The sequence below is a fragment of the Papaver somniferum genome, chromosome 9 (assembly GCF_003573695.1).
Source record: "Papaver somniferum cultivar HN1 chromosome 9, ASM357369v1, whole genome shotgun sequence".
NCBI classification, from domain to species: domain Eukaryota; kingdom Viridiplantae; phylum Streptophyta; class Magnoliopsida; order Ranunculales; family Papaveraceae; genus Papaver; species Papaver somniferum.
The window spans coordinates 185,654,784-185,726,872 of record NC_039366.1 but is presented as its reverse complement, the minus strand read 5'-3'; the positions used below and the strand labels follow the sequence as shown (position 1 = coordinate 185,726,872).

The 72,089-nt window shown below is 36.3% G+C and overlaps 2 protein-coding genes and 1 long non-coding RNA gene across 10 annotated transcripts; 2 read left to right on the top strand and 1 right to left on the bottom strand.

Moving 5' to 3' along the window:
• Positions 1 to 16,992: 16,992 nt before the first annotated feature.
• LOC113309350 lies at positions 16,993 to 22,301 on the bottom strand. 5 transcript variants are annotated; one of them, XR_003340541.1, is made up of 6 exons: positions 22,150 to 22,301; positions 21,760 to 21,825; positions 19,687 to 20,628; positions 18,936 to 19,048; positions 17,664 to 17,772; positions 16,993 to 17,345 (listed from the first exon to the last, which is right to left on the bottom strand). It is a non-coding gene; the product is annotated as an uncharacterized LOC113309350 (long non-coding RNA). The 5 variants fall into 5 exon arrangements; XR_003340540.1 differs by having other exon boundaries at positions 16,993 to 17,772; positions 19,687 to 19,969; positions 20,472 to 20,628; XR_003340539.1 differs by having other exon boundaries at positions 16,993 to 17,772; positions 19,687 to 19,965; positions 20,472 to 20,628.
• A 1,125-nt stretch (positions 22,302 to 23,426) lies between these two features.
• On the top strand, positions 23,427 to 24,577 carry LOC113312970. The gene is made up of 3 exons (XM_026561705.1): positions 23,427 to 23,628; positions 23,829 to 24,095; positions 24,195 to 24,577. The coding sequence occupies exons 1-3, from the start codon at positions 23,427 to 23,429 to the stop codon at positions 24,575 to 24,577; spliced, it is 852 nt and encodes a 283-aa protein (XP_026417490.1).
• Positions 24,578 to 32,548: 7,971 nt separating this feature from the next.
• Positions 32,549 to 35,886, top strand: LOC113310554 (glutamine synthetase nodule isozyme-like). Of its 4 annotated transcripts, none has more exons than XM_026559262.1 (12): positions 32,549 to 33,058; positions 33,449 to 33,488; positions 33,583 to 33,686; positions 33,775 to 33,823; positions 33,919 to 34,025; positions 34,115 to 34,208; positions 34,468 to 34,617; positions 34,701 to 34,775; positions 34,892 to 34,945; positions 35,074 to 35,117; positions 35,234 to 35,390; positions 35,586 to 35,886. In XM_026559262.1, the coding sequence occupies exons 1-12, from the start codon at positions 32,985 to 32,987 to the stop codon at positions 35,727 to 35,729; spliced, it is 1,092 nt and encodes a 363-aa protein (XP_026415047.1). In that variant the 5' UTR covers positions 32,549 to 32,984; the 3' UTR covers positions 35,730 to 35,886. The 4 variants fall into 4 exon arrangements, with proteins under 4 accessions (XP_026415047.1, XP_026415049.1, XP_026415048.1 ...); XM_026559264.1 differs by having other exon boundaries at positions 32,554 to 33,058; positions 35,261 to 35,390; XM_026559263.1 differs by having other exon boundaries at positions 32,563 to 33,058; positions 34,489 to 34,617.
• Positions 35,887 to 72,089: the final 36,203 nt, after the last annotated feature.

The window sequence follows — 72,089 nt, the reverse complement described above, 5'->3', positions numbered from 1 at the left end:
GGTACTGGAACTGCTGGTCGAACCACAACCAAATGATCCCTTCGTGGAATAAAGTGGCAAAAGAAGGATAAGACACAGAGAACCGAGACTAAAAACACGCCAATCCACCGACATGAGGATGAAGATAGAATAACAGAGGTAAGGTTACTTCTGCGAAGTACAATTTCAAGGAAGAAGAAGTCCTGCGAATATTATTTCATATCATCTCCGAAGTAAGGTACGGAGACTCAAAGGAAAGAAAGAGAGATCAAGAGAAGCTCAGTAAAGAGAATAGCTTTTCAAAGCCTATGTGAATTTCGCAACATGCTAAGAAACAAGAGAAGAAGAGGAAAGGACGAAGACAAAAATTATGCAAAAAGCGAGAACAAATAAACTGCGCGAGTTATACCTCTTAATCACAAACATCAGCTAGTACAGATGGTCAGTAGCGAAGAGAAGGAGTTCAGTACCACGGGTTCGAATCCCTTGTCAAGCTTAGTTTTTTGCACATTTTTAAAAATCCTAAAGGCGAAGAAATGGAATAGAGCTACAACATTGTGTGTTTCTTTCGCAAGCAACAAGTAGCTCAGATGGTCAGAGAAGGAGTATGCAAACTAGAGGACATAGGTTCGATTTTCCCTGCGACCGAATAAATTTTGCTTCGCAAATATTAATTTCGCAATGACAGAAATGAAAGAATCAAGTGATGCGATAATGTCGCAAGAGATAATATATATCCAGAAGAATGAAAATATGCGATAATTTCGCAAGAGTTATAGAGACGCGAAAATTTCGCAGAAACAAAAAGAGAAAGGGACGAACCTTTATGGCGTACACCCTAGTTCGCGAATACAATTTCGCAAGAGGCAAATGTAAGAACTAAAGTACGTCATATAAGGGGGTACCTGTTGCATGGCTCAGGGAAAGGTTACACCGCCCCCGGAACCTGAGTCATGGAGATTTGGGGTCAATAAAGCCCATCCGGGAGAGGCACCTTGGATTCTAAGCTTAAGCTTATGACTTAGGTTGGGCGACTAAGGTAATAAGGACTTTCCCAAGGAGTGCAGAATATGATCAAGGCGCCGAGGTACACAGTTGAGTCAAGAGTGCCAGGGGCGTCTGGAGCGTACCTTGCCATTCTTGACAAGTCTTGGCTTATACTGCACTCGACCCAAAGAAAACCCCATTTAGGGTGCAGTCTCGTAACCATAATCCATATAGGCAAAAGGGATAAGAGGCTGCGAAAACAACTGGTTGTTGTTAAGACTGGATGGGAAGATCTAAACTTGTATGGTAGAAGTACGCCTCCTTGAAGGGACAACCAGGGGGGAGATAAGGGCGGCACCCTCCATTAGGGAGCTGATAAGTGTCTTAAGATGCAAATGTCATGAGGCTTTTTACTCGCAAGGGTATTAAGGCTTTTCATATTTGTGCAACAATCCTGAAGAGGAAATAATACTAGAGAAAAAGATAAGACGAGATCAATGGGTCATTACATGAAAGTGTAAAGACGTCCTGCGATTTCGTCGCAAGACGGCAATGTCATGGGCCTTTATTTTCGCAAGAATATTTAGGCCTATCATATTGCCACAATAATCCTGAAGAGGCAATAATACAAAAGAAAAAGTTAAGGCAAGATCAATGGGTTTTTGCATGAAAGTGCAAATACGTCCTGCGATTTTGTCGCAATGACAAGAGATGGCAAAATAAGACCTTTAACTAGGAAGGCAAAATAAGACCACATAAGAAAATGAGTAAGCAAATAAGCTTGCGAATATGTACATGGAAACGAAACCGAGGCAGTGAAAATGCCGCAGACTTGATATTATGATCATATTGTTATGAGATACTAATAGTGCAGGAAAGAGGAAAGATGAAACACAAGTAAGAACTTGTGAAGAACAATAACTACACGAAGATGAATGCATATACTAAAGAAAAAGCCAGAGAAAAGAAGAATGGAAGCAATTTAAAACCACATCAATTTTAGACGGCATAATGAGCTAAGTAACATAAACATTGACTATACATTGTAATAGATAAGCATTCTCATCATACAAGCATCACACTCGCATCATCAAAGCATCGCATAAGCATTTCATGGCATAAGCATCACATAAACATTTCATAACATAATCATTACATAAGCATTAGATTTGCATAAGTATTTTACAAAACTTTACGGAATAATATCGTAGAATTATTCAGAATTTCGCAGGAGTATCCAGAATTTCGCAGGAGTATTCAGAATTTCGCAGGATTATTCAGAATTTTGCAGAGTGTGTCCAAATTTTGCAGAGTGTGTCCAAATTTTGCAGAATGCTATGGATTACCAAGAAAACATTCTGTGTTCTTTATCTCCTCGGAAAGAATCATTTCCAAAGTGGACGTTCACTAATGAACAACAAGAATCCTCACCAAAAATGGAACAATAATTTCGCACGAATAGAGGAAATACTTATTACTCTCATTCAAGGACAGATACTTCTTATATTTCGAGGATTGAGTACTTCTTATACTTCTTCAAGGATACTTCATACTTCGCATACTTCAAGGGTTGATACTTCTTATTTACTTCGCAACGCTCCGAAACTTCACAAAAGAATAGAGGCAAGTACGTACTCTTCAAGTCTAGTATTCTTTCGCTCGTTCCTTCATCAACAAAAATCAAAGACTACTCCAACAACACGTATCTCGCTCCAACAACTACAACAACAGATTTTTTCCTGAAGATCGCTCTTCAAGCAATATTCAAGAAAAAAGAGGCAAGATGTGGGATACAAATATCGCACAAGTATTTTTAAGTGTGCGAGATTCATAAAAGGATGTGCGATAATATCGTACGTAGGATAGGAAATAAAAGGAAATAGGAAATAAAAGGAAATATGAAATAAAAGGAAATATGAGCTGTCATCCACTAGGTAGCATCCTATATAAAGAGAAAGGTAGGAGAGAGAAAAATAACTTGTATTATTATTATCTTCTTATTCTTCCCCAAAAACAGAGAGAGAGATAGCTCCAAATACTCATTAATGGAGTCTCAATGTAATTCATATGTAATTCAATGATCATAGTGAAACCTAACCCCGTGGATGTAGATCAAATTGATCGAACCACATAAATATCGTGTCTTATTTTCTATTTTCATTATATTTATCTTTATTTTCATATCAAATAAGTTTAGATCTAGAAATCATAGTCATGATAATACAAGGGGCGTGTTGTAGGATTTCCTGCAACTACAGTTAGTAATATTTTGACTTGAACTGTTTCATTCCTAATGTATCTTTCAAGTCGAGATATATTGAAAACATAACTGCGAAGCTGTGAATGATTATACCCTAGTAGTAGGACATGATCACATGATCATAATGTTAAGGAATATGATACGAAGTATAACGCTTATCTTTTGAACTTCGTATATAAGACATCGACATAATTGTATGAATGCTATTGTGATTATGTGTATGGGTAAGGGTGAAGATTTCATCATGGGAAACAATGTTTACATTTGTTTAAAAGAAGTACATTCATGAACCATTTTTATGAATAAAAAGGGAAATCGCTATGCTTATTGGTATTGTTATTCATTGCATATCTTTGGATTACCAATATGTGTGAGTTAGTAGAACCGATCATAACTTGTTATGTATCTTGGTAAAACTAGTCACAGTGCCTGACTTATGTATTGGTATGACTTTTATTGGTGTAATCGATCCAAAGTAATCACCTGAGATGGTATGATCGATATTTTTAATTGGTGTGACCGATCCTAGTAATTGGTGTGGTCGATCACAAAAGTATTGTGTAATCGATCCTTGTAATTGGCATAACCGGTCCTAGTAATTGGTGTAACCGGTCTTAGTGACTTGTGTAACTGATCACAAGTAGTACCATGAGAGTATGGTAGCCGATCCTGTTAATTGACGTAACCTATCCTGGTAACTGATGTAACTGATCCCATTAACCATATTAAGCTAGAACGGATCCTTGTATTTTGGTAAACTGTAAAACCATGATAGTGAATTGATATTTGATCAATCACATAGTTGTCTTGGAATGCAGATGAACCAGTTCTAAACTTGTTTGGAAGTGTGGTATAATTGGTTTCAAGATTGTAAATATGAAAGAGGATTTACATAAGAAAAGATGTCGACATACTTTGAACATGCTCAGTAATTCTTATCTTTTATTGTTCAAAGATATTCCTTAATAACTCAAGGAGATCCCGGACCGAAAATAAATTAAGAATCTTTTAATTAAGGTTATTAGTTTTATGCATATCTCTGGAGAATAAAATTAGTAATGCGCATTTACTAATTGGAGATTTTCTAGTGAGATTTCGGTTATATTGGACAAAGCAGTTCCAAGAATTATGAAAATCGTTTTTGGAAATATATTGCATATTTTGAGAATATTCGATTTTGGAAATTCCTTGGTATCCAAACTTCCTTGGTCTATAAATACCCAAGTTTTCATTTCGAGAAAACTATCCTAAGAGCCAGCAAAACTACTCTTTTGTGTTGTTACTGGTGGAGCCGTCTATTTGGAGAGGAAAGTACCATAATTAGGCGAAATCTCTTATGACTGCTCATTTAAAGACTTTTGTGGGATCAAGAAGCTCTACGAGTATCGTTGGTGGGAAACTAGATAATTGCAGTTTATTTTAGTTTTCGATTGATTTGATTGACTAGCGGTTGTTGAATTTTGATTGCACCTAGTTTGTTTATTCTTGAGAATCTTCTCTTCTGATATAAGATTCACTCAAACTAGATCGAAGTTTCGACAGGATCTTTAGAACTGTTTGTAGATCTAAAGACGTCTTGTGATAATCCGTTGTTAACAGACTCTGTTATGTGCGTAATTGATCACAAGAGATTCAAGTTGTGTTGTGCAGGTGTTTATTGAAGATCTAAGAAGGTTTGAAGACAAAGAAGATTTCTATTTTGGTTTCTATATCTTTGGTGTGCACAAAACTTGATCGGTTGGGATCCAACTAATATTGGATTTATTCGATTTATTTGTTGCGTGAGATCGGTAGCAATAATAGATCTCTTGAGTTCTATTAGATTGTTACACATCCGGATCTTATTACTTCGGTTATTGAAGATTGGATTGATCTAACCATGCAAAGGAGTTTATTGGTTAAACGGGAGAGCCTTTGTATATGACTTGAGATATCTTCATTGGAAAGAATCAATAGAGTTTTTACCAAACAAATTTGTTGTTCCTTTACTGTTTGGAATACGATCCAAAGGAATTGTTCCAGTGTGTGCACTTATTGAATGTCGGAAACGCAGGGATACTGAAGAAACTAGGTGAACTATAGGTTTAGTTACTTGGTATCAACTATACGAAGTTAGTGTTGATTTTGTATAGCGGCTTAATTCTGAGAGTATTCAATTCTGGACTAGGTCCCGGGTTTTTCTGCGTTTGTGGTTTCCTCGTTAAGGGAAATTTGTCACAAAATAATACCAATAAGCCTAGCGATTAATAAGCCTAGGCTTATTGGTATTGTTATTCATTGCAAATTTGCATTAATCGCTAGCGTTGTCACCGAACAGATTTGTTGTTCCTTTACTGTTTGGCATACGAACCAAAGGAATTTCTCCAAGTGGGTGACTTATTACAAGTTGGAGGCGCAGGGATACAGACGGAATTAGGTGAACTATAGGTTTAGTTGTTTGGTCTCAACTATACGAAGTTGGTTTAGATTTTATATAACGTCTTAATCCTGAGAGTATTCAATTCAAGACAAGGTCCCGGGTTTTTCTGCATTTGCGGTTTCCTCATTAACAAAATTTTGCTGTGTCTCTTACTTTTCTATTTCCGTAATTATAATTAGAAGTAAAATACACAAACGTCAATTCGTATTTACTTGATAACAATCCTATTATGTTTGGTTAAGTCCGAACCTATTATCAAGTAAACATACTTCGTTGTTGTATTGTCTCGATCTTGTATCCATAGTCAATCACACAAGTTATCTTGTTGTCATATTGTCTCGATCTCGTATCCATAGACAATCACACGAAGTATGAACCGATTAGTTGTATTGTCTCGACTCAGTCCACAGACAATCACTTTAGGAGAAAGTACTTATAGGTTGAAAAGTTTTAGATTGAGGTATATTTGGGTACTCTCGTCTTTTCAATTGGTATCGGAGCTGGAAAACACGGAAAGATCTAACAATCTGTGTTTGGTGCGATCCATCCTATAAGATATGAGTCAAAATAAAAAAAGCAAAACTAAACTTATAAAGAACTCAGTTAACGTATGTCAAGATAATGAGAATAATATCTCAGAGAAGGTCAATGGAAATTGTTCTCGTAAGTCTTTTCTTAAATCAAAGAAAAAGTCTATGACTAATAACTTGATTGCGAATCAGGTTCCTGATCAGAAAAGAATGAATCCGAAACTCAAACATGTTTTGGATCCGATTCCAATCTCTAGTGAAAAATCATCTAAAAAGAGATTAGATTCACTAGACTGCCCAAGTTTTGTTTTCGTAAAATGTTAGAAAGATTTTTCAAACATGTTAAAAACCATTCAGAAAAGGGAAAAACCATTGACAGTCTAGACCATGTCCTGGGACTTATTGTTCAATTGAATGCAAGAATTTGTGAAGGAAAGCGAGAATCACTGAGTCTTCAAAATAATCTGGCAGATTATTTGGAACAAAAATTGGCTCTATGCAACGAAGTTCGTCAACATACTACAGAGTGTGAAATTCTTACACAATCGCTGGAGCATTCACAAATAAGGAATAAGATCCTTATTGAAGATCTTCTTACAAGAGACATGCCGCAAGGTATATCTAGACAAATGTTTAAAAAAATATTTCCAACAAGGAATTGATACCTTAAGAGAACATATAGAATGTCTTAAACAAGAGACATCAGCAGGTTTTTGGTTGGAAGATCTAGATCACACGGGTTCAAGCTCAAGGAACATTCCATCTCGGGCACAAGATGTAATCAAGGATATAGCATCTCGCAATATTCCTAATAAATATGATGGATTCAAAACCTATACAAGGGAACGTGATAATATCCCTAAAAGAAAGAAGTAAGAAATTACTCGAAAGGTATTTGGTGAGGAAGGTCCTCACCCCAACGCTTAATTGCGTTGGAATGTGCATCCTTACAATGCACATCTTCTGATGTAAGGAAGCACGCATATCTAGTCTATCTGTATCCTGTCAATAATCTCGTATTCAACATAGAGAGTTTACACAATCTACCTGAAGATGTTTAATTCTGTCTCCTTGTGTAGAAAAGTTGTCTTACAAACAACCTGTATAAACATGATAAGTTTCCCTATTTAAAGCAGTTTTAGATACATGATCTAAAAGGTTGATTCTTTCTAAAAGAATCTTTGTGATTGTCCAACACATTAGATGCGAAAATATTTTCAAATCTGGTCAGAAATATTTATTTAAGGCTGACTTTTGTGTTTGGAATGTGTTAAATGTTTCTCGAATATATGAATTCATATTATTTGAGAACCTATGGTAAAATGATGTATCCTCAAACCAGATCTCAAGTGAAACTCCTGAAAGCCTTGAGTGGATGACTTCTAAGGAAATTGTTCATCTTGATGATACCTTCAATAAATCTGGTTGTGAAGATATAGGAAATGAAAATGAAGATGTGACTCATCTCCTTGTCCAAAACAGTTGGGATGCTAAGGTTGATATTATCTATCTACGACGATTCCTCCTTAGTACTATTGAAACTCATCATAGACATGCAACACTACTAAGAACTGTTATCCGTAACCAAAGAAAACTGATTAAACTTGGAATCGGTAATGGGAGTATGCTCAAAATATTAATTGAAAGGTTAATGCTTTAGCTTGTGAACATAATCAAGGTACTGTGTGTAGAATCCGAGACTAGTCGGGATGCTGTTGATGAAGATCCTGAAAAATTTGAGGAGATTGAAGATGATCTTTGAAAAAAAACTGTCAAAAAATAGACATTAGTTTTTGCTTATTTCAATAAAGTCTATTTTGGATAAAACTATCTTATTTATGAATAAAATTATTAGTTTATAATCTTTCTTGTGATAGTTTTTCGATTACGTAGCTTGTACTTAAATGCTTTATATTATTGCTATGTATGTTTATGGGACGTTTGATTTCGGTTTTCTAACCTTGATATTCGATCCCATATGTTGTGAACCCTTATGGTTGGGGTGACTTTTTGGTTTAGCGAGATTAAGTTCTATCCCATGTTGGTAGGATTTATCAAAGGATCATAAGGGGTTCCGATTGAAACTCATGTGTGAAAAAGTCACAATATGTTGAATCGTTTGGTATAGCATAAAAGCATATGTGCTTCGGGTTTTGAATTAGTTAAAACCGATTTTCAACCTTTTCTCTGTTAAAGGTTGGTTGTTGTTATTATTTTGTCCTGCGAGAGGATGACAATATTAATGGGGGAGAGTTCTAACTTGAACTTGCGCTTAATGACATATCCTTCTGGGGTGAAGAGGATGCGGAACTTGAGGTAACGACTTTGTTAGTTAATCGTTTTCCTGTTTAAGAAAAGCTCGATTTTATTGCATATATCTATTGCTTTTGCTTAACAAAATTTCGGTACAATTGATGTTTATTCTATTATGCATGTATGGATGTGTGTGTGATTCAATTGTTTCCAGTTAAAAAAAATTATTTTTATATTGCTTTATTGTTTGGTATCAATTGTTTAGGCTTACGAAATTACGGTGAAATTGCGGTGCTTTAATGTCTATGTTTTTTCAATTGCTTCTGGTTGAGATAAATAATTGTTTATGGCTTAACAAAAGGTTTTCGAGATGAATTGTTTAGTCCAATTTGATTCCGGATAAGAGAAACTAAGTTAATTCTGATCTTAGTTAGACTTATCAAAGTGGAGGTTTCGGTTATTCAAGTCTAATCGAATGCCTTAACAAGGAATGCTAGTTAACTAACCTAGTACTTGTATTTTTTAAAAGTGAAACGTCTAAGTTATTATTTGAATAATTAGAACCTGATGAGAAAAATAAAGTTAATTCTGATCTTTATTTTGGTCTTATCGAACAAGCGGTTGTATTTGTACAATCAGTTTAGCTAAGGTGCTTAGTCGATTTTTGGTTTGCTAAACTATTAGGGAAAATTGCTTCGGGCAATTTTTTCCTTGGTAACACATCAAAACAAAATTACTTTGTAGTTTCGTTTTTGATATTGGTTATCTAAAATGGTGTGTGGAATCCTCGTGCTTAACTCTTGTAGGTTGCAAGTCTTTTGAGATTTGTAAGATCCTTTCGGTTTGTCCTTTATTTGCTCGTACCTTTGTCATTTTGCGAAAAAAGGGGGAGAAATATATGGAGTAAACAAGTGATATTGGTATTAATTGGTATTGATTTGGTATCACTAAGGAAAGGACAATGGTGCTTAAACGTGTTATCTAACGAAAAGAGTAAAGCATAAACTAAGGGGGAGTAGCATATCATATTGATACTTGTGGTTATCTTAATGATGCGTGTCGTAAACACAACAAATTGATTAAGATATTTCCCACTGATTAATTGGTAATATAGCGGTAGTAAGAGATCATTCCCACAGAGAGCTGCGTAATTGATATGTTATTTAGATAGCAAAATAAGATAAAACAAAAGGGGGTTGGTTGTAAGATAAATAAGAAGACAATAATAAAGAAAAAAATTGATCAAGGAATCCTTCACCGTTACCAAGCGATAACTGGATTAGTATACTTATCTATCTTCGTAAGAACCATTCATCACCAACTGTAGGAAAGCAGCTGGCGCAGTGCTATCCCAAAAGTCCCTTATGTAACTTGATATCGAAGCGCTCGCATATCAAATTATATCCAACTGAACCACCAAGTAGTAGCGCACTCAAGGTGTAACCCAACCGGAAGCTTTAAGTTATGTGAACTTAGGTTGATCCTAACAGTTAGACTCTTAGCGCAAGGTCCACTTACTGGTTTTGTCTTCACACATGATTTCTCCACAGAATCCCTCTGCGAGGTCTCACGTTCTCTACTTGTGTAAGGATTATTCAATAATTACACAGATATCCTAACCCTTTACTAGCAATAAAATGATCAATATATTAATTCAATTGTACACTTGAACAATCTAGAAATCAATGATAAACCCTAATTATAGTGAAAAAATGATAAGATGATAAAACTCCGATTAGATTTGTATAATAATTAAGCTTCACGCTTAGAACATTTAATTCATCCTCAATCAACAAATGTGTAGCTTCTCATGATTACACAATTATCTTGTTTCCCCTTAAAGGGGTAAACCCTAGAATATTTTATGAAGAACAAAAGTATAATATGAGATGAGATATCTTCTTAAGGCTCTAGATGTCTTCTTATATAGAACTCTCAAAGTTAGGCTTTAGAATCCTTTCTGGACCGTGTTTCCTTGAGTTAGAAGTCAATTTCGCGTCCAGATATGTCCCAGAAAGTTGTCAGGTTTGTCTCATAACATACCGACCTTTCCTGGACGAACCTGACAAGTGAAAATTACTCCAGGCGAGTGTCAGGTTCGGCTCACTTGATAAAATTGCTTTTGAGCCAAACACTCTCATGTATACTCTTCGAAAATGTTGATTTATAAGCTCCAGGTTCGGCTGACTCGATCTGATGAAGTTATCAACCGAACCTCTCTATGTATCTTCAAGTTTCAATCTTGTTTTTCCTATAACCTCTTCCTCCGAACTTGGAATAACCTCATTCTTTTTGCATTCTTTTCGTCATTTTGGTTTGAGTAACCGTACCTAAACGTGTATACTAGGTTGGCTCACCAGTAGTTAACCATGGTTAGCTATATGAACACTCTCATATCAACCTTATTCATCTTAACCATAACTAGTTCAAATGACTCAAATGAAACTAGTTAAAGGGTTGTTCAATTGCTATATTCTCATAGAAGTATACAAGAACACAATTGAAGCAGAATTGGTTTGATTCGCTCGAATCAATTCATGAACATTATAGCCACGGTTTGCAAAGAATGCATTCCTCATTATATAAATGTATTAGTTCATGTCACAACCTATTTTAATACTTTCACCACTCAAGTATGCAAACGGGTACGCATACTTCAGTAGCCGGACCAAGTTTTGTTTTCGCCAGTATACGGACGGGTACACATACCTCCAAACCCAAAAGAATTTCCGGACTCAAACCCTTCTCCAGTACGCGTACGGGTACATGTACTTAGGTTCCCGGACTTCTCAAACCAACATGTACACATACGGGTATGCATACTATGGTTCCCGAACATGGATCACATATATGCAAGAGCGCTTAACACGTTTATAATCCAATGTTGGTTAAGTGTTGTAAACTCTATTTCAATAATTGAAACTTTCTTAGAGTACGACAATAGCCGTTTTCACGCATTATTAGCATCAAAGCAATTTTTAAGTTATTGAAATAATCATAACGAAACATTCGAAGTCTACACCAAATGATTGTATCATACAAACCATGTACGATGTTACTCGGAGATTTTCACACGATCATCTTTTGAATTTCGTCAAGAATATAAGATGAACTTGGTTGAAGCGAAAACTTACCAACACATATTTCGAGAAATATGTAAGCGAGTTAAACTCAGCTCGAAATCTCAAATGTGCATAATCAAATACTATATAGTAATACGACTTTTGTATCAATATAAGAGATAGTGTAGAAATAGACTTTCCAAATGATAGATGAGTTTTAGTCTCCACACACCTTTTGTTGATGAAGTTCCACAAGCTCTCCTTAGTAGTTCTTCGTCTTCAGTTGATGAATATCGTGAAGTCTAATGCACAACTACACAATCTATCCTAATCCGAGACATTACTATAAGTAGATAGAAATCAAGACTTATAATTTTGATTACTAATATTGACAAACAAGCTTGAGATAGCAACGATTGAGAGTTCGAACGAGCAGTGCACTAACAGGATCAATATTCCTCGTTTGAGCAAATATTGCTCATCTGAGCAAGTATTGCCCGTTCGATGAATTATTGGTAGTATGGCATAATGAAACATTAATTAAAATATTGGTAGCTGGACCAAATATTATATAATTAATCAAGATGTTGAATGCTGCACCAACATAAAATTATTAGTGTTTAAACTTGCTCAAAATTATGATTTGAAGAGCATTCAGTTCGAAACCCTAATTTTGATCGATTGTTAATCAATTAATGATTTACTGAAAATCAATCACTGAGTGAAGGAGGGGCCGACTATATGGGATGATAGCCGACCATGTAACGACCGAGTGCTCGAGTGAGCATGCACCAAAGTCCTTTGTTGACCAGTTGGTAAAAGGATGTTTAAATTCTGGTTTATTTATTAAAATCGTGCTCGTCTGAGCGTTAGGTGATAAAACCTAATTATGGAGAGATGAAGGCTGGACAATGGGTCATGGGACCGGCCCTTGGTGGTCAATTGAACAAATTCCAAGTTGGTTGGAAAGAGTTTGAACCTAATATGAACTGTAGAAAGCTAATTAGGTCAAATTTATGAAGATGTATGGGACCGGCTCCTTGCAAGCCAAAGGGCCGACCTTGGTCGGTCAAGGTGGCATGCTTGTGTCACCATAGTGTCTGTATCTCAGTATGAGAGTTTTGGTATTTTCTGGTGCACGTTTGAGCAATATTTTTTATTTTCATAAGAGTTTGATCTTGGATGAAACTCTCGATTTTGCTCGAATGAGCAAGTAGACTTTGCTAACGGCTTTTCAATTGCCGTGTAAGTATATTTGCACTTTATACGATAAAAAGATGATAAAATTAATTTTGACAAATTATGTATTGCATTTAACCCAAAACTAGATAACTCTATCAAGGTTAACATGTATGAATTGCTAAATATTAAAAAAAACTTGCACTTAACAATAAATACTTATGGGTGCCACTACTTATTCAGAGAAACAAAACGGAGACCTTTTTTCACTTGGAGGAGAAATTTCATTGTAAACTAGCTATATGGAAGGGTAAACATTTCAATCAACCAACTAGGACTATTATGACATAGTCAATATTAGGTTCTCTAGCCTGTCATCACTTAGCAGTCTTCCCTATGCCTAAGAAATTAACAGATAGGCTTGATAGTATTCAAATGAATTTTAGGTGGAACAAGGGTAAATAAAAAAAAGTGTCTTGACAATGTTACTAAACTGAAAGTGTTGGGAGGACTTGGACTTAAAAAAATTTGCTGACATGAATGTTGCTTTACTTGTTACACTTGCTTGGAGAATGCTTCATGAACCAGATGCTCCACGGGTTAAAATTTTGGAACACAAATATTCCCTAATACTAATCCCTTGCATTGTGTCAATGACATGGACCCTTTATTTGGAAAGGAAATTGTATGGGTCTAGAAATTATAAGAGAACATTGTTGTTAGGAAATAAGCGATGAGAGATGTGTTTCAATATGGGATGATAAATTGGTTCTTAACTTGAGCCACAAGATTAGTGATATATTTAGATCAAATAACACAAAAACTGTTGATCAGCTGATGATTCAGGATCAAAAGGTTTGGAATACAGATATTTTACATGTGTTGTTTGACAATGATATTATAGACAAAGTCACTAAGATTAAAATACCTAAGTCAGGAACAGATAGATTGAGGTGGACATCAACTAAAACTGGTTTTTTTCTTCTTAAAATCTGCTTATAGGGTGATTAATGATGCAGGAAACGATGAAGCATACAGTACAAGACAATTAAACTTTCCCCGGTTAAAATTTTGCAAAACAAAATTGCCTCAAAAAATTCTTCATTTTTTATGGAAATGTGTCCACAAATGCTTGCATGTTAATGAAAGGTTATCTAAGCATGTGCAAAACATAAATGAATTGTGTCCTTTATGTAAATTTGAATTTGAATTTGTAGATTATTTACTTATCAACTGTCCTATGACCATAACAATATGGTTTTCCCTAGAAAGTAATTTTGCATGTATAATAGGAGACATGAGTCTAAAAGACTGGATATTGAAAGCTGGTTTGTTGGTCCTACTAATATGAATGAGTTAATCATTTTGCAGGTACAGTTTTATGGAACATCTGGAAAGCCCGATGTTCCAATGTTTTTGAAAATACTGAGTTGCAGGTTATCAGATTGGTGAGTCAGATTCAAAAGGAACTAAATTAGTGGAATGAGCACTTAAGTAAACAAGCTACTCAAATTGTTGACCTGACAGTTTCTAGAGTTGAAGTTAATTAGATGGACAATTCCTAGAACTGGGTCATAAAATCAGCTTTGATGCCTCTTTCCTAAAGGTTAAATCTATGGGCATAGGTCTAATTATGGTTGATGTTGCAGGAACTGTTGAAGGAGCATGGAGCAAGAATGGAGCAGCTGAAGATGAGGAGCAAGCTGAAGCGTTGGCTGAGTATAAAGCTATAAAATGGGCAAGAAATTCTAAAATTCAGTGTTTGCACCTAGATGGTGATTCTCTTAATGTAGTTAAGACAATAAAAGGTGTGATAGGCACTGTGGGATGGACTAATAATTCCATCATTTTAGATTGTTAGATTGGCTTAAAAGTTAGTTTTACAAGTTAGGAGTGCATTCATGTGCAAAGGGATACAAATTCTGTGGCAGACTCACTGGCCAAAAATGGTAGAATTATTAGTAGTGATAAATTTTGGGGAACTGAGTTGCCTGCATGGCTCGGTGATCTCATTGTTAGAATTGTCGATGTTTTAGGAAGGTTCCATAATTTTCTAGAATCATCTAGGTGTTTCCTTATTTTGGTATAGCTGGAGGTTTCCTATTTTAGTTAAACTCAAGTTTTCCTTTGTTAGCTATGTTTAGGTTTCCTAGTATAATTCATATACTTGGAAGACAAGTTTGTAACCTATATAAATAGGTGTACAAGTCCTAAGGAAACACATACAACACAATTTAGAGAAGAGTTCTCATAACTAGAGAATTTTAGGGTTTAGAACGTTTGTTCTAGAGAATTATTTTGGTGTTTGTGAACAACAATCTGCTACTCATAGTTTGGGGGTTTAATTCTCTGTAATTCGTTCTAATAATAAGAGTTGATCGTAGTCGTTTGTGGACGTAGGCACATTGCCGAACCACGTTAAATATTGTGTCTTTCTTGTTTCGTTTAGTGCATCTTATTCTGTTTTCTTTAGTTCTACGTGATCCAAAGAACTAGTGTCTTGTGAAGAGGTTAATTCTAAAGTATTAATCCTAACACTCATAAATGAGAAAATATGTACTCCAATTTGATTTAATGTAATTCAAAAAAAAAATCCTATTAAAAACTGTTGGCAATTTTGTGTATAAACTGCAATAAAACAAACAGAGAAGAAGAGAAATGTAAACCCTGTTAAACGAAACCAAAGTCGAAGCAAGGATTATATCCTCTAGCCTTAAGATAGGTTCACCCGCACCGGTGCTTACGGACTATCGCTGTCTGTTTCCCATGATGCAAATCTTCTCGATGTGATAGCACTCCAAACTTCGAGAAACGGCGAACCAAACTGTAAGTGATATACTCTCTCTTGAATACAAATTAAATTGATGATTTTAGAATGCAATAGGATGATAATTAGGTTTTTAATCGATATTCTTTCCTAAGTATGTACAGGGTATTTATAGAATTTACTACTAGTACCTCTTCAATGAAAAATCATGATGCATTGAAGAATCATGATGCTTCAAAGATTTCTCAAGGGATGCGTCTTCTAAATTCAAATTGAATTCCCAGCATGTTTTGGATTTTAGGATTTGTTTAGATTCAAACTTGAAACCGAAACTGAGTTAACCTAATGGACATGCCAAATTATGATTTAGCCCAAACCATTGCGCAAATTCAGCATCCAAATCCAACGCCGTGCTAGGCCAAGGATTTTTCATTCAATTTCCCAACAAAAACTTTCAAAAAAAAAAAGAAAAACAATAGTAGTAGTCTTTCGCTATAATTAAGCTACTAGTAGTAATATACAATTTGCTGCTAAATCCCAAGCATCGGTATGCTTCCTAATTAGACTCGATTTGGTTTTCGTAATCCTTGGAATACAGTTGTTCCGTGTTAGTTTCAAAGTTCTATTACTTCGGAGCCTATATAAGTAACGAAGCGACTACCCTATAACTACAAACAATCTACTTCTCAATTTTACTTGTCGTCCCAAAGTCCAATTTTGTTTCGCCAAAACATGAAGTTTTTACAGGTAACTCTCACCTTATTATTATTATTATTATTATTATTATTATTATTATTATTATTATTATTACTGTTGGTTGAATCCTCTTCTTCTTCCTCTTTGGATGATGCTTTGGTCAGCAGCAACATAACAAGAGGTTCATCTATTTCTACTTCTTTGAATGTTACGAATCGTTATTGGCTTTCTCCCTCCGGCAACTTTGCTTTTGGCTTCTACCAGTTGCCATGTACACATTCTTCACCCAATTGTAGTGATACATATACAGTAGGTATATGGTCAGGAAAAAAACTAGTTTGGACAGCTAATCGTAAAGATCTTCTTCCATTACATAAACCATCTTCAATTCTCTTCACCAACCAAGGAAAGTTGGTGCTGCGAATAATGCCTGATAATATAGAGAAACCCTTAATACCTGACATGCAAGAACCAGCGTCGTATGCAATCATGCATGATAATGGCAACTTTGTATTATATGGTTCAGAATCTGAAGCTGTTTGGGAAAGTTTCGATCATCCTACAAATCATCGGGTGGATATTGGAATGATATTACTATTCGTATATGTTGGACTTATTCTTGGGCTTATCATGTTGCCGGCGACATGTTGTTGTGTTAATGCTTTTTGTTGCCGAGGTTTTTGAGACATAGAAAGAAAGAATATATTCCAAACTCTTGGCACGACCTTTTTTTTTACTGCTAATGATTAGTATGTAAGTTTCTATTATTCGTTTGCTTTTTATTTAATTGGAACTCTATAATAAGTTCATTCTTTATTTTATTTTTATTAATTACTTCTCTTTTATTAAGAAGACGAGAATTATAGCTGAAAATTTCATACCACAAAATTAATTGTTTCAACCCAAAGGCTAGATAATCAGCACCCATACTACAATGTCTTAAAGATAAAATTCATTTGCAACTAAGGTATTGCATAGATTATAGAACTTTCTGCTATACATTTGGTAAGCCCCGACGCTTTTGTTACATCTGAACCATCAAGCAATGAGTGCAGATTACTTCTCATCTGGAGACTATGTCCAGGTGGAGAAAAATCCCTCACTGAACCATCAAGTTCTGCTCCTGTTAAGCTCCTCCACTGTTTAAGGGATGTCTGATCAAAGATGAACGTGCAACTTCTCCATAGATTAAACTAACTTTATTCTTCACTGCCTAGAAACACTCCAAAATTGGTCTCCAGAGAGTGAGATGCTTTAGTGTTCTAAACCCAAACTGAGTGCAAATATAAGCTAATAAACTCAGGGAAAATGGGACTGTATGTGAACATAGTATTAAAGTTAATTGTAAGATAGGTGAATAAGCTACTGATGTTGAATGCATAAACGAACAAGGATTTCACTGTCCACGAGAAACAAATCTTACATTTTTAATAAAACGAAATTGAAGATACTTGCCAGACTGACCCACTATAGGATAGAAATTCTCCAGAGTACGAAAATATAGTTCAAAAACCAGCAAGAGTACGAGTACCTGTTCTAGGTCTTGCAAACCAAACTTAGCAATCCCATTTCATAAATAGGCTCCAGAAACCTTGTAACGCTCTCCAAATGCGACTCGATGAGAGGTTTGAATTATCAATCTAAAGAGTACAATACATAAACGTGAGAATCTCGTCTACTGCAACAAACTTACATCTCAATTGTTTTATACAGCCAACCAAAAGAACTATATATTGGGCATGCATATCAAAATGATATAAAAAACTGCCCCATTGATCAGACATTTTCTAAGGTCCTCTTCAGAAGAATCCAGTGGGAACCTTGAATCAGGGATCACATCATGTTACCAATCCACTAGTTTTGCTTGCAGGCATTGCCGCTTAGCTAGGTAGGAAATCACTATTTAATTTTTATGTTTAAAGTGAAAAAGAGAACGATGTAGGTTAAGTAGTCTTCCTTATTCTAATTGGCATTGGTACTCAAGATCCTCATATCTGGATTCAGAATTCATGACACTATCAACGGAAGAGACGGCTATAGTTTACTGACAAATTCAGAGAAACACTTCCACTGCAGACAATATCAAGGCCCTTTATCCAACATAAATAATCTCCTCAAAATAGAATGAAATCAACAAACTATTTGCTAAACAAACAGCTCAAGAAATGTAGCATTCCTGAAACACACATGTTGTCAGAAGATCACGTTCTTCTGTAAGAAATATACCGCTGATGAGGTTCAACAGATAAATATGTAAAAAAAACAAAAGGAAACAAAATCAAAGTCCCTGATTCATAAACCAGAAAACAGTTAACCAGTGCAACGAAAAATAAAAATAAAACATGCTAAGGTGAGCTTGTCAAAATGGTTTTAGATTACAAGTACTGTGGCGGTGTATAAGTACAATTGTAAAAATAAAATAAAATCATGTTTTGAGGAATATCACTAATGTGCACATGTAAGAGTTTGTTCACAAATATGTCTGCATAGTGTCTGACATACTATCACCAAACAAAATCTAGGATATAAAAAGGACTCATCTTCAAGACTAGTGATAACTTGTAGGCAACAGGGTATCCATTACAAAAGGGGACAGATAGGAGCAGTCCACTATGCCCATATCTCTCTCTAGTCTCTAATTTTCTACGTACGATGTGATTAAACAACTATGTAGAGTTCTTACTTCTGCAAGCTCGTCATGTTTTCCAAAGATGATATCCTCTTAGAATTCAACCCTTAATCTAACCAAATCTTTGACTCAAGTATAATACATGTCAAAATTCATTGTTGTAAATACACGTACCTGCATAGATAGTCCATCTCCAGTGCCCAAAAATAAAATGAAATAGAATGTCTAAATCTTCACTCCTTCAACAAACCCTTTGAACTACTTCAGATTACAACCACAAAGCACAACTGTAAAATTAATCACAACAAAGAAAAAATGAATTAAACACTAAACCCTAATACCTGAAACATCTTTCAAAGTTCAATTTTTAACATAATCTAAATCCTCCAAAAAAACAAAAATCAGAACAAACAGGACAAAAGAACAAGCACTCTGACCAGCAACTAAACAAATGCTTCGAGAAATGTCTACAGTATAATAAATCCTAATTTCTTATTTTTCTTGATCATTCAACAGAAATGAAGCTACATTAGAAATTCCTAAAGCCTAATAACCTCAGAGATTGAGATAGATTAAAAGGATTTAGAGCAAAAACATTAGAATTTTGATGATAAGTCAGAGACTATTGCAACAAAAAAGGGATGGAATTTCAAATGGATCTTGAAATATCCACCTCTCTCTATCTCTTGTGAGTTTTTTCTTCACTCTTCTTCTGAAACCTCAAACTTCCTCCGAAATTTTAGACTTCACAAGAAGCGCTATTCTTGTCTTTTATGGACACACCAAAAGACAAATTTGCCCCCTTCTTTCAATTTTCTGATGATAAATAACTATTACCATTGATTTTGAAAATGACTACGTGTATATGTTACTATCGTTCAGAAAGCAAACTTACAAATATTATTTGAGTGCACCGGGTGATTACCTTTTTGTTCTGGTCGTGCCTTTGCTAGACATCATGTTATATTATTTAGAATTTTGTTACTGTGGTCACGTCGTTTCATCATCTTCTTGATCGTGAATTCCTTCATCTTTGTGAGAAGCGAAATCTGAGAGGTAGGATTCTCTTTAAGATGAATAGCCTGAATATGACAAAAAGTATATGAGTTGCGAGTTGTTCTGCTTTGACTACATCATTTCATTTTGTGAAGAATCCTCTCTGCTTGCACGTTTTTACTGTCCCGGTTCATTTATTGAAATTGACCTGTCTTTCATATCCTAAACAATCAGTATACTTAACTAATAATGCGAAAGAACAATGAATATAGATTTGCACTTCGTGAATTAATTGAAATGTTCAAATTTAAGATGGAATTACTTATGTTCCAGCACAAATGTAAATGAAATCACCGCATCCCTTTTCTTTATGATTGAGTCATTTGTCATGTATAATTTGCAACCCCACAAACAGAATAAAATGGACTATATTCACATTCAACGTAACTGGAGCAATTGACCTACACCTAAGATAATACTGGAATAAAATCTATACATGAATGTAAAATCAAAGCTAATGTGCGATCAACATCTGCAAAGAAAAGAAAACTACAAACAAAGATGTTCACATAACTCAGTCACTGGTTGGAATTCAACAAAAGGTTTAAAAGACATTTCCTTATGTTCTGAAATGTATACGAATGCGTGAAACTTAAGAAATAATAGTACACTCTTCAAAACATTAAATTTCAGTGGCCCAATGTAAAACCTAACCTGCATGAAACGCAACCATTTTAGCTCTGTGCATGCAAGTAACGGTTTGTAATAGAATGAGTCAAGGTTGTGTGCCTTTTCATTAGTTTCTTTTGAGCATGTGTTCCAGATACTCTCCATTTATGTTATTCTCTCTGGATATCATCCACCTCCAAAGCTGCAAGAGAAACCGTACCACGACACAAAAGGTTCAAAAGGCTACTCACAAGTTAACACTGCTCTTACAATTTCTACTGCCAAGAAAATATTAAATCAACTCCAAAACAAAGCAATTGGCGCTGTCTATTTCTCAAATGATGACTAAATTATGTTGTAGTGTCAGAACTGAACAGAACTAACATTATCGATGGCCAGAAAACAATAGGCACAATTTTTGTATCACCCTCTGTATTCTCTAAACAATGGCCAGAGCTGATAACATTATACAGATATCAGCTCCATGGCAGTGAAAGGGTACAACTGCAACCAAAAGGAATTTATGACTTAAGAACACAGTCGCTGCAATACTTGCATCACAAACAATGCAAACCTCCTTTTCAGTGAAACGATTTCCTCGAAGGCACCAATAACACAACCCTTTCCTTACTTTGGTTTGAGGTTCTCTCTTTTCTAGGATAATTTTTGGTTCAACACCACTGTACTCGGCTTGAATTAGAACGTGCATGATTTCAAACCTATTAGAATGATAATCATATAGCTCACACAAAAATAAAAATAATAATCATATCAAACTTACTGAATCTGGGTTGAAAGTATACTAACCTACTGAATCTTGATGAACTCTAAATGAATTTCAAATCTTTGAAACTAGCTACCTAAATCGCCAGCTAATCAAAAAAGAAATGAAAAACTCAAATACGCCAAAAAGAAGTCTTGAATCAAAAGGGACGATACCTGTATACTAAAATCACCATCCATACAAACTGTGTGTGATTCTTCAAAATCAAATCTAAAGGAACTATCAGTTAATTATTCACCTTCTAGCATCAACTTTCTTTAGGATCAATGTCAGAACCAAGTACAGTCGATCGGTACCTTGTCTATAAAATTGAAGAGTTTCTCACATATATTACTAATATCTCTTTGTTTCTCATATTATTGCAATTTATCTTCTACGATGATTCCTACTCATAAGTTCTATAAAGCCCAGCTGATAATTTTATCAAATAATTTATGTAGGATTATGTAACATATTGGTGCCGTTTAACATCAAGTGGTAACCCTAATGAAGAATTCAATAGGCACAATCAAGGTTTCATATAAAACAAAAACGGAGAGAAATAATTACCAGTAAAGTTGAATCGCCCATATCACCATTGAGATGGAATTATATCTCTTTATTTATGAACTGAAACTTTACAACCAATGAAGTAAAGTAAGAAAAAAACTAAGGGATTTCGTAAAGGATTTCGTATTTTCACACAAACCCATGAAAGGGGATTAGCAATACCCAAAAAGAAAAAAAAATTACTTCAAATCCAGCCATCTCAGTCCCAAGGAAATGATTAGCATCCGTAACAGGAATAATACAATGTTCGACATAATTGGTAATCTCTCCTACTAAAGAAATCATAGGCACTCTGAATGTGCATTTGAATTTTGATGCAAATCATCAAACTGAAACTAGAAAATTTTCCAAAAGAGGGGAAAAAAACCAAAATTTTAAAATAATACATACCTGATCAGTGGAATTGACATGATCGTCTGTAACTGAGAGTTGATTCTGAGCAGCAGTTTTAACATTATTTAATTTTGTTCCAATTTATCTGAACTTCTGAAGTTTCGAAGATCTGGAGCATTTGCAGAAGAAGAACAAAAGAAGGCTGTGAGAAGTACTGGTCGATAATGAATAGAAGTGGGTGCCTGGGTGGGTGGTCTACTGCGAAGAGTAGCGGAAGGTGTAAACATGGTGTAAATGATTCTATGTTTTTGGAGTGGGGCCGGAACAAAGGAGAGTCTCTTTTTTTCTTTTTTCCCCCCTTGAGTATACGCAATTTAGAACGAAAAAGAGAACTCCATTTTCGATACTCACACCAGGATTGTTCATATCAGATTTTGGTGGCGATAAAATGAAGAAAGAGTGAGTGTTGTGTTTCAGTTATCATTTGTGTTGAAGAATAAACCAAGATATTATGAAGAAGACAGAAGGGATCAACAAGAGTTGTTGATACAGTAGTATGGATCAACTATGAGAGTTGACAGAGTATGGTTGGATCAACTGACACAGTTGACATGAAGTGAACGGATCAACAAGAGTTGTTGACGCGTGGTACGGTTTTTAGAAGTTTACTTGGATTGCAAGTATTTCTGGTTTTAGAGTTTGTTTACGTGAGTATTTTTTAGAAGAGTCTTTGTTAGAGTTTGATTAAGTTAGGAAAGTGTTTATTACTTGGGAGTCAAGTTTGTAAACATATAAATAGGCTGTTAAGCCGTGAGTTTTAATTACATCAATTAAGAGAAGTTTGTTTAAGTTTAGTTTTGTGTTCTTTTCTTTAAGTCTTTGATATCAGATTTTCTATATCTGGTATCAAAGCACTGGTATCAGGTTCTAGGGCTGTGGGTATGAGTTGTTAAGTTGAAGAAGATGACGAGTTTAAGTTCAATCAAAGTACCGGTGTTTGAAGGAAAAAACTTTGAACATTGGAGGTTGCAGATGGAGAATATTTTCACATACCAGGAGGTATGGGATGTTGTGAAAGATGGTTATGCTGAACCAGTAGAAGGAGTAGTACTTGAAGAAGCTGCGCGCTAACTCTATTGAATGACAACAGAAAGAAGAATTCTAAAGCTACATATATTCTTCATCAAGGTATCCATGAATCTCTCATGGGTAGAGTTATCTACATCAAAGAAGTTAAAAGAGCTTGAGATAGTTTGATAAGCTATTATACAGGATCTGACAAGGTGAAGAAGGTTAAATTACAAACCTTGAAGAGAAAATATGAGTTATTACAGATGGAGACAACTGAAACAATTTCAGAGTTTTTCTCAAAGACACTGAATCTTGTTAATGAGATGAAGGCCAATGGTGATGCTGTAGAAGATTCAGCTATTGTGGAGAAGATATTAAGAAGCTTTCCTGAGAAGTTTGAATCCAAAGTTACTGCTATAGAAGAATGCAATACAGTTGCAACTATGACTCTTAATGAGTTGTTGGGTCATTACAAGCTTATGAACAAAGACTGCTTGAAAAAATAGTTGCTGCAAAACAAGTTGAAGAGGCACTTCAGAGTCAAGTTAACTGGAGAAGTAATCAATGAAAACCTAATGCTGGAAGCTTTCAAGGAAGATACAACAATAATGGAAGTTATAGGAAGCCATTAGACAGATTAAAAATACAATGTTATAATTGTGGAGATTTTGGACACATTGCTACTGAGTATCCAAAACCAAGAAAGACAGTTGCTAATAATTACAAAGCAAATTTCAAAGCTAATATTGCTGGAAGTCAAGAAGAAGAAACAAAAGAGCAGAAGGATGAAAACATGCTACTTACATGTCATACAGCAGAAGAACAACCACAACTTAAGTGGTACTTGGATACTGGTTGTAGCAATCATATGTGTGGCAGAAAAGATTTATTTGAGAAGCTTGATGAGTCTGTCAGATCAACAATAAAGTTTGGTAATAGTTCTACAATTCCAGCTATGGGAAAATGAAGAATAGGAATTGTTCTTAATAATGGTTCTAAGGCTTACATAATGGATGTATTTTATGTTCCAGGTTTACATCAAAATTTATTGAGTATGGGTCAGCTATCTGAAAGAGGATATTATATGAATATCTACAATGTTTTGTGCTTCATCAGAGATAGAAGAAGAAGGTTGATAGCTAAAGTACAGATGACCAAAAACAGACTATTTCCTTTGAATATTCAGCATCAAAAGAAAAGTTGTTACAATAGTAGTGTGCACAATGACTCTTGGCGGAATAAGAGGATGGGACATGTGAACTTTAATAGTTTACAAATCTTAGCTAAGAAGGAGATGGTGTCTGGTTTACCTTCATTGAACTTCCAGAATCAAGATGTGAAAATTGCATCTTTGGCAAGCAGCACAGAGAGCCATTCCCTGTCAACAAATCTAGAAGAGCTGATCAACAATTAGAGATCGTTCATAGTGATCTGTGTGGTCCTATTGAAGTAACTTCACATGGAGGTAATAAGTATTTCATAACTTTCATTGATGATTTCAGTAGAAAAGCATGGGTATATTTACTTAAACAAAAGAGTGATGCTGTTCATGCTTTTAGAAGTTTCAAAGCTTATGCTGAGAAACAAATTGGTAAGAGTATTAAGATTTTGAGAATTGATAGAGGTAAAGAATATACTGTTGTTGACAAGTTTATGGAAGAGCATGACATTCAACATCAATTGACTGCTAGATATATACCACAACAAAATGGAGTTGCAGAGAGGAAGAATAGAACCATAATGGAGATGACAAGAACTATAAGAAGAACAAAAGATTTACCAAAAAGTTTCTAGGGATATGCAGTTGATACAACAATTTACTTACTCAACATATGTCCTACAAATTCTTTGAATAACATGACACCAGAAGAAGCCTGGAGAGGTGCAAGACCAAGTGTAAGGCATTTGAAATTTTTTGTGTGCATTGCATATGCACATGTACCGAAAGAACTTAGAAGGAACTTATATGACAAGAGTGAAAAGTGTATTCTTGTTGGTTATAGTTCAGTAACCAAAGGATATAAGTTGTTTAATCCAGAGACAGGAAAAATAATTATAAGCAGAGATGTGATCTTTGATGAAGATTCACAGTGGAATTGGAGTTCTGGGTCAACAAACAATGTTGATCCAAATTTTGGGTCAACAAGGAGTGTTGATCCACATACTGGATCAACAAGAAATGTTGATCCACCTGCTGCTGTCAGAACAGTTCCAATTGTAGTTGAAGAACAAGTACAGATTCAAGACAATGTTGAAGAACATCATGAAGGAGCAAGAGAAGAAGCAGTACCACAACAAGAAGCTACAAGACCAAGAAGAAAATATGTCATACCTGCTAGGTTGAATGATTATGTTTTAACAAGAGATGATGAAGATATTGATGAGGATGTGGTGAACTTTGCATTGTTTGGAGATTGTGATCCTGTAACTTATGAAGAAGCATCAAAAGAACAAGGTTGGATTCAAGCCATGAATGAAGAACTGAAGCCAATTGAGAAGAATGACACATGGGAATTAACATAACTTCCACCAGGGAAGAAACCCATTGGTGTTAAGTGGGTTTATAAAACAAAATACAAGTCAAATGGTGAAGTAGATAGACTGAAAGCAAGGTTAGTTGCTAAGGTATATAGACAAAGACAAGGAGTAGATTACTCAGAAGTATTTGCACCAGTTGCAAGACTTGATACAGTAAGAATGATAATTGCTCTAGATGCACAGAAGCAATGGAAGATTTTTCAGATGGATGGTAAGTCAACATTCTTGAATGGAGTTTTGGAAGAAGAAGTTTATATTGAATAACCAGCAGGTTACATTATGGAGGGGAAGGAGAATGAAGTATACAAGTTAAATAAAGCTTTGTATGGTTTGAAACAAGCACCAAGATCTTGGTTTAAAAGAATAGATTCTTATTTCATTAAGAAAGGATTTACAAGATGTCCACATGAGCATACTTTATATTTGAAATCTGATACTCTTGGCAATCATATTATAGTATGTTTGTATGTGGATGATCTTATTTTTACTGGAAACAATTCTGAGATGATCAAGGAATTCAGGGAGGATATGGTGAAGGAACTTAAGATGACAGATCTTGGTTTAATGTCATATTTTCTTGGCATAGAAGTTCAAAAATCTGAAAGAGGAATTTTTATTAATCAAAAAAGATACGCAGAAGGAATACTAAAGCGTTTTAAGATGGATAATTGCAATCCAATCTTGACACCAGTAGAAGAAAGATTGAAGTTGACAAGAGAAGGCTCGGTAGAACTTGTGAATTCCACAGACTTGAAAGGTCTTGTTGGATGTCTGAGATATTTAACTGCTACAAGACCTGATATTATGTATGCAGTTGGATTAGTTAGCAGGTTTACGGAAGAACCTAGACAATCACATTTACAAGCTGCAAAATGTATTCTGAGATATGTTAGAGGAACAACTAGTTTGGGAATTCTCTATAATGTTTCAGAAGATCTAAAGCTAGTTGGTTTTACAGACAGTGATTGGGCTGGAGATACAAAAGGAACAAAGAGTACATCAGGTTATGGATTTCAGTTGGGAACTAGATTTTTCTTTTGGTCATCCAAGAAGCAACAAGTTGTTGCGTTATCTACAACAGAAGCTGAATATATAACTGTTAGCAACTGTGCTGCACAAGTTGTATGGCTAAGAATGATGCTGAAGGCATTGTTTCAAGAACAGAAGACACCAACAACAATAGTTTGTGATAACGAATATACTTCATTGACTAAGAATACTGTGTTTTATGGAAGGAGTAAACACATTGATATCAAATATCATTACATAAGAGAACTTGTAAGAAATAAGGAGATAGTTGTTGAGTTTGTTGAAAGTCAAGAGCAAGTGGCAGATATTTTCACCAAGTCTTTGAAGTCTAACACTTTCATTTACTTGCGTGGAAAGTTGGGAATGATTAGCAAAGAATATCTTGGTTTAAGGGAGGATGTTGAAGAATAAACCAAGATACTATGAAGAAGACAGAAGGTATCAACAAGAGTTGTTGATACAGTAGTGTGGATCAACTACGAGAGTTGAAAGAGTATGGTTGGATCAACTGATACAGTTGACATGAAGTGAATGGATCAACAAGAGTTGTTGACGCGTGGTACGGTTTTTAGAAGTTTACTTGGGTTGCAAGTATTTATGTTTTTAGAGTTTGTTTACGTGAGTATTTTATAGAAGAGTCTTTGTTAGAGTTTGAGTAAGTTAGAAAAGTGTCTATTACTTGAGAGTCAAGTTTGTAAACATATAAATAGGTTGTTAAGACGTGAGTTTTAATTACATTAATTAAGAGAAGATTATTTGAATTTAATTTTGTGTAATTTTCTTTAAGTCTTTGATATCAGATTTTCTACAATCTGGTTAACTAGAAATAGATAGACTTGACATCATTTGATTTTTGTTCCAACGATTTGGAGCATTTTTTGAAGAAGAAAAAAAATAAATGAGGATAGGAGGTTGTGAAAACCCGTCAGTAAATGAATAGAAGTGGGTGTGGTCTACTACGAACAATAGTGGGAGGTATAAGTAGGGTGTAAATAATTTCATATTTCGGTGTGAGTCCAGAATGAAGGAGAGAGCTTTATTTTCAATACTCGGGCCTGAATTTTCCACATCAGATTTTGGTGGGACCAAAATGAAAGAAAATTGAGTATTGTGTTCATCTAATTAGATTCATAAAACTCAAACTCAATCAAAAATCTGGTTAACTATGCATGATTATGCTAGGTTAACTTATACCCCTACATTTCTGGAAAAGAATTATTATTGCTTTATCAATAAAATTTGGCTTATTTTTAGGTTAAATGAAAAAGTCATAGTACCTATTTTCTATAAATGGCGATAGTACTAAAAAGATCATTTACACATGTTGCCATATAGAAAATATGATGTAAATGTAATATACGAAGTATATAAACAATTGGTGTACATCCTATTGATAAGACAATATGATAATACTTTTTTAGGGTCAGCTCTATAGTGGATTGGACGATGAATCATATAATTTAAGATTTTAAGTAAATAAAATAGGGGAAATTTGTGTCTTTATATTGGATCGGTCGATGACTTATCCAAATCGTGCGTTTCTGAGTAATTCACGAATTATTCATGACACCTAAATAATAAGAGTCTCAGGTTGCACACATCGTTGCACTTAAGTAATGAAGGGGTAAGTTTGAGACTCACCACCAGTGTCGCTAGATGATACAATAAGGTCGTTCGTATTTTATGATGATCAGGTTTTTTCTTACCTTTTTTTGTCCTTCATTTTTTCCTTTATCATGACATGGTTTAGAAAGATGCTCCACAAGTGAAATTCTTCGATTCATCCTCTGCATGGCATTCCGGAGATTTACGAGAACTTTGTTGTTTATTTTGAATCTTCAACACTTCTTTTGAACATGTCCATTACTTCCAAAGAAAGAACATCGTTTATAGAGGTTTTCTCCTTGAGGTTCGATTTATTTACTGGTACCAAGATTTCTCTCATCATCCTTATTAGATCAAGCAATATTGAGGGTATTATTTTTAGTGTAAGAGGTATTACCATTAAACCCAATATCAATGGTATTTCCAAAGGACTTTTGACCAAAAAGCATGGTCGAGATACTTACTATCTTACCAGTCTATCTGTTGACAAAGAAGAAGTTTTGAGTCAAGCTTGTCTTGTTAAAAATCTCGAAAAATGATTTTACCAAAGATGTTCAACGATCCTTAATAATATTAATTAGTTTTAAGTAATTTATTGTTTAATTAATTTGTGATCAATTGAAAATTTTCCATGAAAGTGATTTTGTCATTTGGGAATGTTTCAAACATCATAAGAGAGAAATTCAGAACTATTAATATTTATGCTCAGGGTAGGTTGGCGAACCAATTCGCAAACTATGAGTTCAGTTGGGAACAGTTCACGAACCGCCGTGAATTCTTGAAGTTAGTATTTTAAGCTAGAAGTTGGCGAACCCGGTTAACGAACCGTCGCACCCCTGACTCGTGAATAAGCCTTACGGTTCACGAACCGTTGTACCAACAGATTTTAGCAGATGCTAAAGATTTATTTTTTAAATATGTTTAACATTGTCGGAACTCTCTTAAACACTTCTAATACTTCATTAATCACTCAAATGCTTATATATGTGCATCATGATTAAATTCTTAGGTCTTTAAATGAACATCAAATTGCTTTTAGTTCTTTGGCATACTTGCCAAACAAAATAATCATTATACACGGTTCCATAACCAGTCCATAATGTATATTCTTCTATTATATTTTCAAGACCTAAAAGTGTTTGCTTAATTCTCAGGTTATCTTAGCTTGAATTCTAAGAAACCATTGGTTTTTCAAACCATAAATAGAGATGCTCTTTTAACTGGGAAAATAAATCCCTGAAACTCTCTGTCATAGTAGATTCAATAGTCGTCCTATGTAGACCTAGTTTTCCTATGATAAACATAATTAGGTTTATGACTAATAGACTTCGCTTTGAGGAATCGTGAAGCCAGTTACGACTATCTTTTGATAGTTCGTGTATCCTGATCTTGCTTTTTTGTTATAGAGGTTTTCGTAATCTCTTTCAGGAAAGGTAAATAATAATCGCAAAGTTTTATTCGTCTCAGACTTTGTGATTGCTCAAGATATATATCTGAAAAATGATTTTAATTGATCTTTTGAAGGTTGTTCTTGAGAGGTGGTTAAGAATCTAGGTTGCTCTTCAGTAGTCGTAAGTTACAGCTTTTTGAGGTTTGTTAGCTTTATCTTTGGGAAACATATTTCCTCACCTTAATCTTTGATCTAAACGGAAATCAAATATGCTTATTTGTTAGAGGAAAAGTGGTATCAAAAGTCTTCACTTCGGCTGAAGCAACTCTTAGGTTGTAAAGGATGTCTGCTATAAGGAAATATATTGCGTAGGGCCTTGCAAGGTCAAGAGACGTAAGGAGCGAGATTGTAACTGAATCGCTCGGAGGGTGGGCTCGATCTTAATTATATTTCAATCTGAAGTCTGATAGCAGGATAGTGTCTGTAACGGCTTAATACAGTTTGCTTTTCAAACCTGGAAGAGGTTCTGGGGTTTTTCTATAATTGTTGTTTACTCGTTAAAACAACTTCTGGTATCTTTTATTTTTTCTTTTCCGCATTATATCGTCTACCTTTATAATTGGATTTACGCAAGTTGTACGTATTCAATCTCAGTAGATTCGTCCATCTAATTGTGATCGATTACAAGACTCGTTTCTTGTAGAATTGGTATCTTGATAGATAAATAACAAGTTTAACTACTTGGAAGAATTTCGATTGGATTATTTGGAGACGACTAGATTGATCTTGGATATTGATTTTTTGAGATCGTCCAAGTTCTGTTATTAACAATCAGGTTCGCTTACTCTTGTCTATATATCAACTGATTGATAAGAGGTTAAATATAAACTCTATATACATATTCTCAAGGATCATTCAGTTGGTCTACCTGCAATTGTATTAGGTTTTTCCTGTACAAGTTGACGAATAAAAAAGTTAGTAGGGTACTTGGTACCCATGCGTTTTCAATCGTGTTTTCCCATCTTGTATTCAGAGCTGCTAGATGACACCTCTCTAAGTAAATCTCCCACCTGTAAGTCTCTTGGTTTGACATTCCTTTGTTTTTTTTTTTCATACATCTATGATGTTTTTCGATCTGGTTTAGTACTATTTGTCTTTTCAGATCAATTTCCTCTATGAATCTTAGGATCAAGGTAGTTAATATCGCGTATCGGTATCGTATTGGTCGGGTCCTATACACCTATACAAGTGATAATATATGTTTTTACAGGCGATACATCATTTAATATAGAATTTCAAATAATTATAAAACCATAGTAAAAAATAATAAGAATCATACACATATCTCAAATTTCCAAAATACAAGGTGGTTTATTAGTCAACATTGTGATTGTTGTCCCATTATGCCGGTAAGTCTTTTTTATTATCCTTCATATTTATCCTTTCTATTTCTCTGCCTTGCAATCGAAATATGGTTTCCATCTTATATCTTACCATATAGTCATTGATTTTATATTAAAAATATATTAGGGATTTTTACCTTCTCCAATTGACATTGTACTTGTCTGTAAATACTAGATGCATGTTGATGAAAATTTATTCACGAAACCGATATTATCGGTGTACAAGTAAAACCGATATATCGGTTTGTACCGGCATGTACAACCGATAATATCATTTCGTCGTTGTATCGCCGATATTTTTGATATCGTATAGGTATTTTCCGATATCCGATAAAAACCTGTAATATCGACCTGTACAACCGATATTGACTACCTTGCATAGGATAACTTCGTCATTTTTTCCCTGATTGGTTGACATCGTTCTCGTAGTTAGAAATTCCAAATCCGTGGTTGCAGGGATACACTTGAGATCATCAAAACCTAGAGAATTGAAAAAAGTTATTCGAAATTGATTCACCAATTAAAGTCTCAGATATAAATGTAATTTGGAGGTTGCATTATCTGAGAACCTCCTTTAAATTACATACTGCCGAGATATTTCTCAATCCTCAATAGTTCCATGAAAGCAATAACATTGAGTCTGTGGCTTATTTTGGGCAGCCACCACGCCCTTTTTTTCTTTTGAGTCATAGATTGAATCTCCCAACTGGATTATCAATTTCCGTTGGACACACACCTCTTTCATTACTCGTTTATTTTCACTTGACTTCCTGGTAGGTCTTTTCTACCCCTCCTTTTTCTTATTGAAAGATACGTCTGAGTTAGATTTGGACGAAAATGATACTTTTTCGTCAATTTCCTTTTCATGAGTACAAATGGGATTTGGGACGTGCTTAATATTCTACTGGTTTTTAAGAGAACTGTTAATATTTGGCTACGAGTCGACTTGAGTCACCTCTAGTAACCGAAATCGATTCAACTTGTAAAAATGAATCTGATTTTACTCCGAATCCTAGCTTTAGAATCTTTTTTTGTTAAAATTTTTCGAAAGAATACATTTGTTAAAAGATTTTGGAAAAATACATTTAAGAAACCTAATCGAACTTCACCTTGTGCATGCTATATAGTGACACTTTAACCATAAACTTAATAATGATTGATGTCTCCATCAAAAAAATAAAATAATGATTGATGTCTACAAAATAATTATTAAACACATAATGAAAATCATAATATACTTTTTTGTTACACACTTAGGCTAATAATGGAGATATAATACTTCACATGTAATAATCAATCATGAATGGTCACTTCACGTCTCAACATTCGATTCGAAATTTCAAAATGAAAGACGAGCCACTTCACGCCTCTCAAACCACGGTTAACAGGGCTCGAAATATCATGAAAGTTATGGGCTTTTCCTTAACATAAAGTGTTACCTTGGCAGCATACTGGGCTTATTTCTTCTTGCAATTACAGACTATGTGGTGGTTGTAGACTTGTAGTTAACCAACTCACGGCGTCAGTTCCTCCTGCTGTCTTTTAGGTGACTCCCGCATAGTATTCTGTTCCGATAGCTGCTCATTCTCTGATCCAGGTTTCGAAATTCTGTTGTTTGTCTCTGATGGTCTTCTGAATAACCTTACAATTTTGTTCATATCGAAGGTTGTTTTAACCCCAGCATCAACTCTGTCCCTTCTGAATTCTGATACTTTTCTTGTTTGTTTCTGAAAGAAGAATCCTGAAAATGTCCTCCCTAGTCTCTCCTTTTCTTCTCCTCATATGTGCATCATACCTTGCACAAAACCCCATAGGAAAACCCCAGAAACAAAATCTGAGAGAGAGATTAATCAAATATGTCGTTGCTCACAGATCTTTTGAACTTAGATCTTTCAGACAAAACTGAAAAGATCATAGCTGAATACATATGGTTAGTTTCTCCTTATCATCATCATCATTTTCGTTATGTTTTTTTTTCTTTTTTTTTTCTATTGATGATTCTTTCTTATATTTCTTAATTGAAATTTATTAAGCGTGGATTTTTTTAGTTTCTATGATTCTTTTTTGTTTTTTTTGAAGCATGTTTAGTTTCTATGATGATGAATGGGGATACATTAAATAGCTTTTTTCTATGGGTTTGTCCTGTTTATTGTTATTTCTGAAGTTGCTATTGATTTTCATTCTTCTATACCTACCAATTGATTTAGAATCTTGGTCTCTTTTTTTGTTTCAATGATTTTAATGAGAATTTTTTTTTTGTTGGATTCATAAGTTTTCTGTGTGTTTAATAATGGTTTGATGATGTCCGTATGATAAACAGGATTGGTGGATCTGGTATGGACCTTAGAAGCAAAGGAAGGGTAACCTCTGGATTCTTCAATCTCTAGCAATGATTCGTTGATTGATTTCTTGATTGGTTCTAATTTTGTGTGTGTTTTTGGCTTGATTGATTAGACATTACCTAGTCCGGTTAGTGATCCTTCCAAGCTACCAAAATGGAAGTACAATGGTTCCAGCACTGGACAAGCTCCAGAAGAGGATAGTAAAGTCATCCTATAGTAAGCTTTTATTTTGTTTTACTTTGGAATTGAAATTCAAATCTTGTACTATATTCTGTTTCTAATTACCATTTGTATTTTTTTTTAGTCCTCAGGCTATCTTCAAAGACCCTTTTAGAAAACGAAATAACATTCTTGTAAGCAACTTTATTTGTTATTTCAATCTTTTGCCTTAAATATTTGAAACTAGTTTTCATCTTAAATTTGATATACTTTGTGATGAATTCTTTAGGTTATGTGTGATGCTTATACTCCGGTAGGTGAGCCTATCCCAACTAACAAGAGATGTGATGCTGCAAGGATATTCAGTGATCCTGTTGTTAAGAAAGAAGTTCCATGGTATTGATTTTAGACTCATCGAAAGATATTTTGATATGGGGTTGTTTTACTGAGTACTATTGACCTGATTTGTGTAATGACATTTTCAGGTATGGAATTGAGCAAGAATACACCCTCTTGCAGAAGGATGTTAACTGGCCTCTTGGATGGCCCTTGCGTGGCTTTCCTGGACCTGGACCTCAGGTAATAAATTTTAGCTATTTGTTAGAGAGGGTTTTTGTGCTGTGTCTGTTTTTCTTTTTTGGTTTGGCAGCATTTGATTTGTGGTATTTCCATATATTTACACCGTCTTTTCGATTGAATAGGGAGTGCAATTTGTTATGAAACATGTAGTTTGATCCTTTTAAGTTACTGATGTAATTCCTGCTAACCGTGCATCATATTTGCATCTGACAAATTTACTATGGGAATGCTTTGAACTTTTCTCTTTTGTGTTTTTCAGTTGTTTACTGATGATAACCAGGGACCTTACTACTGTGGTACTGGTGCGGACAAGGCATTCGGACGTGACATTGTTGATGCCCATTACAATGCCTGTCTCTATGCAGGAATTAGCATCAGTGGAGTCAGTGGAGAAGTTCTGCCTGGACGGGTGGGTTTTGTTTTAGTTTTATCAACTTCTTCTATTTGTCTAATTGGTTTCAAAATCAAAGCTTGATTATTTTTGTTATACAGTGGAAATTTCAAGTTGGCCCTGCTGTTGGTATCTCTGCTAGTGATGAGATATGGGTGGCTCGTTACATTCTTGAGGTAATTAGTAGATCACTTTGCAAATATTAAACTTAATCTATGTTTTTACTCATGATAGACTGTTTATGTTTCTTGACTTCAGTGTGACTTATATTTGTTTCTCTCCATCCGAACAGAGGATCACGGAAATCGCTGGAGTTGTCGTTTCCTTCGACCCCAAGCCTAACAAGGTCTTCTTCTTTTTTCTTTGTTTTGTTGCTAGGCCAGAAATCCTGCGTAGTTTAGATATGGCCTTTTATCCTTGTTGTCGCTGGTATCCCAGTATTTTAACTATTATTGGCTACTTTGAATGTTATAGGGTGACTGGAAGGGGGCTGGGGCTAGTGCTCACTGTAACTACAGGTAATTTCATTTTACTGACACTTACCACTGAATCAGTAAATTAGTCCTGCTCCCTTTTCTCCTGTTTTTGGATACCTGATGGTAGTTCTTATACTTCTACGATTTTTAATTCCCAGTGTCTTACGTAAGTCTGTTTTATCTAGTACCAAGTCCATGAGAGAGAATGGAGGGTACCAGGTCATTACAGATGCAGTTGAAAAGCTTAGGCACAGACACAACGAACACATTGCTGCTTATGGTGAAACAGCCGACATCTACACCATCTTCAATTGGGTATTTACACGCTTGTCCCCTTATCTCAATTTCTTTCTCTTTTTCAGTTTAAAATTCTTTGCAACTTTGGCACAAGTTAATTCATACTTCTCTTATAAAAAGTTGGTTCAACTTTTTATTCAACTTAAATCAAGTTAGAATGATAAAGATATTTGACTGATACCTTATGTAACATTTTGTGTGTCTCATTAACAGGGAGTTGAAAATCGTGGTGCATCTATTAAAGTCGGGAGTGATACTGAGCATGATGGGAAAGGCTTTTTCGAGGACCGAAGGCCTCCATCCAATATGGATCCGTATGTCGTCACTAGGATGATTGCAGAGACCACGATTTTCTGAATTAAAAAAACTTTCTTTTGTATCTTGTTAGCTATTTTTATTTGGGGAAGGACCTGTTATCTTTCACTATCTAGGGATAAGACTACCTGATGTGGATAATTACGAGATAGTTTCATTCTTTAGTAAACAAAAGAATGCATACCAGTAATTTTGAATGCGATATGTTTTGCTTCATAAAAAAGAAAGAAACAATGCTATATCTTTGGAATTGTTGTAAAGAATATGCCTGCACGGAGCTCTCCTAATCCAGTTATAGATTTTACTTTAGATGGGCCCAGGTGATGCAGTCTTGGAAAGCTTCACATTTGACACTTAATAACACGCCTGTGCGTCACCTGCTATCTTCTTCATAGCATTGATATATATTCAGTAGGAATTAACAAGTAGGGGTTCATTTCTGTTGGTCTTCTCAGGAATGTTTCCACCATAGTTCTTCGTCAAATGGGGAATACCATCTGAGTTTTGCGTTTAGAACCTACAGTTCCAGACTCCAGAAGAGGCTTTTGGAAATACAAGCACTTCTACTGATCCATGAATATCCTAGCGATCACGTTATCGAACGCATGACAACAATGCTCAGATTCTCCCAAGATGCATCATTAAACACACTTCCTGTTTCGGGAGACGCGTGATTTTGAAGATTTTGTTAGTTTTGGGTCTTGATATATTTGATTGTTTGATTTGATTTTATTTGAAATGGAGATGGGGAAGTATTTCCTCTCTATCTCTTTGATTTCATTAACATAAAGTTTCTTCTTATATTCTCTCCCTATTCTTGGTCAATATATGACACAACAAAAGAGATACATGTGGACCTTCTTTGTCCATACATATTCTACATTAAAACAGATGCATTCATAAATACATGATAAATATGTCTTGTACATAAGACTTGTTCAGAAGACTAAAGTCACCTGCATACTAAAGTGCATGTTAAGTGTACCTTGTACACATGACTTGTTCACAACATTACATTAACTCTTAACAATCTCCTCCTTAATGTGATGCTTTCCAACTCCTAGTAGCTCACGGAAATTTTGAAATTTACTTTTGGAAAGTGCCTTGGTGAATATGTCCGCCAATTGGTCTTCCGTCTTGCAATACTTGAGTTCAATTTCACCATCTTCAACCGCTTCACGAATGAAATGGTACTTGAGTTTAATGTGTCTTGCTTTACAATGCTCAACCGAATTTTTTGGACATAGCAATTGCCGATTTGTTGTCACAAAAAATTACGGTGCTTTGTTCTTGCTTCACTTGAATGTCTTCCATAATTCTTCTTAGCCATACAACATGTGATGTAGCTATTGATGCCGAAATGTACTCCGCTTCCGCCGTGGATTGAGCTACGGTTTCTTGCTTCTTCGATGCCCATGTGAATATACCCGAACCAAGAGAAAAAGCACAACCCGATGTACTCTTCATGTCATCAATACACCCTCCCAAGTCGCTATCACAATAGCCAACTAATTTGACATCCAAATTTCTTGAATACATGATTCCAAAATTCGTTGTTCCTTGTATGTACCTCAACAACCTCTTTGTCGCGCCAAGATGTAAATGATTAGGTGAACTCATGAACCTAGAAAGCATACTTGAAGCAAACATGATGTCGGGTCTTGTATGTGTAAGGTACAACAAGTTTCCAATAAGACCTCTATAATAAGTCTCATCAACCTTTCTTCCTCCATCATCCTTCTTGAGTTTCTCATTCACTAAAAGTGGTGTAGATGTGGGGTTACAACCAAGCATACCAAATTTCTTCAACACCTTTTCGGCATACTTGCTTTGAGAAATGAACACTCGGTCTTCACTTTGATGAACTTCTATACCAAGGAAGTACTTGAGCAAACCCATGTCACTCATCTCATGTTTCATCATCATTTCTCTTTTGAATTGCTCAATCATATGAGCATCATTACCCGTAAAGATAAGATCATCAACATACAAGGCAACGATGAGAATAGACGTACCTTTTGTCTTCACATATAGTGTAGGCTCACTCTTGCTTTTGTTGAAGTTTTGCCTCTTGAAGTATCCATCTATCTCACTATACCAAGCTCTTGGTGCTTGCTTGAGACCATACAAAGCTTTCTTCAACTTGTATATTTTGTCTTCTTCTCCTTCCACCACAAAACCTTGTGGTTGTTCTACATAGACCTCTTCATGGAGTTCTCCATTCAAAAATGCCGATTTGACATCAAGTTGATATAGTAACCAACCTTTTTGGGAATCCATAACAATCACGGCTCTAATGGTGTCAAGACGAGCAACCGATGCAAACGTTTCATTGTAGTCGGTACCGGGTTGTTGTGAGTAGCCCTTTGCCACCAACCTTGCTTTGTATCTTTGAACCGTTCCATCCGCATTGTACTTCACCTTGTAGATCCACTTCACACCAATAACTTCTTTGTCACTTGGCCTTGCTACCTTCTCCCATGTATCGTTCTCGTCGATGACAAAAACTTCTTCTTCCATAACTTTTATCCAAACCGGTTCTTTTGATGCTTCTTCAAAATTTTCCGGTTCATCCACACAATATTTGCATCTTTCATACACTTCACTCAACCTATGCATCTTCTTTGGTGCCGATGGTGGTGATGTTGATGCACTAGTACTTGGAGACATGCTTGGAGATGCTCCTTGTCTTGTATTTGGTGGTATTTGAGGCAGTTCTTCCTCCTCTTCTTCACCTTCTTCAACTTCATTTATTGCTGAATTTTCTTGCTCTTCATCAACAATAATGGTTCTCTTCTCAATTTTACCTTCTTCCCAATTCCATGAAGCTCCTTCATCAAACAAGACATCACCACTTGTAATCATTGTGTTGCTCTTCAAGCTATACAATCTATAACCTTTTGATTGGAGGCTATAGCCAATGAATATACACTTCTCACTTGATTCATCAAGCTTTGTTCTCTTCACCTTTGGAATTTGAGAATAACACACACTACCAAAAACTTTGAGATGTCTTACCGATGGCTTTCTCCCACTCCATGCTTCAAAAGGAGTTTTATCCCATACGGCTTTTATTGGACACCTATTCATCAAGTAGACGGCGGTGTTGATGGCTTCGGCACAAAACACTTTAGGCATACCCTTGTCATGAAGCATGGACTTCGCCATCTCCATCACGGTTTGGTTCTTTCTCTCGGAAACACCATTTTGTTGAGGAGTATAACCCACGGTTAGTTGCCTTTCCAAGCCTTCGTCTTCACAAAATTTATCAAAATCTTTGTTGTTGTATTCTTTGCCTCTATCACTTCTCAAAACTTTGATGTAGCGACCACTTTGCTTTTCAACAAGGCTCTTGAACTTCTTGAAGATGCTAAAAACTTCGGATTTTCGCCTCATGAAGTACACCCAAGTCATACGACTTAAATCATCAATGAACAAGATAAAGTATCTATTACCTCCATGAGTTGGTGTCTTCATTGGTCCACACACATCGGTATGTACCAAACCAAGAAGTTATTTTCCTCTCCAAGCTACACCTTTTGGGAATGGTTGGCGATGTTGCTTCCCAAATGCACAACCTTCACATACTCCATCTTTGTGGTTGATATGTTGTGGAAGTCCTTGCACCATGTTCTTGTTGGAAAGCACCTTGAGACCATTGAAATTCAAATGCCCAAGTCTCTTATGCGATAACCATGTTTGATCAATGGTTTCCATCCTCAATGCAACATTTTTCTACTTTTCAAACACAATTGGGAAGCTTCTATTCTTCTCCATCTTGATATTCTTCATCACTTGTCTCTTGTTGTTGTGCTTCTTGTTATAAATGGTGCAATACCCATCTTCAAAATGAAAGGCATACCCAAGTTCTACAAGTTGCCCAACACTTAACAAGTTTTGTGCCAAATCCGGAACATATAACACATCTCTAATGTATTTTGTTCCATTGATAGTTTGCACACAAATTGTCCCTCTTCCATTAGCTTGAATCATATTTCCATCTCCCATCTTCACTAGAGAATCTACGGATATATCCATATCCACAAACAAGCTTTTCTTACCGGACATATGAGTTGTACAACCACTATCCACAAACCACACTTCACTTTTGGAAGTGACCATATCACTTTGACAAGCATAATTTTTTTTTGTTTTTCTTTCTCTTCGGCGCTACCGTCTTGTTCTTCACCTTTGTACCTACAATCCTTCTCCAAATGCCCATACTTCTTGCAATGATGACATTGGGGTTTTCCTTTGTTCCAACAATTCTTTTCCAAATGACCATTCTTGTTGCAAAAATTGCATTTTGGTCCTTGTGAAGAATCACTCTTTGTGTAGTTTTTGGAGCTTGCTCCTCCTTTCTTCCATTTTCCTTTTCCTTTGAAGTTTGATGTTGATTCACCCTTGTACTCATTCTTCTTCATTGCTGAATTTTTTGAGTTCAAGCTCAATTTTGATTGAAAATCACTCTCAATTGTCTTTTCGGAGTGTCTTGACAACCTTGCTCATACACCTTCAAGGAAGCCCATAAATCTTGTGACTTAAATGTAGAGAAATCTTTAGTCTCTTCCAAAACCGCCACAATGGGTTCAAATTTTTCCGGCAAACAAATCAATATCTCCTCACAAATTCTTATTTCTTCCATCTTCTCACCACACATCAACATATTATTAACAACTTCAACAACTCTTGATGAAAATTCTTTCAAACATTCATTTTAAGATTCTCAAAATCTCTTCTATAAGATTGTAATTTTAGCTCGCTTACCTTCTTATTACCTCCATACTCTTTTTGAAGAATATCCCAAGCTTCTTTAGCTTTAGGGAAATGAATTACCCTTGGTAGAATAGTGTCTCCAACTCCTTGTTGGATGTACATGGATGCTTTAGCATTCTTCTTCCTACTCTCCTTAAGTAAATTCTTTTGGTCTTGATTGAGAGTTGATGTATCTTCAATTTCATCATACCCATCTTCTACAATCTCCCACACATCTTGTGACATGAACAAGGTATTCATTTTGATGGCCCAAAAATCATAATTTTCTCCATGAAAAAGTGGTATTGAAGGTTGTTGAATGTATAAACTTGAATACTACTTGCCATTGATTTGGTTGATGATTGATTGAAGAAATTGTGTTTTTTGTTTTCTAGATCTAGAATTTGAAAAGTTTATTTGTTGCTGATTTTTGAATTTAATGGGTAAAAATTGATTTTTTTCACTCTCCAAGATCAGATTCAAACGATCTATGCTCTGATACCAATTGTTAGATTTGGGTCTTGATATATTTGATTGTTTGATTTGATTTTATTAACATAATGTTTCTTCTTACATTCTCTTTCTATTCTTGGTCAATATATGACACAACAAAAGAGATACATGTGGACCTTCTTTGTCCATATATATTCTATACTAAAACAGATGCATTCATAAATGCATGATAAATATGTCTTGTACATAAGACTTGTTCAGAAGACTAAAGTCACCTGCATACTAAAGTGCATGTTAAGTGTACCTTGTACACAAGACTTGTTCACAAGAACATTACATTAACTCTTAACAGATTTATCCATAGTGGTCTTTAGTAAGACTTATATTCTCCCCCAATAAATGCTCCATCTAAAATTAGTCATGCATCCGCTCGTGACCTACCTCCTCCACCAGTCTTTCCCCTGATCATCGAAAGTGTCAATTTCAACAATGAAAACTCACTGGTTGGAAGAGTTATCTCCACATCCACTTTTGACAAAGAATATATCATCAAATATGTTTTAAATATAGACGGGGTCATAGGATAAAATTCAAAACTTTCTCGTTGCAGAAGAACTTGTTTTTAATAGAATTTTCCCGAAGGGAGCATATTGCTTCGACCATGTCTTACAGACCCTGACAAGTATATGCCAATGTGTGCAATCTTCTCTAATGGTCTTATTGAGAGAGACTCTTTGAAATTCGTCTCAGTATGGGTTCAACTTCTCAACCTTAAAAACTTCCATTATCTTGCCGAGTAAAAAAAAAACTTCCATTATTTTGACTGCATCATAGCTAGAATATGCAAGAAAGTGGGTTAGGTATCTGAGATCTTCCCACCTTCTACAATACCAGATGCTGGTGACCCTCTCTTTGACAAATTAGGACTTAACATAGAAAGACATATCCTTCATTCATTTAGAGTCAAAGCTGGTTCAAATCCTTCATTCAGTTAGAGTCAAAGCCTAAACTGAGACAGATTGGGACATGTCCACTCAAACTGTGCTTTACTTGAAAATCGCACGTTGGAAGGGATTTATGATAACAGTCCTTTCATTGACTTCGATGATGAATCTCAAAGTTGGGAAGATGAGTTTAAAGTTCTTTTAGATGAATTCAAATAAATATGGCATATTACTCTGATGCATCAATGTGCTCGTCGGCGTTTGTTTACTCCCCTAGTTCAGTCTAGATACTTCAGATTGGATGGACTCATATACTTTTTTGGATAGATTGTATGGACCTAATTCGGTTTCAGAAATTGAGTTAAAAGAAATTGAGTTAGACAACGAGTCAGTCAGCTCAATGTCTCTTTTTATTGGGCTGGATTTGGATTTGGATAATGACCCAACAATACTAGGTAAAAGACCTTATTCGAATTTGGATCCTTCACCTGTTTTCTCTCCCTTACCCGATTATCGTGAAATCTCAGATTGGGATTTTCAGATTCAGAATGTGGGCCTCTTAGGGGATATCATTCCTAAATATTATTTTCATCAGAGAGAATCATCTTCGGCACCAGCTGTCTTTATTGATTTATCTTCTCCTCATCTCTCTGACGAACAATTTTTCACATCAGAAAATGAATTATTGGAACATGTAAGGCCAACTTTTATTATCACTTTTTCTTTATCTTCTAGTGAATCTTCAAAATCGGTATCAAACTTGGAATCTTGTGGTCTTTCTTCAGTACTTTCAAGATCTTCTCCTTCGTCTCCACCTGTTTTAATCAATGAGGGGATTTCTGTTTCAACTAAATTAAACCAGTATGGATCTTTCCTAGGAGAATCCGTAAAAATTGGTTCAACATTTATTCCATTTGATGAGAAAATTGTCGACTTGATGAAAGTTGTTGATGAAAGGAAACAGGGGGCTCAGGTATAATTTCTATACTCCCAAATCTTTTCTACGATCTTGCTCATTGACTGCTTGCTAGTTACTTTGTCTCTTTTCAATTCCTGCAATATTTTTCTAAGATCCCACTGACTTCTTGCAGTTTGTCTATTATCAATTCCTGCATTATTTTCTGTTACCCCATCTCTTAAATTATTTTCAATTTGTTTTGTCTCATCATTTAGATCATCTAAGATGAAATTGGTTGCTTGGAACACACAAGGTGTGGAAATTAAAGAACACAACAACACCTAAATCACATCATAAGAAATGAAAAACCTGAAAGGTTTTTGTCTGAAAGAGTCCTGTTATTAGGAGGGAAAGAATGGATACGAGGAGGGATAGATTTTAACCAATTTTGGCCAATGTGCAGACAAAATCAAATATATTAAAAATATGTAGATGTGTTCGAAGTACCCATCCTACCCACAATAACCTTAACAGTTCTGGATCATTTCTTTCGCATTCTTGTTCATCTCTTCGACCAAAAAAGAAAACCCTAACCTTATATGAAAACCTAATAGAACCGTATATCAATTAATGTTGCTTTGGAAATATCGTTGGTAGAAGAAGAAAAACATAATAATCAGTTTTTATCGTGGCGATAGTTTTATCTACATAAGTTATGAAAAATGCTGCTTCTAATTTGGGTTTTTCATCTTGTTGTTTATATAGACACCGTTTATAATAAAGAATTTGATACCGTCAAGGGTGACCACGCAGGAATTAACATCAATTGTATAAGATCTGTATACCAATAAAATTTTTTTTGTATAAGATCTGTATAGTTTCACCCTCTGGGTACTAGACCGAAATTAATGGTGGGTGTCAAGGCAAGTGAGGATCGGATTCAAGTTTGGATTGCATATGATGGTATAGGAATGAAACTTAGAGTGATGTTAGCTTCAACTATAGTGCCTAAACCACACATTTCTCTATTGTCTTACGAGCACGATCTTTCAGATATTCTCTTAGATTCAATTTACACCGGCTTCTCATCGTCAACTGGTTTTGTTCCAATTAATTTAATTTAAAAAATTGCTCTTCCGTAGGCCCTGCGATTCTATCTGGTACTTGCAATAGCTCTTTTTGTTATTGTTGTGCAGAACTTTTTTCACTATCATAAGATTTGTCGTGGTGAGAAGAAGAAGTATTTGCATTTTGTTGTAGCAAAAATTAAAAAGCCGGGGTCTAACAGCCACACCCAATATTTTGTTTGGCAATCTGAATGGACTAACTCCAATATACTTTCAAGAGAATCAACTAGACAGTCAGACTCAATCAAAAAAAAGTATATCCAAGAGTTATACATCTCTCTCAACACAATCAGAGTTAAACAGAACAAGTCTGTAAACCTGATTATAGTGTGTGAGTTCTTGGACGGTATCAAACCAATATCTTTTGTTTTTATCACAACCTATTTAAGACCCACCGTGTATAAACCTCTTTAAGCAACAATCACTAAAGGAATATTTCAACACGGCGTTCACTTAAAACAGGGTTAGTCCAAACTGGTCTAACAATGTGAAAAAGACAAAGTCAAGTGTCCAAGTTCAATCAAGTGTTATCCAACAAACAAGATTGGATTTAACAACTATAATTGATTAACGTACAACCTGTATTATTTCAATTATATAAAGAAATATAATGCGGAAACGAAATGACACAGACACCGGAATTTTGTTAACGAGGAAATTGCAAATGCAGAAAAATCCCGGGACCTAGTCCAGAATAAGCACACACTGATTGTAAGTTGTTACACCAAATTCCTACTACCTATTTGGACTAGATGTAATACTTGCTTCAGTTGTATTAAAGCACTTATAGAACTCTTAGCAGAACACCGATTCTATTAGGAATTCTTCTCGTATAACTTCTAGCAGAACACAAATTCTCTTTAGAAGTTATTCCCAAAAATCTTCTGGCAGAACAAAGTTCTCTTCAAAAGATGCAACAACACGGTTGATATTTTTCAATCTTTTGTTTTCACAAAACACCGAATCGATTTCCCTTTAGATGTAAATCAAGGTTTTGGAAATCTTGTGTTTGTTTTCTTAAAAACAATTACTAGGTAAAAGCAATATCAAAACAAACTAATTATTCTATAAAAGGAAGAGAAACCTAATTATTCTACAACAAGAACAATTAGAATAAATCTAGAGTTATCTTGCATAAAACTTCTTAAGGATTTTACGTGATACCTTATTCGAAATTTTCTTTCTAGCTTCTGATTTCGACTAACAAGTGTTGGTATACAATCGGAAACTGAAATCTATCAAAACCTAGGGTTTATGATCAACAAATCTTGAATGGTTTATATCAGAAGAGAAAACCTTAGAATAGACAAGAGGTGAAAAACCTAGATTACAAGTTGTATAATCAATCACGAAGATTAAATCCAACTCGGCTTTGTGATCCCCAATACAAAGACTTTTATCTCACTCTTGTTCACGAAGAACATAAGAAATGGAAAACAACCTTATGGAGCTTACACCAATTTTCCAAAGGGGATGAAAAACGTGTAGCACTCACGAACCGTTTATTTATAGTGAAAGGTAACTTGAAAGCTATGCAAAGCTATTTTCCTCTTCCAAGACTCTCCTAATTTTGGGAGTCTTTCCTAAGTTACACTCTTGCCAAAATAATTAAATAAATAATTAATTTAGCAAATATTGCATTTATGTGAATAAATCACAATTTATCTTAGGAAAGAATCACAAACACTTTAATATGGTAATCAAATATGTTTAGAGTAATAGCTATCTTTCCTAGATAAGGAAACATCAAAAACTTGACCGAAAATAGCTTCTAGTCAGGTAATTGGGCTCAAGTCCGTGAACCGTTACAAACAGTTCGTGGATTGTTTCCTACTAACGAACAATTATAGTAACACTTATAATTGTTACTTTAATAAATCACTCATAACTTCATCATTATAACTCGGAATTTAGTGATTCTTGGCTCGTTGAATTCGTAAGATCATTCACTATAACATGAGAACCTCTCCAGGGAAAACGTTTATTGTCACAAAAGTCGTGGCACAAATAACCTCGAGTATATATACATAAATGTACATTTACCATCATAGGAATTGTTCTATAGAGCGAGCATTTGTTTCGATATATTAGAAAGGTAGAATTGAACAAGAATCCAATGGAATCAATTACCACATACCTTTGTTGATGATGTCCTTATTGATGTCTTCTTGTAATCTTCAAAATTCATCCATCAAGGATAGCTTTGATTCTACTTCTTAGACTTAATCTAGTCCGAAACTATCTTTAGTATACTAAATAAAGAATGCATTTGGGAAACTAAAATTGACAACTAACTTGACATACCAACGCTGGTGGGTTCAACCGAGCAATGCTCTAACAATCTTCCCCTTTGTACATTTTAGTGACAAAACCATTTTACATATGGATTGTACTTGTTAAAAGCATTACAACTCCAAAATCCGATATGCTTGATTTCCTTGGTTCTTCAAATATGCGTGTGTTCATCCTGTACTTGTTGAAGATCCATCATAGTATTATTACACAACATCGAATTTCAATTGTATCACAACTTTGACAATAATACTACTGTGATATGTATCACTCCCCGTAGTCAATACTTCATCTCACAATGAAAACCACTCACCCTTACATAATAATCCGTAAACGATATGTATTTGTAGTGTGAACTACATATTAATTCTCCCCCTTTTTGTCAATATAAATTGGCAAAGGTACGAAAACTAGTGGGATCCTCATGAAATTTTCATAGAGATATTTCATTACCAAAAGAGAACAACATACCAACTTGTTTCTATGATTTCACATAGTCGAAACTTAGTGTGTTCATCGAGGAGTTTATAAAGATACAAGATAACTCCTAAATATTCCACAGCCGCACTCCCCACAAAGATTTGGAAATTAAGCACAATTAAGAACTCTCCCCCATAAAATGTCATTCCCGAAAGAACAAAAAGAGTGACCTTTCTCCAGGGAGAAGGATTTAGAAATATATATTGGATTTTAGAAATCCCACAAGGAGATACGAGCTAAGAACCAATCATTGAAAGTCTCTCATGAGATCGTGTTACTAAAAAAAAATAGAACTATCCCATGGTAACAATACACAATATGTAATCATGAAGATCAAGTATTGTGATCATCTTTTCTAAGATACAAACTTGTATAAACAAGAATTGATATGCTTAGAAGGAAGAATAACCTTTTCCACAAGGATTTACACCAAGAATGGTTACCATAAGTGTATGAAAAAGTTTCTTTGACAATAAAAACCAACACGCCATGGCTTTGATTATTGCTTCTGACCTGTTATACTTAAGAATTTCAATCACAAATCAAGTTAGGTAATTAAGAATCATACACGTGGTATTTTTCCATATTTATCTTTGTTAGAGCATTGCTCGGTCGAACTCGCATGCGTTGCTATCTCAATCATGTTTGTCAATATTAGTGATCAAAACTATAAGTCTTGATTTCTAGTCTACTATATCTAAGGTCTCGGACTAGGATAGAAAGTGTAGTTGAGCTCAAGAACTCCATGGCAATCATCATACAAGACAAAGGACTACTCAAGGAACCGGTGGATCTTCATCGACTAAAAGGTATGTGGAGACTTGAACTTATCTATCACTCAAAAGTCTGTTTATCTCCTATCTTGAGACAAAAGTCGTTTTGCTATATAGACTTATATTATACACATTTGCTATTTCTAGCCGAGTTTATCTCCCCTATCTATTTCTCGAAATTGAAAAGGCGATGGTACCCAAATATACCTCAAGCTAAAGCTTTTCCTACCTATAAGTCCTTTCTCCGAAAGTGATTGTCTATGGACTGAGTTGAGACAGTACAACTAATCGGTTCACACTTCGTGTGATCGTCTATGGATACGAGATCAAGACGATACAAAAACCAAGTATGTTTACTTGATACAAAGGTTCGGACTTAACCAAACACAATAGGATTGCTTATCAATTAAATAGGAATTAACGTTTGTGTGATTTATTTTAATTATAATAAAATATTATAATACGGAAAATAAAAGTAAATGACACAACAAGATTTTGTTAACGAGGAAACCGCAAATGCAGAAAACCCCCGGGACCTAGTCCAGAGTTGAATACTCTCAGGATTAAGCCGCTACACAAAATTACACCTAACTTCGTATAGTTGAGACCAAGTAACTAACCCTATAGTTCACATAGTTCCATCTGTATTCCCACGCCTCCAACTTATAAATAAGTCACGTAATTGGAACAATCCCTTTGGTTCGTATTCCAAACAGTAAAGGAACAAGAAATCTGTTTGGTATCAACTCTATTCAACCTAGTGATATGAGTCGGACAAAGGCTCTTCCGTTTATCTTAACATAAACTCCTTCGTCGGGTTTAGATCTATCGTATGTTCAATCACCCTAAGGTAATTGTTTAAGATTCAGCCAACAACACCTTTAATCCGAAGAACCGTGTTGATGCCGATCTACTCAATTAATTAATCCAATATACCACAAGGATAAACCGATTATTAATTGGATCCTCTTTTACCGAAACAAATATTGTGCACACTAAAGATTATAAAACCCAAGTCAGGTCTTTAATATCTCCTTTGTCTTCAAATCTTCTTAAATCTTCAATAAAAACCTGCACACAATTACTTGAATTTCTTGTGATCAATCACACACAGAACGGAGTCTGTTAACAATGGATTATCACAAGATCGTCTCTAGAACTAACAAAAGTCTAAAGGTCCCCGTAGAAACTCTGAACTAGTTTGAGTGAATCTCATATCAGAAGAGAAGATTTCACCTAATTAGATTACTCTCCTCTCAGATAGGCGACTACACCAGTAACAAAGACAAAAGAGGAAGTCTGTTGTTACGAAGGATTAGTTTGCTAGAAAGGCAAACTTCGTGTATTTATAGACAAGGAAGTTTGGACACCAAGAAATTTCCAAAATCGAAAATATTCTCAAGATATTCATAAAAGCACAGATTCGATTTTCATAATTCCTGGAAATGCTTTGTCCAAAAATAACGATCGAAATCTCTCAAAAAATATAATTAGTAAATGCACATTACTAATTATGGAATTTCCCTACAAAATGAAATTAATAACCTTAATTAAAATATTCTTAACTTATTTATGTTTCGATCCTGGGATTCTCTTCCCTTAGCTGTTAAGGAATATCTTTAAACAATTATAGAAATAAACATTCTCAGCACGTGTTCAAAGTTTGTCGACATCTTAACTTTGTAAGTTCTCTTTCACACTTACAACCTTGAAACCAATTTTCCACACTTCCAAACAAGTTTAGAATTGGTTCATCTGACTTTCAAGAACTATGTGATTGATCAAACCAACATTCAATTACAATCATGGGTTTACGGTTCTACCAAAAAAAGTTTCGGTTCTACCTCCATGTGAGTACTACGCATAGTCACACTAGCTTCCCAAAAGATTCGGTTGACTAGGTACTAGGATAGGTTCCCACATATATATGGCATCTAACTTATATGTGTTGCACATGTTAATAGGATCGGTTCCCCTTTCTGATATAAACCTTGCTGCACCCCATACAAGGATCGGTTCCCCTTGATGTATTGTACCCCTTACAAGGATCGGTTACCTTTCTCTTACAAGGATCGGTTCCCTTTCCCAAAGGCAGACATAATCCGATCATACCACAGGTAATTACTTAAGATTGGTTTTACTAATAAAAGTTATACCAATACAAAAGTCAGGCCTTTATGAATAGTTCTACCAAGAACACAACAAATTGTGAGCGGTTATACTCTGTCACACATATTGGTCGTTCAAAAGATATGCAATGAATAACAAAACCAATAACACCTGGCAATTTCCTTTTCGGTTCACAAACAAGTGTATGAACTTACTTCCTTAGAACACGTGTAAACATTGTTCCCTAGGATGAAATACTCACCTCATACCCATACATAATAACAGTAGCATTCAAAAGATTATGGCGATGTCTTATCTACAAAGTTTAATGGTTAAGCAATAAACCTCGTATTTTATTACTTAATTCTATGTCTATCTAGAGTTCAAATATGCTTCGCAGTTATGTTTTCAATATGCACGACTTGAAAGATACGTTAGGGAATGAAACAGTTCAAGTCAAATATCACTAACCTCTAGTGGAAGGATTATTGTTGTCGTTGTAGCTCCTTGCTTATTCATATCTTCAAGTCTTCGCAATACTTGTAATGTCTCATATCCTAATACTTTCAAGCTAACCTATACGAAGTTTAACTCTAGTACATAATCAAGCAACTCTTAACATGAGTTTTGGTTCACTAAAATATGACAACCAAACTTGACATACCAACGCTTGGTGGATTCAACTGAGCCATGCTCTAACAGAAATATGTGTTGGTAAGCTTTCGTTTTAGCCAAGTTCATCTTTACCTATAGAAGAAAGTCATGACAAGTTTCAATCACTTTGAAAATTGCTTACTTTGACGAAAAATAATTTTTGAATAACAACTATAGAATATCAACGACCTCTAAGAATGTTTCAATGATTTAAATGAGAGTTTAGATTATATAACCATTGGAGGATATAAGCATTGCTGTGGAAACACATATATGTATAAGTCCTTATTCCTTGAACCGAAGTTTGCGAACTTTGTTGATCAAGAGAACCGGAATAGTGGTGTGAGCTAAGTCCGCAAACTCAGTCCGCGAACTGGCGGAAATTCTCGACCTGATAAATTTTGCTGGAGTTTATGAACTCTATCCGGGAACTTAAGTCCGCGAACCTAGTCCGCGAACTTGAGTAGGTTATTGAAAAGCGGGGGTCTAACAACACCACCCAATATTTCGCTTAGCAATCTGTGTGGACTATCTCAAATATACTTTTAAGAGAACCAACAACACTCAATCAATTAAAAGTATATCAACGAGTTTATATCTCTCTCTTGTTTTGGTTTACTCAAGCTAATAGAAATCATCGAGTCCGAACCAAACACAAGGAGTAACTTGGATGGTACCAAAGACCAATGTCCAAGGATCAATCAATGATAATCAACAACCAAAGGTTGGATTAATCTAATTGATGATCTAAACACACAACATGTATTATTTCAATTATAAAGATAAAAAATATAATGCGGAAACTGAAATAACACAGACACCATAAATTTTGTTAACGAGGAAACCGCAAATGCAGAAAACCCCCGGGACCTAGCCCAGATTGAATACACACTGTATTAAGCCGCTACAGACACTGACCCATTCCAAGCTAACTTCGGACTGGACTATAGTTGAACCCCAATCAGTCTCCCACCGATCCAAGGTACAGTTGTAATCCCTACGCCTCTGATCCCAGCAGGATACTGCGCACTTTATTCCCTTAGCTGATCTCACCCACAACTAAGAGTTGCTACAACCCAAAATCGCAGGCTTTAACAATAAACAAATCTGTCTCACATAGACAAGTCTATCAAAGGTTCAATCTGTCTCCCACAGAAAACCCTAAAGTTTTTGTTCCTCTTTTGATAATAATCAAGGCGAACAAGAACCAATTGATAATCCGGTCTTATATTCCCGAAGAACAACCTAGATTAATCAATCACCGCACAACAATCTTAATCGTATGGTAGCGAAACAAGATGTTGCAGAATCACAAACGATGAGACGAAGATGTTTGTGATTACTTTTTATATCATGCCTATCGGAGAAATCAAACAATCTCAAGCCAATCAATATGATTGTATTTTTACGATAGGAGATGCAAGATCATATCACACAACTACGATAAAAGTAGTATCGGTCTGGCTTCACAATCCCAATGAAGTCTTTAAGTCGTTAACTTGGTTTTAGAAGAAGAAAACCAAAGGTTAAAGGAGAAACGACTCTAGTACGCAAACTAGTATTACACTGTAGAAGGGGAAAAAACCATTTGCTGGTTTTTACAGAATTGAAGAGTCGACCGTATGGAGACTCCTTGAACCGATCGAAATGTTGAACCTCACATATATGCACTGCAAGAATGGAGTGCTTTAAGTTCGAAAGATCAATATGTAAGACTCTAGCCTAAAACAAGAACAATGGTTGTTCCAGTGTCAATTCGGTCACAAGAGAGGATGGGTTGATCTGTAGGAGGGAAGCTGAGAAATGAGTGAGATCAATGGTGATATGAGATTGTAGGTGTGTCATGAATTCAGCATAAGAACGATCTGAATAATTGAATTTTGTTCAATTTAGGATTACTCAGACGATGAGTTCGTGTAGACGAAAGATTGTCTGTATGAACTTGCCGAGAAATTCCTTGTTTAGATGAATGTTCGAGTATTCGAATCTTGTCCTTTCAATCATGATTCAGAGGTCTTTTTATATTACTAAATTGAAAACACCATGATCCCATGAAGTGTGACAGTTGCTGGAATCAGAGAGTGGGGAAGTGGAAAATCATGTCAAAACTAATTGCTCATCGTGCGGAGACTTGGTTAATTTTCCACCCACTACTTTGCTGACTCTTCCAACTAATTGCACGATTTGCTCACATTGTTGTCGTTGGTGAATACACGTGCCGTAGACCTCCATACCAAAACCCTAGTTAATATCCCCCCCATGTGACACGATTGATGCCTCGTGATTGTGGAGTCAGTTGCTGACTTTATGGGATGATGAGTCCATGTATTGCTGAGTTGAACATGGTTTGCAAAATGTCTTGAAACTCATGAATTAAATATGTCTGCTGAGACGAGGTATGATTATGTTGATTACCTAAGACGAGCAAACTGTGTTGCTGATTTGTCGAATATTGATAGTTGAACCAAAATTCTTGAATCTGAGCAAATATTGTTGGTTCGAGAAAATATTTCTAATTTGAGCAAATATTGCCAGTTTGAGAAAATATTTCTCGTTTGATGAATTGTTGGTAGCAGAACCAAATAAAATATTAATTTAAGATAATGACTGCTGGGTCGAGTATAATAAATAAAAGTGTTGATCATAGGATCAACATAAAATTTTGTATTTGAATCCGCTCAGAATCATGTTTTTGCAGAGTTCTGGATTCAAAACCCTAATTTTAATGAATTGATGATTTATTGAAAATCAACCACAGAGAGAAGCAGGGACCGCCTACATGGGATGATGAGTTCACCATGTAACGCCCAGATGCTCGAATGAGCAAAATACCAAAGTCTCTTGAGGACCAGTTGGTGAAAGAATGATTAAATGCTGGTTTAATCATTTATTAAAATAATGCTCGTGCGAGCGACATATAATAAAACCTAGCCATGAAAAGATGAGGGACCGACCAAGAAGTCATGAGACTAGCTCTTGGTGGCCGTGGAACTAATTGATGGTCGTTTGAGCAAACCCCCAATTTTTTGAAAAGAGTTTGAACCTAATATGAGCAATTGAGCAAATTAGGTTAAAATCATTAAAACGTGTGGGACCGGCTGTTTGCAAGCCTTAGGTCACCCTTGGTCGGTTAAGGGGATGTTCCCGTGTCGCCATAGTGTCTGTGTCTTAGTCTTGAGAGTTTCAATATTTTCCGATGCGCGTTTGAGCAACATTTTGAGAAAATATGCAGAATCCAGGGTTTTGCACAAACTAGGAAAAATACATAAGATGATGAAAAATAATAAATAAAACAGGGAATTGCAAGGTTTGGGACCGGCCACGGCTAGGGCATGGCCGGACGGCTGAAAAGCACGGTCCCATACTTTCCCAGTTTTATGTAATTTTGCGTATTTTCTCTGAATTGAGGGAAATCCCATGAAACTGGAGAGTTTTATGAAATTAGGGAATTCCATGAGATGAGAGAAATAAAATAATAATAAAATAGGGAATGATAGAGTGTGGGATCGACAATGGACAAGGCATGGCAGGCCGGCCAACAAGCACGGTCCCGGGGCACTCTACCCAATTTTATGTAGTTTCCATGATTTTAGGGAATTTTCAAAAAATCAGAGATATTTGTTGAAACCAAGGTACTTTGTTGAAATCAGGGAGTTTTCATGGAATGAGGAAAACAAAACAAATAACAATAATAAAATAAGAGGCGTATGGGAGCGGCCCGTTAGGGCCCGGTCCTACGAGTTTTCTTAATTTTATAATATTTTTCATGGGTTTAGGGAAAATTCATGAAATCAGGGAATTTTCATGAATTGAGGGAAATAATAAAATAATGGGGAACCGTGAGGTGTGGGACCGGCTGGTCCTCGGTCCCGCGACACCTTTCCCTAATTTTATTATTTTCCTTGACATAAAGAAATATCATGAGATTAGAGAATTTCCTTGAAACAAAGGAGATTTGCTCAAATGAGAGAATTTTCATGAGATCAGGGAAAAATAATAAATATGATAAAAATATAAAACTGGGCGTGGGACTAGTCACGGCATGACCGGCCGGCTGGTGAGCCCATTCCCCTGGCGCCTTTGCTAATATTTTATTATTATTATTTTTCCTTCCTATTTTGCATAGGTTCATCATTCATTCGTATTTTTGAAATCCTCGTTTGTGCATTCAAATGCTGGTCTGTCCATCATTTTCTAAATATACTTGCACCATTTTAGACAGGGCTTATTCGATGCTCAGATGCTTGCACGTTGAATGTTTATTACTAGCCCATGGAATTCTGCTGGGAAAACCATAAATTGAAGTAACGAAACATTCGAAGAATCGTTGAATATAGTTGAATATTCCGCTGCGATTAGAGATAATTAATTGAGGGATCTATACTAGCAGGGCTTCCTATCTAGGAGCATTAATTATCTGAGAGTTGAGCAATATGAACTTGCTGGAGTGTTATATTCCTCCTGTATAGTCAGGGAAAACCTGGTTGCATCCTTAAGACGTTATTGCTCTACACTAGCAGGCATGCTGTCTAGGAGCCACCCAATCTTTCGATTCTATACAGAAATAATTACTGAAATTGCTCAGTATTCATGAGATGTGCCGTGGCCTCAGCTGGGAGACTACACATCTACATATACTCTGAGACACATCCTTCTCAGTCAGAGGTTTTATGGCATGAACTTTCACGCACGCTTTATTGAGAGACATGAGTCTCAATACTCATCCAATTGCCGGATCCAGAGTATGTATAATTATGGTTTTACGATTTTGCCCTTGTCGAAAATCCACCATCTACATTAAGTCCCCTGATTGGCGAGGGATAGTCATGTTCCCCAGTCAGCATTGAATGGTGATTTTCTAGGTACCGACAAAATAAGTAATTGAACTTAGTCATAAGATAAGATGTTACCGGATTTCGATCGAATGAGCAAACCATGGTTTAAGTGAAATCCCCAGTGGCATAATAGAGCGTCATCTAGCGAGCATAAAATGGTGTAGAACCGCTGATTCGATGGTGGAACCTTGGTCGGTTTAGGATTCATGGGCCGGGCCCGAAAAGGAAATCCTTATGGAATTAGGTTTTGGAAATAAAATTTGGTATAAAAGGGATTAATTCCTCTTTTTTTTTTATTTCTTCCCACACGTCCACCAGCTTCATCCCCTTCACATCTTCACGTCGTCAGTAGGGAGAGGAGAAAATTCGCCGGAAGTCGCCGTCGCCGGCCGTCCGATCATCGTCCGGTCAACTTCCGACCGGCACGTCAGGTACGCAATTTTTTTTTTAAAGCTTGCTGTTTGCTCATGAGTCGTTCATCATAAAATAATATGTGCATATACATACTTTGGATGTTAGTTTTATGAAAAACCCTTGTTTTAGGAACGTATTTCATTCGATCGTTAGTTTAAGAAACTAGCAACAATCCCTAACTTGAGAGAGATTTTTCTTTGGAAATAGACCTGTGTCCAGTGATAAAATTTTGTTTATGAGCTTTCATGGAAACCAAAACTTTATCTTTAAAAGATGTGATCTTTCACAAAACCAAAATAAACCTTCGTTTTAAAGAAAAACGCTCGTATGAAGGAAAATCGATTTTTTTTTATATATATGTATGTGAAACCGTGGAGCTACACAAAGATTTTTTTTTTTTTTTTGATAAACTCACGTGAGCCTGAGCTCACGTCAATTTTTTTTTACGTGAGTTAATCACGATTTTCATTGTTTCGTAAAATCGAAACATGGGTTTTGAGTAACCCTCGGAATTAGACAACTTATTAATAATGAAATATTGTCTTGGTGTAAATTTCATAGCTCAGTTGTGAATGTTTATACTATGAAAATTATGTCTATGATTTTATGAAAAATCAGTTTTGAAATTAATTAAGTTTTGTTCGTTATTCGCAGGTTTCAAGGAACGAACTAATTTCGGGGTGTTAACTCTTACAACACAATCACTACTTTTAGTGGAATCGTAAAGAGGTAAGACTTAAGAATTACCATTTTTGTTGATGCCTCCATAAGTATCCGTTGTCGAATTATATGACCCCATCATATTGTTGAAGTTTGCGTCTGATATGATGATATACTAAAGCAGAATGCTTTGTGCACATTACAACTACTTCGCAAGGATGTCTGACTCCCAAGAAAATGACGTTTCCAGAGATGATGTGTGCATGGATGAGACTTCCATTTGTGATGAAGAAGAAGAAGCACTTGGAATAAAAAATGTTCTGAACATAGATGATGCATTCTTCACGGTTCAACAAGACACTGAAAGACGTCTTAGAACCCCAGAATTTCGTCTTTTGATAAATCCCATGACGGTTATTCAAAATAAATTGGTGACTTATCGAGCAGCTATTCGGTTTTTCCTTGAACGAGGACTTTTCCTTGCCTCAATTATAGAATTCATACTATCTCGAAGACCTTTAGAGAAATTTTCTGGATGGGAAAGACACATGCTAGGTTTTCCTCGTGTTAGAGCTATGCTGGATAGAGCACAAGTTACCAGGGCCGTTCAAACATCTGGAGACTTGTATATTTTTCATGATGCGCGAGATATTGTGGCCCTTCTTGCCCTATGGTGCATTCCAACTCACACTTTTATATGCAGATGGGGAGAGTTTACTATTACCTTGGAAGATGTAGTTGCTTTGTTGCATCTCCCAGTCACAGGTAACTTTCCTGGAGAGCTTTCGACTGAGGAGAAAGCAATTTCCAACACCTTAACAGCTGAGATGGAGAGGATTAAGAAGGCTTCTGGCAAAGGTTGTTTTGCTCACTGGTTAACACGCTGGTGGCCATGAGATGTCCCTCTCAAAGAACCTAACGGTATGTTGTCTATTGCTACTTTCTTGTGTTTATGGCTGTCCAGGGACGTGTTCGAAGACGCCGGAACTTTGTTAAAGCCATTTGTAATCCCCTTTGCCATTAAGATGGCTCAAGGTGAACAACTTCCCATATGTAGCTTATTCTTGGGTTCTTTGTACTCTAACCTGGACTCCTTGGTTATAGACTCCAGTGTTTCGAACGGCTTTATGAAGATTGAATGCTACGCCAATACGATGTTTCTCCAGGCCTTGATGTGGGAACGCTTTGAGAAGTATGCACCTATTCCCCGCAGTATCTTGCAAGGGTTGAATGCTGCTGATTCTCAACGTATTTTCCCCGAGAAAGATAACGCCAGGATTATGCGCTGGTCGACAAAACAGCCTCAATCCAAGACGCGCTTCATTAATGTAATAGATAATGAGTCTGAGTTTAATTTTCGTTCCTGGGTGCTGATTCCTCCTCATGATTCTCAATTGGTGACTTTCAATGCTGGAGAAAGCATGACTTTGAAATCTGGTGCTGACTTGAGCGATGGCGAAAGATCCTTCATGTTGAGCTGCACTCCGGGTTATATAATAGCAGCAACATATGGAGACTTTTCGGTGGAGGAATATAACATTGACATAGCAGCCCGTCAGATGGGTATGGATCAATGCATTCCAACTTTTCATAGGAGCAAACTATCGGTAGAACAGTTTAAGACTTGTTTAGATAGTACACATGTCGAAGGAAGCTCTTACTGGTTCCCTTGTGCTGACCGAGTTACATATGTAACTCCGGGTTATACAGATTTCTGGAACCAGCAATTTGAACGCTTACATGATTTCGTAAGGGTTAGTCAACCTTTGGTGAAAGAGCCTCCTTCTGCTGATATGATTGCTTCTCGACCCAGATTGAAACACATCTCCGGCGGCGATAAGCGAAAGACATCTCCAGGATGTTCACCAGTATGTATGTTTTGCACATTCTTCGTAAAATTGAAATAATTACCTTTGATTATCACCTCAATTTATTTTGCAGGACGGTCGTGCTGTGAGATCTCATCTTGAAGTGAATTTCTCAGAAACTGAAACAGTCATTCATGGTGGAGAAGGTAGGAACAAGAATTGTAAGCTGCTGCCTAACACCATAAATTCCCCGGTTGTTTCTTTGGTGAGTTGTCGACACTTTTCCACGACGACTTCTTCTATCCATATTACTAGGATCGTAAAACCAATATTTGTTATTTGGTTACAGAATTTTGGTCTGTCTAGTATCGATGGTCTTCAATTCTCTACTGCTGGGAAGACAATTTCTGATTCGAGCGTTGAAGAAGAAAATGCCGTGAGTACTCTTCCTCATAGCCAAATATAATGCTTCATATGTAAAATGCTAATTGTTTGAGAATATGTCCAGGAGGATGTCGCCATGTAGGTGGAGAGTGTTGATACTCGGTCATCCTCTGAGAATAGAGATGGAGGAAATTCCAAAGGCTCGGAACCGAATGGAAGCAATGATCCTCTTGATGTTGACACGGGAAATCCCAACTCTTTGAACGCTTAGGAGACTCCCCAAGTAAGTACATGTCTTGTAAACTTTTCATAGAAGTATGAAATTGCTGATTCGTGAATGACTGAATGAGAATCCATGTGCATATACGAAAAACTTTGTCGAAATTCGTCGTCAGAAAATTCAGAACCCAGTCTTTTAGCAAAAATACCATAAAACCTTCATCTGAAGTCGGATTTTCATGGTATGCATATGTATCTTTAAGACCAGAGAATTTCCAAGCTTTATTGAAGAAGCTTTTTAAGTTTTGAGCGTGTTCAGAGCCTGAAAAAGGCGAAACAGTGAACTTCCAGGAGATTTTCAGACTGTACATTGTTCGATGTTTTGACCACGTCTCTTTAATCGTTCATAGAATTTTTATGAAATTTTGATATGTGGTAGAGGACATCCATACGAAGAGAATGGTATATAACTCATCCTCAGATTCCTTGTAGATTGCTCCCAGTTCGTCATCTAGTACAGGGCGTAGCACAGTCTCTTCAGACGAGCTTGCCGCAAGACGTATTTTCATGACTCTCATGCTATTTGCTCGTGTCTTGAGTGTATAATGATGAACCTTGATGATGTTATACTGCTTGTATATTGTATTTTATGATCTCATTTGGTTTCATGTTTAGATTTCTCTAACCTCATGTAATCTTCGTATTAAGTGTCAAATACCGAAGTTGAGGATACTGAAACCAATAAGGATAACTCGAGCTTCCCTGGAATTATTGATGAAGAGACAACCATCCCTGCACTTCAAGGCCATGAGAAGGTTGTCACTGAAGTTATGGAAACCCCGATTTTTGCTGGTTCAGTGATAGAAGAAACCGAGCTACCAGTAAAGAATACTGAAAAAGCTGTTGCCTTGACTGTAGAAGTTGCTCCAGTAACTGAGAACCGTATAGTGGTGCATGAATATACAAGTGCAGGAGTTGATTTTGATCCTACTTTTGATGCATCACTCCCATATCATGAACTAGTTGGTGGGTTCAACGTTCTCATCGGATATGCAGGCTTGTACGAGAAAATATGGAAGAAATTTGGCCACATAATTGTTGAAAGGAATCTTGGACGTGCTTATGCTTTAACAATGCAAGTAAGTGTTATGTTACGTGTCGTAAGTGAAATATGCACTAGGGACAGAAATACTATGACTCCAAATGTACTCTTTGATTGGGAGTTTAACTTGGAGAATTCAGAAAGACTTGTCTTCAATGTAAGGTGGCTTCGTAAGCAAATGAACGCTATCAAGGACTCACGTGAGAACAACATACCCTTTCCAAATGATGTTGTGATGGAGAAAGAAGACAAGATTTCCAGGCTGACTGAAGAGATGAACAAGGAGAAGGCGACTTTTCAGGTCTTGAAGGATGTAGAGGATCAAAAATCCTTTTTTGCTGATTTTCTTTGATTTCCTTTTCATAATCTTCTGAACTTCTGAGAGATGTGAGGTTTTTATTTGGGTTTTGATATTAGCTGGTTTTGGATTGGTAGATGATTGAGGATTTTCTTTTGGATTTGATAGAGATTTTTTTTTAAGAAATATGAATTGAATTTTGATAAATTGTTGAATTCAAATACTGATTGCAAGTATTGCAAACGTTTTGAAGGAATTTAAATACAATGAAAGAAAATCCTAAATGCCAAATCCAGACATCATGATTCTCAAACGTCCAGTACCTCAAATGCCCAATAATTTCAGACAAATGCCTTAAGCCAATTCTCGTGAATTACCGGCAGGGTTCTGCCATCTGTGTTGATCAACTTATAATATCCTCTGGTTATGGACTTAGCAACCATAAATGGTACTTCCCAATTGGAGATCCTTGCAGAATGGAGATCACGTTTATTTGCCTTGAGAACCAAATCTCCTTCCTTGACTTTGTTCGGTTTGGTAGTTCGCTCCTTGAATATTTTCTGCTGATTCCATGGATGTGGTACATATGGACCCTCGTGCAAAGGGGAGTATCCAGCATAGTGTCTGTCGTGTTTATCCATATTTTCAGCAATAAACCTCTTGATAGAATGATCAATTTGGAGAGGCTCTGAGCGTAACTATTTGGTGTAATATTGCTGAGGTGAGACTATCCACTCGTAGCTTTTTGTAATTGCTAAGTTGTTAGCAGGGAGAAGTCCCCGGACCAGAGTATCATATTTGAACATGAAAAAGCGGGGGTCTAACAACACCACCCAATATTTCGATTAGAAATCTTTATGGACTAACTCCGAAATACTTTGCTAGAGAATCAACTAGACAGTCAGACTCAATCTAGATAAAAGTATCTCAAGGAGTTAATATCTCTCTCTTGTTTTTGATATTACTCAAGCTAATAGAAATCAGCGAGTCCTAATCAAACACAAGGAATACTTGGATGGTTCCAAAGATCAATGTCCAATGATCAATCAATATCAATCAACAACCAAAGGTCGAATTTCCAATTGATGATCACGAACGCACAACTTGTATTATTTCAATTATATAACAAATATAATGCGGAAAATAAATAACACAGACACATGAAGTTTTGTTAACGAGGAAACCGCAAATGCAGAAAAACCCAAGACCTAGTCCAGATTGAATACACATTGTATTAAGCCGCTACACACACTAGCCTACTCCAAGCTAACTTCAGACTGGACTATAGTTGAACCCCAATCAGTCTCCCACTAATTCAAGGTACAGTTGTACTCCTACGCCTCTGATCCCAGCAAGATACTGCACACTTGATTCCCTTAGTTGATCTCACCCACAACCAAGAGTTGTTGCAACCCAAAATCGCAGACTTGATAATAAACAAATCTGTCTCACACAGAAAAGTCTATCAAAGGATAAATTTGTCTCCCACAGAAAAACCCTAGGTTTTTGTTCCGTTTTAAGATATGAAAATCAAGGTGAACAGGAACCAATTGATAATCCGGTCTTATATTCCCGAAGAACAGCCTAGATTAATCAATCACCTCTCAACGATCTTTCTTGACTACACAAGCAGATGTTGAGGAATCACAAACAGTGAGACGAAGATGTTTGTGACTTCTTTATCTTTCCTATCGGAGAACTCTCACGATCTAAATCCAATCTATGTACTCGTACGATAGAATATGCAATATCAGATCACACAACTACGATAAAAGTAGTATCGGTATGGCTTCACAATCCCAATGAAGTCTTTAAGTCGTTAACCTGGTTTTAGAGAAGAAAACCAAAGGTTAAAGGAGAATCGACTCTAGCGAGTGCACTAGTATCACACAGACGTGTGGGGATTAGTTTTTCCCAATGCTAGATGTCTCATATATATAGTCTTCAAATCAAGGTTTTTCTTTAGTTACAAAGCAATAAATATTCACCGTTAGATGAAAACCTAATTTAGATTCAAGCTAATATTTCTCTACCGTTAGATCGAAAACTTAGCTTGTCACACACACTTGAGATATACGTCTACTGGGTTTGTGAAAACCGTGCCCAAACATGTACGTGTATGTTGCTTAAACATAGTAACCCAAAAGGTTAACCATATGAGCATTTCATATTAACCTTGTTCTTCTTCACCATAACTAGTTCAATTGACTCAAATGAACTAGTTAGAGAGTTGTTCAATTGCTATGAGATATTATGTAACTACATAAGACACGATTGAAACAAAGATGATTCGATTCGATTGAATCGGCTCATGAACTTTATAGCCACGGTTTGCATACTGCATTCCTTAGTAATTTAAGTTTCATGTTGAGAGCACATATTTATATCATAACCCACTCAAGTACGCAAGCAAGTTCGCGGACTTAAAGCAACCAGCAGATTTTTCCAAACTCAGCAGAAAATCTCAGTAAGGAGACTTCCGCCAGTTCGCGGACTAGGTTCGCGGACTAAACACGCAAACGAGTTTTTGGAAAATCCCAGCAGAAATTCTCGGCAAGAGAACTTCCGTCAGTTCGTGGACTTGGCAAAGCCAATTCCTCCAGTTTCTCTCAATAAACAAAGTTCGCAAACTTCGGATTAAGGAATAGGACTTACGCACATATGTGTTTCCACACAATGCTTATATCCATCATTGGTTATATAGACCTAAACTCTCATTTCAACCATTGAAACATTCTTAGAGGACGTTATATAGTTGTTACACTTTTTCTCGTCAAAGCGATTTTCAAAGTGATTGAAATAATATGACTTCCGTCATTAGGTGAAGATAAACAAGATCAAAGCGAAACGCTTTACCAACACATGATTTCGAGATATAGATAGGCGAGATATACTCGGCTTGAAATACCAAATGTGTATGATCCAGTCTATATAGCATACGACTTTTGTCTCATAAGAAGTAGGAGATAGAAGAGATAGACTTTTCAGTGATAGATAAGTTCAAGTCTCCAATACCTTTTTGTTGATGAAGTTCCACGGTTCCTTGAGTAGATCTTCGTCATTGTATGATGAATCGCCATGAAGTCCTTGAGCTCAACTACACTTTTCTATCCTAGTCCGAGACTTATCTATGTAGACTAGAAATCAAGACTCATATGTTTTATCACTCACATTGGCAAACATGCTTGAGATAGCAACGCATGCGAGGTCGACCGAGCTATGCTCTAACATAACATTGGTATTATTGGCGCATAAAGAGGGATAAGACTTTCCTGAGTATGGAACCTTTTGACAAAGGTCTGTGCACTTTCTCCAGGTTTCTGTGTGAGATCCATCAAAGATTTAACTTCCTCCAGATGCTCAAATGGTGGGGCATTCTCTATTTCTTCCGATTCAGAGTCTTCTTCAACAGCAGTGTGTGCTGAAGGCGGAGCCATCCTTCCAGCATGAATCCAAGTTCTTCCAAGAATCATGTCATATTACGGGTCTTCCCGGGTTATGTAAAACTTGGTCTTAGTACAGACTGAGCTTTCTGTGACTTTGAGGATGATGTGGCCATATGTGTGTCTGGAAGTCCCCTCGTGATCTCTGATTGCCATGGGAGCGTGAGTCGCCTATTTTCGAGTAATGTCAGCGACTCTGAGAGTTTTCAAAGGAATGATGTTGATGGCAGTACCGATATCAACAAATTCTCTCTTGAATTCGTTTCCTTTAATATGCACTGTGGTGAGAAGTCGCCAGTCATACATTTCTTTGTCAGTGGCTGAAGGTTTAGGGGGTACTTCTGGAATCAACAGGCGTTTTCCAGATACTGTGTGGTTCAAATCCGTGAACATGTCTCCCCTTTGAGCCTTTGGCAGATAGAGTAATTCACAGACATGCTCTATCAATGACTGGACTGGTTCTTCAGAGATGGAGAAAGTCCTGATTGGGAGGGGATCTCTATGTACTCCCTCAGCCCCCAGACTAAGTTCTCCTGATTCAACCTTTTCCCTGAATATGATTTTCAAAACTTTGCAGCTACTTGTAGGGTGATTGACGAACCTGTGGAAGCGACAATAACGAGGATTTTCCATGTCCTCCTAAGTTGGCTCTCTCATGATATATGGAAATTTGATTGCACCATCTTGGATCCAGGCATCCAGTAGTTCGAGCACTTCTCCAATGGGGAGAGGAAAGTCAGGTGCATCTTGATCAGGAGTCTTTGTACGTTGGCCATGGGCCTCTGCCCCTGGTTTGTCTTTCGTTTGTGTCTTTGAAGGAGCTGAGGTATGCTTACTTGGAGGTTTCGACCTTGCGTTTGCTCCCTTATGAAACAGCGTTTGCGGAGGGATGCAGGTTGTACTGCTTGTTGATCAGACGTCTGCTTCCTCGAGTGTCTCGCGATTCTTCAGCCTTTGAAGATTTTGCTCTTTCCAATAGAGCAGGTGCAGTAGTCCCCGTTCTCTTCGCAGCTTCGTGAAGCTCTGAGAAAGTCTGGAAACGAAGATTTTCCAGTAGAGCTCTGTAGACCGGGATCATGCCATTGATGCACAACTCTACCAGATGTTGCTCCGTGACACTTGGATCATGGCAGTCCAGGGCCTGGACTCTGAATCTTTTCACATAGTCATTCGGATTTTCACTGACCCTTTGAAACATTTTTCCAAGATCAGAGAGAGTGACTTGCTCTGACACGAAGAAGTACTTCATGTAGAAGGCGTTAATCATTTCTCCCCAATGGTCGATGGTCCCTGGTGCGATGTTGTTTTACCAGGTGTATGCCCTGCCTTTCAAAGATTTTGAAAACTTCTTGAGGCGAACAACATGGTTGTGTTCATGTTCTCCCAAGGCTTCCAGGAAACGAGAGACATGTTCTCGAGCATTGCCATTTCTATCGTACAGAGTGAAAGTCGGAGAAGTGTAACCTTTAGGAAGAGGGATCCTTTGCGTAGCAGCAGGATATGGAGGCTGTTGACGATGGACATATGATGTCTTATCCTTTCTACGATTCTACAAAAGGCGCTCTAAATCTTCTCGATTAATGAAATTTGATGGCTCTTTTGCTGATGGATCATCTGCGGACTTCGTCATCATCCACCATATGAATTGGAACCACCTCAGGATCAACATCTGAGGATTTCTCTTTTTCCTTTCCTTTTTCTTGAGTTTTCTCTTACATCTTGTCAGTGAGAGTCTTCAGATAATTAAACAGCTCTTTCTGTGTTGCAGCCATATCAGTTTGATTCTTTGCAAGAGTTTCTTGCACTTTGATGACATCAGCTATGACAAGTGGTGGGTTTTCTCTGACTTCCTCAGCGTGTTGGCCGAACATAGGATGACCTTCCGTGTTAGCGTGAGGAGGAGTAACATCATCACCGCCAGTGTTAGAGGCCAGAACTGTTTCCGGTATATCCTCATTGTTGTTGTTGATAGTGCTAGCATCGTTTGTATTGGAACCGGTAACTAACCCAGACCTAAGACCAGACATCTTGTGAAATTTTGAGATTGCAACCGAGAGATTAATCTCCCACGGTGGTCTCCAATCTGTAGATGGGGAAAAACGATTTGCTGGTTTTTACGGATTTGAAGAGTCGACCGTATGGAGACTCCTTGAACCGAGCGAAATGTTGAACCTCACATAGATGCACTGCAAGAAGGGAGTACTTTAAGTTCGAGAGATCAATCCGTAAGACTCCGGCCTAAACCAAGAACAATGGTCGTTCCAAAGTCAATTCGGTCACAAGAGAGGATGGGTTGATCTGTAGGATGGAAGATGAGAAATGTGTGAGATCAATGGTGATCTAAGATTGTATGTGCGTTATGAATTCAGCGTAAGAACGCTCCGAATAATTGAATTTTGCTCAATTGAGAGTCATTGCTCAGACGATGAGTTCGTGTAAACGAAAGATTGTCTGTATGAACTTGCCGAGAAATTCCTTGCTTAGACGAATGTTCGAGTATTCGAATCTTGTTCTTTCAATCATGATTCAGAGGTCTTTTTATATTACTAAATTGAAAACACCATGATCCCATGAATAGTGACAGTTGTTGGAATCAGAGAGTGGGCAAGTGGGAAATCATGTCAAAACTAATTGCTCATCGTGCGGAGACTTGGTTAATTTTCCACCCACTACTTTGCTGACTCTTCCAACTGATTGCACGACTTGCTCACATTCTCGTCGTGGGAGAACACACGTGTCGTAGACCGCCATACCAAAACCCTAGTTAATATCCACTCATGTGACACGATTGATGTCTCATGATTGTGGGTTCAGTTTCTGACTTTATGGGACGATGAGTCCATGTATTGCTGAGTTGAACATGGTTTGCAAATGTCCTAAAACTCATGAATTAAATATGTCTGCTGAAACGAGGTATGATTATGTTGATTACCTAAGACGAGCAAAATGTGTTGCTGAATTGTCGAATATTGATAGTTGAACCAATATTCTTGAATATGAGCAAATATTGCTGGTTCGAGCAAATATCGCTAATTTGAGCAAATATTGCCAGTTTGAGCAAATATTGCTCGTTTGACGAATCGTTGGTAGAAGGACCAAATAAAATATTAATTTAAAATACTGATTGTTGGGTCGAGTATAATAAATAAAAGTGTTGATCATGGGATCAACATAAAATTCTGTATTTGAATCCGCTCAGAATCATGTTTTTGCAGAGTTCTGTATTCAAAACCCTAATTTTAATGAATTGATGATTTATTGAAAATCAACCGCAGAGCGAAGCAGGGACCGACTACATGGGATGATAAGTTCACCATGTATCCCCCAGATGCTCGAATGAGAAAAATACCAAAGTCTCTTGAGGACCAGTTGGTGAAAGAATGATTAAATGTTGGTTTAATCATTTATTAAAAGAATACTCGTGTGCGCGACAAATAATAAAACCTAGCCATTTAAAGATGAGGGACCGTCCAAGAAGTCATGAGACCAGCTCTTGGTGGACGTGGGACTAATTGATGGTCGTTTGAGCAAACCCCCAATTGTTTGGAAAGAGTTTGAACCTAATATGAGCAATTGAGCAAATTAGGTTAAAATCATTAAAACGTGTGGGACCGGCTGTTTGCAATCCTTAGGGTCACCCTTGGTCGGTCAAGAAGATGTTCCCGTGCCGCCATAGTGTCCGCGTTTCAGTCCTGGGAGTTTTAATATTTTCCGTTGCGCGTTTGAGCAACATTTTGAGAAAATATGCAGAATCCAGGGTTTTGCTGAAACTAGGAAAAATACATAAGATGAAGAAAAATAATAAATAAAACAGGGAATTGCAAGGTGCGGGACCGGCCACAGCTAGGGCATGGCCGGCCGGATGACAAGCACGGTCCCACACTTTCCCAGTTTTATGTAATTTTGCGTATTTTCTCTGAATTGAGGGAAATCCCATGACACAGGAGAGTTTTATGAAATTATGGAACTTCCATGAGATGATAGAAATAAAATAATAATAAAATAGGGAATGATGGAGTGTGGGATCGACAATGGCCAAGGCATGGCCGGCCGGTCAACCGGCAAGGTCCCAGGGCACTCTTCCCTATTTTATGTAATTTCCATGATTTTAGAGAATTTTCATAAAATCAGAGAGATTTGTTGAAACCAAGGTATTTTGTTGAAATCAGGGAGTTTTCATGGAATGAGGAAAACAAAATAAATAACAATAATAAAATAAGAGGCGTGAGGGACCGGCTAGGGCATGACCTGCCGGCTAGGGCCCGATACCACGAGTTTTCTTAATTTTATAATATTTTTCATGGGTTTAGGGAAAATTCATGAAATCAGGGAATTTTCATGAATTGAGGGAAATAATAAAATAATGGGGAACCGTGAGGTGTGGGACCATCCACGGCTAGGGCATGGCCGGCCGGCTAGTGCTCGGTCCCGCGACACCTTTCCCTAATTTTATTATTTTCCTTGACATAAAGAAATATCATGAGATTATAGAATTTCCTTGAAACGAAGGAGATTTGCTCGAATGAGAGAATTTTCATGAGATCAGGGAAAAATAATAAATATGATAAAAATATTAAACAGGGTTTGGGACTAGTCACGGCATGACCGGCCGGCTGGTGAGCCAGTCCCTTGGCGCCTTTGCTAATATTTTATTATTATTATTTTTTTTCCTTCCTATTTTGCATAAGTTCATTGTTCATTCGTATTTTTGAAATGCTCGTTTGCGCATTGAAATGCTGGTTTGTGCATCATTTGCTAAATACACTTGCACCATTTTAGTCAGGGCTTATTCGATGCTCAGATGCTTGCACGTTGAATGTTTATTACTAACCCATGGAATTATGCTGGGAAAATCATAAATTGAAGTAACGAAACATTCGAAGAATCGTGGAATATAGTTGAATATTCGGATACGATTAGAGATAATTAATTGAGGGCTCTATACTAGCAGGGATTCCTATCTAGGAGTATAAATTATCTGAGAGTTGAGCAATATGAACTTGTTGGAGTGTCATATTCCTCCTGTATAATCAGGGAAAACCTGGTTGCATCCTTAAGACGTTGTTTCTCTATACTAGCAGGCATGCTGTCTAGGAGCCGCCCAACCTTTCGATTCTATACAAAAATAATTACTGAAATTGCTTAGTATTCATGAGATGTGTCGTGGCCTCAGCTGGGAGACTACACATCTACATATAGTCTGAGAGACAGCCTTCTCGGTCAGAGGTTTTATGGCATGAGCTTTCAGGCTTTATTGAGAGACATGAGTCTCAATACTCATTCGATTGCCGGATCCGGAGTATGTATAATTATGGTTTTACGATTTTTCCCTTGTCGAAAATCCACCATCTACACACACACACGTAAGGTGTGGAGATTAGTTTTACACAATACTAGATGTCTCCTTTATATAGCCTTTCAAATCAGGGTTTTGCCTTAGTTACAAAGCAATCAATATTACCGTTAGATGAAAACCTGATTTAGATTCAAGCTAATATTTCTCAATCGTTAGATCGAAAACTTGGCTTGTCATACACAAATGACTGTACGCTTCTAGGTTTGTTAACCGCACCCAAATCTGTACATTGTTAGTTCAACAACAGTCTACCCAAAGAGGTTAACCATATGATCGTTTCATACCAACCATGTTATTCTTCACCATAACATGTTCAATTGACTCAAATGAACTAGTTAAGAGAGTTTTTCAATTGCAAGGAAATCTTATGTAACTACACAAGACACAATTGAAGCAAACATGATTTGATTCACTCGAATCGGTTCATGAACTTTAATAGCCACTGTTTGCAAATGCATTCCTTAGTCTTTTAAGATTAAGTTCAGAAATCATCTTTAGATATATAACCTTCTCAAGTTCGCAGACTAGGTTCGCGGACTTAAGACACCGGATAGAGTTTACAAACTCTAGCAGAAATTCTCGGGTTCGAGAACTTCGCCGGTTCGCGGACTTGGCTCACGCAAGTAGTTTGTCAACTCCAGGATAAATTCTCGGGTTTGAGAACTTCGGAAGTTCGCGAACATGGCACTTGCCATACTTCCGGTTCTCTTGATCAACAAAGTTCGAAAACTTCGGTTCAAGGAATCCATTGGTTATGGAATCTAAACTTTCATTCCAATCATTGAAACATTCTTAGAGGACGTTATATAGTTGTTACACTATTTCTCGTCAAAGCAATTTTCAAAGTGATTGAAACATTCATGACTTTCGTCACTAGGTAAAGATAAACTTGGTCGAAGCGAAAAGCTTACCAACACATATTTTGAGATATAGATAGACGAGGTATACTCGGCTCGTAATACCAAATGTGTATAATCTAGTCTATATATATAGCATACGACTTTTGTCTCAAAGAGTAGGAGATAAAATAGATAGACTTTTGAGTGACAGATAAGTTCAAGTCTCCACATACCTTTTTGTCGAGAAGTTCCACCGATTCCTTGAGTATATCTTCTACTTGTAGGATGAATCGCCATGAAGTCCTTGAAGTCAACTACACTTACTATAGTTTTGATCACTAACATTGACAAACATGCTTCAGATAGCAACGCATGCGAGTTTGACCGAGTAGTGCTCTAACAATCTCCCCCTTTGTCAATTTTAGTGATAAAACTATCAATACATATGGAATACAAAAAAGATAATGAAACTTTAGTAGCTCCTATTCCACATGTCTAATCTTCAACATTCCTCGAAATCTTAGTAACTTCCAAGTACTCCAATGATACCAAAGGTTGTAAGTTTAGCATCACCGTTGTTGAAGATCCGTAGCTATAACAATGAGAAAGCATCGGTCTCGATCATTTTTATACAGTGTCATAGTATTATTGCACAGTGTCAAAGTCCAATTGTATCACAAATTCAACAATAATACTATGGTGATATGTATCACCCCCCCTTAGTCAATACTCCACCTCACATGAAAACCACTGCCCCTTACACAATGATCCGAAAACCATATGTATTTTTAGTGTGAACTACATATTAATTCTCCCCCTTTTTGTCAATAAAATTGGCAAAGGTACAAGAACGAGATCATAATGAAATTTCCGTAAGAGATATTTCATGACTGAGAGAAAGAAACACACATCATCTTATTTAGATGAAATCATATAGCTGAAGCTAACATCATTCATCAAGGAGTTTAAAGATACAAGATAACCCCTCTAAAATTCCACAGCTGCACATCCCTCAAGATATGACCATTAAGCACAAGTTCAAAAGAACTCTCCCCCATTTGATGTCATTCCCGAAAGAACAACAACGAGCGACCTTAATTTCAATAGAAAAGAAGGATTTTATTGGACACCAAAATCATGAGAATGATTTTTATATCCAAAACTCAATCAAATTAATCACAAGAACACCCATGATTAATTTAATCGGAATACATAAACACAAAAGTGATCAATTTAATTCATTGTGCTCAACATAAGTAAACTTACGGAGCAACGACTAAGATAACCATACAAGAGAGTGATTGGCTTAATCTTTCATATACTCAACACAAGAGAACTTGTGGAATAATAACTTAATAACCAAGAAGATGATTAATTTAGTTCTAAATGTTCAACATAACGTACCTCACGGAACAACCAACAAAGCTAATCAAGAATAATCAACTTGGTTGTATCGTGCTCAACATAAGATACATCACGGAGCCTCACGGTAATACAAAAAAGATGGATCAATGAAAATCAATACCGTGGAATACTCAAGGATTCATTCTTTTGCACAAGCATATACAATAGCAATAATCCTTGGATACAAAAGATTTTAACCTATCTTTCGTCAAAGATTGACAATATAGGCTTAACTTTTGTAAATGTCAAAAGTCTATTCATTCTTAAATCAATACATGAATACCGATCGTGAATGACTTTACTTTTGACAAAATATGGGAAAACATAGTTCACGGACGCAAACACCAATATCCCATAACAAGTTGCAATATAACAAATCAAAAATATTGCAAAACATCATCCTCCAAATAGTTTTAGAATTTAAACCAAAAACCTAAAAACAAGAAGATGAAAACAATAGCTATGTGTAGTCACAATCATCGTTATTCAAAGCACTAGTTATTCTTCCGACTAAACCAAAAAGAAGACATACTAGCCAACTAAACTCAGTTTTCCTTGATGATTTCATACCTCTGAAATGGTCCATCGAAATAGGAATCACTGATATCCTTGATCCTGTTGACCGTAGAAACACTATGTTCATAAGTTAGAACGTTAGTTTTTCGATCAACAATGCGAGCATAATGACGAGCCTTTGCGCAGTCAAGGATAACTTTCTTATGATTTCTAATCAAGATATTCTGAGTACCAAGGATTTTTGTCCGTCCATCAATGAGCTGGTTTATCTGCAGTTGAAGGTTAGAAAGTTCGCTCTTGACTTCATTCTGAACGCGAATTAGATCTTTGACAGATTCTCCAATCCAAGAGTTATACTCTTTCCTTTCAAGCATCTTATTTATGATGAACTCTTGAGCAGAATCATATCCTTTGAGATCATCCTCCAAGTTAGGGTTAACTTCTTCTTTTGGAACAGTTTCCATTGAGTTCCTTTTTCTGAAGATTAGTGAACGCCTATAAGATATATATGTGTTCAAGTATACACCCTAGATAGAAACCCTAAAGTTCCTTGAGGAGATATGGGCGTTCGTGGCCGATCAAAATGCCAAAGAAAATAGACCTAATTAGAACCAGTGCATACTATGTTATTTTTCAAAG

What these genes read in the sequence shown, in the direction of transcription:
- LOC113312970 (XM_026561705.1), top strand. Translation starts at nt 23,427, where the DNA reads ATGGAGACAACTGAAACAATTTCAGAGTTTTTCTCAAAGACACTGAAT. An exon ending in GACTCTTAATGAGTTGTTGG is followed by an intron (nt 23,629 to 23,828) that starts GTCATTACAAGC and finishes ATAATTGTGGAG; the next exon opens with ATTTTGGACACATTGCTACT. An exon ending in CAGATCAACAATAAAGTTTG is followed by an intron (nt 24,096 to 24,194) that starts GTAATAGTTCTA and finishes TTTATGTTCCAG; the next exon opens with GTTTACATCAAAATTTATTG.
- LOC113310554 (XM_026559262.1), top strand. Translation starts at nt 32,985, where the DNA reads ATGTCGTTGCTCACAGATCTTTTGAACTTAGATCTTTCAGACAAAACT. An exon ending in TTCCTGGACCTGGACCTCAG is followed by an intron (nt 34,209 to 34,467) that starts GTAATAAATTTT and finishes TGTGTTTTTCAG; the next exon opens with TTGTTTACTGATGATAACCA. An exon ending in AGTGCTCACTGTAACTACAG is followed by an intron (nt 35,118 to 35,233) that starts GTAATTTCATTT and finishes TTTAATTCCCAG; the next exon opens with TGTCTTACGTAAGTCTGTTT.